This window comes from Carassius carassius, chromosome 21 (assembly GCF_963082965.1).
Source record: "Carassius carassius chromosome 21, fCarCar2.1, whole genome shotgun sequence".
NCBI classification, from domain to species: Eukaryota; Metazoa; Chordata; class Actinopteri; order Cypriniformes; family Cyprinidae; genus Carassius; species Carassius carassius.
The window spans coordinates 28934847-29006935 of record NC_081775.1 but is presented as its reverse complement, the minus strand read 5'-3'; the positions used below and the strand labels follow the sequence as shown (position 1 = coordinate 29006935).

Genomic DNA, 72089 nt, shown 5'->3' with positions numbered 1-72089 from the left:
AAATGTGTCTAAATCTGTGTTAGTGAGCACTTCTCCTTTGCCTGCCATAGGTGTGGCATATCAAGATGCTGATTAGACAGCAGGATTATTGCACAGGTGTGCCTTAGGCTGGCCATAATTCAATTATTAATTCTCTTCTGACCAGTGCAAAGCAAACAGGTCACTTTCCCAGTTACTGTTTGCCAAGATCAACATAAACCTACAGTAATTTAATCTACACATTTCATCTGTGCACAATGGCAGAGATTTACAGCCAGACCTTTCATGAAAGCTGGACTCCACACGATGTGTCCTGTCACAGTGGCCCAAGGTAGGTGGAAAAATAAGACTGACCTTTTCCCAGTTTGCTGCACTGGGATAAGTTAATAGACTTCAGTGTTAGGAGCGGAATGGGTGAGAGAGAGCTGGAGAACTTCAAATTGCACAATCATTTCACAAAAGGAAAAGGAAATCTGGACTTAAAAGACGAGATTGAAAAGGGAATACAGTTGGACGATAGGAAGCTGTTTGGGGTTTTGACCACATGACATTTTATATTATACTGCAGTGCTTTCAGAAACGTTTCAGAAAAAAGCAATTTCAAGAAAACTGGAATAGAACAGTTGGTACTAAGAAAGTTAATGTTTAGATTAACAATGTTTTGATATTTTAATATCAGGCAAAACAAAATAATTAATTCGTTTGAATATGGCACTAATTTAAAAGTGAAATGTTTTTACATAGTTCATTAGATCATACTGTCAAAACGGCATTACTGAATGAGAGCTGAACTTTTTTTCAGTTGACTCAGAGACAAAAGAGAATAAGAAATACAAGGCTGTTCCATCAAATCATGCCAAAACATAGATCAATATGACTCATTTTGAGTAAACAAGACCTCCCCACTCTCTCTGCCATCAAAGCGCTACATGGTGAGAACTGAAATAAAATCTATTGTCTCACCTAATAGAGATGTGAAGGCTTTCCTTGGAGTCAGTGAGAGCTTGTTAAGTCAGACACATTTGTACAAATTTGCTGTGAGAACTGACAGACAGAGAGAGTCTGTTCAAACGCTCTTCATTGGCCTGTCATACAACATCTTGAGCGGCAAAAACTGCTTTTCAGGACTCATGTTTTAGGACTCCTTTCAGGACTCATCATTAACAAACATTTCTGTTGGCTAAAAAAATAAAGCTGAATAAAGCTGAAAAAAAATATTAGTATTATAAATATGAAATAAATAAAAGACAAAAGCGCATAGCAAAAAAAGAAAATGCTACCTGAAATAAATAACGTGTAGAAATATTAGATGAAAATGAAAAATAAAAAAATGAAATGGAAAAAAAAAATTTAAATGTTGCCTTGGCATGTAACTGCAATCAAGTAATAAAACCTAAATAAATAAACCTAATAATAAAAAACAAAAATAAATAAGTAAAAATTACAAAAGCACATAACAAAATACTTGTTTTTGTTAACTGAAAAAAAAACTTAAATAAAATGTAAATATTAGATGAAAATTTAAAATGTACATAACCAAACATTATAAATGTTGCCTTGGAAACTAACTGAAATAAAGTGAAGTACTAAACTACAAAAATTTATTAAAACTAAACAAACAAACAAACAAGAAAATCAAAATAGAAACATTTAAAAACAAATAAAAATAATAAAATCTCTTAACAATATAAATACAATTTAAGCTGTATTGTGCAAAAGTAAACAATATGTCATTAAAAGTCTAAAAAAGAAATGCATTTATATTTTTAAATAATTTCTAAATGAGAAGGCTTTTATTATTTTGAGTGATTTATTTTTAAATATCGTATTAATTTTCATGACGTTGTGGTCAGTACCAACATGTTACTTTCAGGTGGTATTTTCTTGTACCTTGTATAGTTTTTGGCCCACATAAATTATACCCAGAATTCTGCTCACGATATATGCTTGTTTTTTCCTGAAATCTCACCTCAGTGGACCATCTCTCTCCAGGACCTGCTGAGAAAACATCCTGGACATCAACTCTGGCTTACACCGCAGTTAATGGCCCATCAACAGGCCAGCTCCTCTCCAGCTGGACCAGCGAGGCTGGCTGCATTCGGCTGATTCACTCATTTCTAACACCAAGAGAAAATCACTTGTCACTCCAGGTCCAAAAACTTTGCTCTTTTGCACCACAGTGGTAAAATGGCCCTCTAACAGCTGTTAGGACAATCTAACTGTGGACACACTTCAACTCTTGTTAAAATCGGAAGAGCTCTGCTGTCAAACTCGACTGCATTATTTTTTATCATACATTCTGTTATACAAATCTTGTATTTAGATTTGCAAAGTCTACAATTGTGCTTAACAGAGTTTTATCATTATATATATATTTTATATTAAATATATAAATATTATATATTAAATATATATACTAAAATAACATTTAATAAAAACTTAAAAAAACAAAAGCACATAAGAATCGTATTTCAATTTGAAATAAAGCTAAAATAAAATATTAAATTAGAAAATTAGAACTGAAATAAAATGCTTAAATACACAAATTACTAAATTACTAAAACAAAGATCTAATATAAATGAGTGAGTGAGTGAGTGAGTGAAATAAAGCTAAAATAAAATATAAACATTACATGAAAACTTAACCAACATTTGAAATGTTGCATTGAAAACTACTAAAATAAAATACTTAAGTACAAAATCACTAAAACAAACAAATCTTAATATAAACAAAAAATAATTTACAAATGACAAGCACATAACAACATTGTTTTTGTTAACTCAAACAAAGCTGGAATAAAATACAAATATTAGACGAAAATCTAGAAAAGTACACATTGTCTTAGAAATTATCTAAAAGTAATACAATTACTACAATTTTGTAAATTAGATTTTAATATAAAGTTTTAAAAAACAAACTAAATCTAAAATTGTCTAAAAACTTAATAAACTTTAATAAATATTGAAATTTAAGTGATATTTAATGTTTCTAATTCTAAATATTAACAAACTATAAAATGATAGTTATTGAGTGTCATGTTGGATCAAATGTGAATTTATATTATAGAATTAGAGTTTTATTATAGAATTACACTGCATTATAGTACTCATATTATAGAACTATTTCTTAATACTATACAAAAACTTAAGTTTGATCTCATGAAATTAATGTTTTGTGTATTAAAAGCCAATTACACACTGAAAAACACTAAAGGAATGTTTGATGAAAAGAATTGTGTAAAATCAGACCGTAAGAACCCTTTGGTGAACTTCTAGACATCTTTCAAATAGGTTTTCTGAAGAACTTAAGATGGAACTGTCCAGAAACTCTCAAGACTAAAAACGGTCCTATCAGGAACTTATTTACTGCACTAATTAATGTTAGATGTAGAGAAACTTCAGCTAAAACATTAATGTATTTATGTAGTCTCCCCAGATTTGACATGATGATTATTTTCATTTGCTAATTCTTAGAGCAGACAGCACTTTCCTCAGACAATCTGAAAGAATCTTGTGTTAATTAAGAGTGAGAAAACCTTCTTTTTTGTGTGTGTGAATATACTGCAAAACTGTCATATTCTCAAGAGCATGCAAACTATGTACAGCCACATTAATTTAACTAAACAAAAGAAAGATGGCTTTTTAAATATATTTACATAAATGAGCGCATACTATATATAAATACATATGTGTGTGTGTGTGTGTGTGTGTGTGTGTGTGTGTGTGTGTGTGTGTGTGTGTGTGTGTGTGTGTGTGTGTGTGTGTGTGTGTGTGAGTGACCCTGGACCACAAAACTTTTTCCTTTATGCCAAAAATATTTAGGACATTAAGAAAAGATTATGTTCCGAGAAGATATTTCGTACATTTCCTATCATAAATATATAAAAACTTAATTTTTGATTTGTAATATGAATTGCTTTGAACTTGCTTGGCAACTTTAACGGAGATTTTCTCAATATTTATTTATTTAAATTCTTTTTTTTGACCTTAGATTCCAGATTTTCAAATAGTTTTATATCCGCCAAATATTGCCCTATCCTAACAAACTATACATCAATGCAAAGCTTATTTATTATTGACATCTAAATCACAATTTAAAAAATAAAAAAATACTCTTATGACTGGTTTTGTGGTCCAGGGTCTATATATTTATATAATTTATTTTACACTTCACTTTCAAACATTAATCATTAATTAGTATGTGAGCAGAGCAGCATCCAAAATCAAAGTACTTCTGCTGAGATTCTGAAGTATGCTTACAATGGACACTTTACTACTCCATGAGAACACAGGAGAGGATTTATGAATGGCAGTGAAGCAATGCAATGTCTCAGTTCACATTACTTTAATCTCCGATCTCTGTGTGCAAGTGTTTTGTTTGCATGTATGTCATTGCAGCAGCACATTAAACTTTAATTGTAATTAAACTGACTGGAACTACCTGTGAATCAAATTATTTTAATGCACACCTTATAGCCAATCAGAATCAAATATTCAGACAAACCATGGTATAAATAGATTTATTAGAGTAACCATTCAACAAACCAAGCAACTGATGGTTGTGTTAAGGAAAAAAAAAATTTTTTGTGTTTGTGTCAATTTGCTGAAGTAAACAGTAGTGTTCCTGTAGCTCAATTGGTAGAGCATTGCACTATGAAGCCCAAGGTTGGGGGTTTGATTCCCCGGGAACACATGATAGGTAAAAAATGTATAGCCTGAATGCACTGTAAGTTGCTTTGGATATAAGTGTCTGCTAAATGCATACATTTAATTTAATTTAAACTGTTCAGAACTTGAAGAGCAGTCTCTAGATCAGTGGTCTCAAACTTAATTCCTGGAGGGCCACAGCTCTGCAGAGTTTAGACTTCATGCAGCAGCTACCAAAAAAAAAAAAAAGAAAGAAAGAAAAAAGAAAGAAAAATTCATTAAAACAATTTTGACTTTTATTCATACAAAAAAAAATTGAAAATGCAGTGGAAATACTAAACTCAAACGAAACAACACTAAAAACAAATACTCACAAGTTGTGGAACCCGAAGAAATGGGAACATGTCCATGACTTCTCATGTTGATTTTGTCATTAAATCAACTCTCTTAAAAAGAGCGCATCTCATTCGATTTTTGATATGTTGGTGTAGTCAGGTTGTCTTTTACGTAGTTCAGCATTTATCACAGTAATGTGCTCCTGAAAACTTAATTGATCTTCTCCAATATTTTCCAGATTTAATATAATCTGAAAAAGGTAGTAAATAACAAAATTCCTATTGTATATCCACAATCTCCTAGCATTACTGGTCAATAACTAAGCAATTTTAAGACATTTTAGTGAAGAAGGATAAAACAGACAAACCTCCTGGGACTGGGTGGAAACCGGATTATCAGTACACAGGAGTACACAGCTCCTCGGTTCTCGAATCGGACGCGTCCGAAAGAAACGGTTTTCGGTTCAGTGTACTGATGATTTGAAAACTGATGCAACCGGTTCTTGACTCGAGAACGAGAATCGGCACGTGCTGCAGTTCAGTATCGTCAGCTTTAGAGAGTTTTTAGAGTCTTAATTATTGTCCGACTTCACTGAAAACCCCTTTGGCCTATACATTATCTACAATATACAGATTAGAAACATTCATCTTAAAAAACAAAAACAAAAAAAAGTAACATAAAATATCGTTATTTTATCACACTCTCCGATGTTAAACAAAATACTTAAAAAATTACACGCGCAGTATCATCAGTTCATTACTTCTTTTTGTTTTTGGTGTTCAACAGATAAAAAATTTAATCAATGAAGCAAAACTGTTAAGTTGTGGTACATAATTTCACATAAATGACAAAGAATGAAATTATAAACAGATGATCAAACGAATCATTTGAGTCAGTTCGGGAGTTCAAAGCGGGTTCGCGAATCATTTGAGTCATTTTGGGGATCGCGAATCATTTGATTCAGCTCGGGAGTTCGTAGGGGGTTCGCGAATCATTTGAGTCAGTTCGAGAGTTCGGAGCGGGTTCGCGAATCATTTGAGTCAGTTCGGGAGTTCGGAGCGGGATCGCGAATCATTTGAATCACTTCGGCAGTTCGTAGCAGGTTTGCGAATCATTTGAGTCAGTTTGGGAATTCGGAGTATGAATCATTTGAGTCAGTTCGGGAGTTCGGAGCGTGAATCATTTGAGTCAGTTCGAGAGTTAGGAGCTGGTTCGCGAATCATTTGAGTCAGTTCGGGAGTTCGGAGCAGGATCGCGAATCATTTGAATCAGTTCGGGAGTTCGTAGCGGGTTCGCGAATCATTTGTAAAAAAAATATTTGTAATTATATTCGGGTCGCGGTCGGTCGGGTCGTTTGAAATAAAAATACCAATTAAACCTTTGTCATTTATATAGTACTAGACACATTTTTGATAGGCCTACACTTTATTGGCTGAATAACTCGCATGAAGATGACGCAGGAGCTCAGTCTGCATGTAGAGATGTTTTATCAATCAGTTGCCCGTATTTAATAAATAAGAAGCAAATATATAGCCTAGCAGACAATGTATGCTAATAAGGCGCTGGCACGATCACTTGCATTGCATGTGAACTGGAGGGCGCCGAAACTCAGCGTGTGCCTCACAGATTTGAGAAATATAGGCTATATATTACAGAAAGCTTGAAATGTCTTCTTTTAAATGAAAATATTCAAACCAAAATAAATGGGCTACTCTCTGATGATGTAATCCATATGAAATGTGCATTTCTCTCTGGCGTTCATGGCGAGTCCGCATCGTCAACTTCATCACACAGAAAACACCAGTTTATTACTAAACAATTAAATGACTCCTTGCATATTTTCAAACCGGCAGGCCATTCTGGGTTGAGCGAGACCCCACGGAATGAGCGAGCAGATCGGGATATTCAGAAATGCGCTCTCCGCTCACGAGCTCTGATCGGAACAAACCCGAGCCTCAGTGTCTGCAGAAACATACAAATAGACATAGCCAGACTAGACTATTTTAGTGCAAATTATGAGCTTACTGACGATTTTTTATAATTCTTGACAAAATTATAACATATTAAGGTTTGTTGTTGTGGTGGGGGTTTTTTTACATTACATTCCTATGGCCCAATGACGCTACGATGAGCATTTACTGCTTTTTGTTTCGGTCCGAGTTGCGGGCGGGTTAGTTGAAAACGTCGGTCGGGTGCGGGTTATTAATACATTGACCCGTGCATCACTGATACATACATAGAATGTGTATGTATATTAAACGTATTATTAAACGTTCCCTCTGGGCCCCAGAGAAGCATTTACAGTTGCATAATGACACTGTAATGTGACATAAAAGCAAAGCATTACCGTGGGAGAAGATATGCTTTTTATGCCATATTGATTCAATTATCGCACTTTTTTATTTCGAGTCAGCCTTGCGTCGCACCTGTGAGCTCATTTAAACCAAGAAGCTTATCACCAAAGCCATAGTTTGTGTATGCAGCTAGAAAATGGAGAGTGTATATGCACACATTGCTCTATTGTCCATCTGATTGTATTGAAGTAGAGGAGTGTGAAGCCGCAACAACAGTCAATAGCATGAAATTGGAAACTATGAGGCCGCGTTTCAATCAGGGGAGGAGGGAGAGAGGCGCCACTATTGACTTACGGTCCTGTCACAATCCCTTGATTAAAAATATAGCTTGGTTCAATTTCACAGCATTGACTGACTTATTGATTGCTATTTCTGTACTTGAAGTAGCTTTTGCAAGAAATGAATTGTAGTTATTTGGACTAAGGGAGAACATTACTGAAGGCCGGGGGACCATTCACAGTCGGCATATCGCTTTCCTCGCTGCTAAAACCCAGAAAGTATTATACATTTTATGCACTTTACTTTTCAACAGACAACATGCTGGGAGCTCAACAAACTGCTGGGAAATTTCTCCAAGACTCCATGAAATCTAAACTGGAGTTATATGGCTTTTAGCTTTGAACTCATAGTTTACTCCTAAAAAAAAAAAAAAATATATATATATATATATAGTTGTATATATGTGTATATATACATACATACATACATGCGGGCGAGCTATATATATATATATAGATAATATTAATCTTACTATTATACAGATGAGCAAGTAGCTACCTAGCAAGTAGCAAATATTTTTCATGAATATACAATTATCATATTTACTTTACATGTAAAACATTTAAAAGCCTAAAATATATAAATACAATTTACTATATATTTATCTATTATAGTTATACTTTTATATTATAGTAACTAGATATCATATCTTTTATTAATATTTGTTTTCATTGTAATTTTGTTAGTCATTGTAGTTTACATTTTAGTAATTATGTTATGTGTTTTTGTTATTTTTAATAGCAAAAAAAATGCCTTGACAAGTAACCGAAACTATTTAAAAGACAACTTAACAAAAATTATATATACAGTTCTTTTTTTAAGCATTTAAATATATATATTTGCACCACATATATTTAATTCAGAAAATAGATTCACAAAAACTTTATGTTTGTCTGTAACACATATAAATAATAAAATATATTTTACAAATTTTCTTTTATGGTTTTTTTTAATTATTATTTAATTTTATTGGACTATAATAAAATGGTCCATACAGCACCTAACGATCAAGAAAAAAACACTAACTTTTGCAAACCCAGTAACAAGTTCTTCAGAAGTTCTCACCACTGCTAACTGGTCCTGGAAAAGTAGTAAAACCCTATAACTTGACTCTGGCTCCAGGAAAATGAGTAAAAGCCAGTGAATCTGATTGAAGCTGGGAGCTCTTGCCATTTCTGTGTGCAATAAACATCAGATGATCAATGAGTGGCTGCTGCACGGTGGCGTCTGAGGCCAGGACTATCCATTACCCCTAATGTTGAGCTTTGAGGAACATCAGTCTTTCCAGAAGGCAGAACAGAACCATAATCTGACTTGGATGTCTTACATGTGACCCGGTGATGTGAGAGGTCAAGTTCTTTGTAGTTTTCTTGGAGAAACGTCTTGGTTACGTCAGTAACCCTCATTCCCTGATGGAGGAAACGGAGACGTTGTGTCTTGTGTATGACACTAGGGGTTGCTCTTGGGAGCCCAAACACATTTGACATACAGTATTTGAGAAAGGGCCAATGAAATTGGGTGTGCAGAATTTGCATAGCTGGCTATGCCCCAAACATCCATGTAAAAAATAGGCATGCGTGGCATCAACTCGCTCGTTCTGTTCTAATTGGATTGAGTCGAGAAGCGCCTCAATCCACTCAGAGAACCATGCCACAACTCTTCTAACCGTACCATAGATCCAACGACGAGGAATCGAGAGGTGAATGATCTCAACTCCATGAAAAAATGCTGCATTCAGCTCCGAAAAACAGAACGAGTGAGCAGATGCCACGCTGGCCTATTTATACCCGGATGTCCGAGGCATGGCCATCTATGCAAATTCTGCACACCCAATTTCATTGGCCCTATCTAAAAGGTGTTTGGGCTCCGAAGAGCAACCCCTAGTGTCGTGCACATGACACAGCCTCAGAGTGAATGACAAAGTGAACTCGGCTCTCACTTTTCACTTCCATCTCTTCCGCTGTCTGTATCACGCATTGACACAAGGGTGCAGGTGTTTGATGGGCTGGAAATGGATGTTAGTCCATAAACCGTCCCTACACTGCATCGCCAACTCTGTCACAGCTGCTGGAGGTATGATGCTCTTCCTCACCCTCAGCCATTATTTCTGCTCAGATTTCATTTGCCTTCAACCCTGCATTAAGCTGCATTTCTTAATTTTACAAGCACATGGTGAAGATCAAATAAGCAATTATAAAACAAAGAAAAGGGCAATGAATAATAGTGCTATACCATTTTTTTAGAACTATCTGTCCTCAGATATTTGTTTTTTCACTGTTTCAAAAAATGTAATTCAGTGAATATGGACGCAATGAAGTTTTTTTTTTTTTTTTTTTTAATAGCTACATGTTGCGTCATTCATTATTAAAAATCCCTTTCAGTATAAACATTCAAGTCAAAAAATCAATCATCAAAAAGAGACAATTTTAGAAGATTGTACCATGTAGCAGTTAGTATTCTGACATCAGAATATATAAAGTATTAATTTTCAAAAAGCCTTCATAATGCATCCCATTATTGTGTTAAATAAGTAGGAACAAACAAACAAATGAGATGCTTTCTGTCTTGTAGAGAGTAATGAAGGATAAGGAAATGTGAATTGCAGATTTGCCCTTGCTGTTTGCTCTTATTCAAGTATCAAGGGTCGTATCAAACCAGCACGGTGGCCACTTCTCTGTCTTGTCTTTTAAAAACAAATCTGCCACATGTGGAGCATCAGATGTTTGAAAGATTTAGCAAAACACTATTTTCTCTACCATTAATGCAAATAAGCCCATTGTCTCCAGCAATCAGTAAATCCACACATTAAAACCCAGTCTAATTTGTGCTGTAAGAATTGTAAATGTGTAAAAAGCCTTTAATAATTACCAGGTGAAATGGCAGTGTTTGATTTCTAACACTGAATGTGTCTGTACACTTTCAAACTTAAGACACCTAGAGAGGCAATCTTGTCTGGTCTCCATAGCAACAAATACATTTTAGCTCTTGACCTTTATTGAATAACAGAATTAAACACAGCAGTTATGCTCCAATTAATAAATGCCCGGAGACTGTTTACCACCCAAAAACTTCTAAAATCAGTGAATTTCCTATCAATTTATACGTTGTCTTAATGTTTGTGTTTGCCAGACTCCAGCCTTAGCTCCAATCAAAGAAAGTTCAGTCTAATCAAATCTGGTGTTACACTGGAAGCAATAACGCACAGCCAAAATAAGTATGCAAAATTGATGGAGGCTGTTATTATGTTGTCTCGTCTCAAACAAAAGCAGCAGACAACTGAGAACATGCATGGAAATAATCCAGATCATGAGTTCACTAGTTTACCGAGTGCATTAACATTTTTAAATCAGCATATTGTCAGTTACAAACTAAGTGCAGATTAAGTCATCATCATCATCATCTCACGAGACAATTTTGTTTGTATTCACTAATGATATACAGTAGTATGAGCTGAAATAATCATTAGGTAAAGGATGGTCAGGCAAGCCGACCTCAACTACTCTGTTTATGTAGGTTTCTTTACTTAAGCATTTACTGACACAGTTTTCATTATCATAATTACTATTAACATACAAGATGTACACTTGCAAAAATGTGTAAAATGTTGTATTCCACAATGATAATGCCCTCAACTTGACTTTACATTTTCAGTGTGACAAATATACAGGAAGAGTCCATTTCTTGACTTGTAACTGAATGCCCATATTTTATTTTATTTTATTTTATTTTATTTTATTTTATTTTATTTTATTTTATTTTATTTTATTTTATTTTATTTTATTTTATTTTATTTTATTTTATTTTATTTTATTTTATTTTATTTTATTTTATTTTATTTTATTTTATTTTATTTTATTTTATTTTATTTTATTTTATGCTGGTCAACTTTAGTTGGCTCTACTAATCCTAAAGTTAAATATTGTTGCTATAAGAGAACTTCAGTGATAACTGCTTTAAAGTGCTCTGTTGTGCTTTAATGTGGCCAAGCGTATCAAAGTTATGTCTTGTGTAGCTGGCTGTGTGAGAATCAGAGCTCATGGAGACAAACAGCCAATAAACAGCTGCTTTATGCTGATAAGAAACCACATAACCAGCAGAGAAACCATATCATTAGTGACCATAAACAAACATTACGGTCTGGTCACCTTTGAATCATGGTGTTCTACAATTCAACCGCTGCTTTCCACGCTTATTTACTGTAATAATATGCACACTGCTGATGCTCCAAAAATACCTGGCGTTTCCTATTGCAATTTGAATTTGCCTGCAATAAAAATGCTGTGAAAAAGTGAAAGCACAAATTCGAAAAAAGCAGAAATAAGCAAGGATTATAGACTTATTCCTTGAAATATGAAATATGAAAGGTATCTCTCATTTGCACTTTATGTGAGAATTCAATTGAATCACTTACTTAGTAAAATCACCATTCACTCTCAGTGCTGCCAGGGTCATGTTTACTGCAAAACTAGATTATTTTATAATGTACCATGGCTGCAAAAATGTTTTTGCAGACAAAGAGAATACAGTCTTTTAATATAGTCTATTTGGAGACAACGTATAGTTAAACCTAACCATCTCGCAACCTAAGGACAGCAGTAGATGCAATCGAATGAGAAACACATTCGATGTCAGGTAACAAACTAGACGTCATGTTAGATTGGCACATTTTTTTTAGGTGAGTGTTGAGTCGAGTTGGAGCTTGAAATTTCTCCGGGACCTGGCAACCCTGTAAACCCTTAAATAGAGACCAACTGGATTCTTCACAGAGAGTTTTTCAAATCTCAAATCTCCTCCAACATTTCAAACTGTGCTCAAATTTACCAATATAACAATGTCTGCCAACAAAAGTCACAATATGAAATCTCAAACAATTCTCAAACTCTTCTAATCCCAAATGATCTGAGCTGCTATTCATATTCCTTTCTAGCTGTAAAATGATTGATTCATTGGTGCCCATTTATATTCCTCCTATGAAACACGTGAATCTCCTGAGCTATGAACGGACATCCTCTGAGGAACACAATACTCCTCTGGGACTAAAGAAAAGGTTTTTGTGTTATATTATAGAATATATACAACAATAAATAACATGGTCATTGGCATAAAACTCTTAGTTCATACCTGCAAATTTAACAATCTCACTCATTCTTAGTTCATCATGCAGAAAGGCCATAAATCTTGTGGTACAGAAGACCAACTGGGATTTCTCATTATTTAATTGGCTAATGGTGAGCTTTAAAAGCTCTGCATTTTATGAAAATGCAAAAATGGAAAGAAACTCATTATTACTTGAACCATTTCTTTCACATTTCACCTTGTTAATCTTTTTCCAGCAGAACCGCCTGACCGGGCCTCTTAGATCATTACTGCATGTATCATTACCATCCCTCGCAGTTCCCTGAGGTTGTCCTTAAGCGGCTACGCAACTCACTGCATTTTAAACACAGAGCTCCTTTGCATATGTCCTGAAAAACCTTTCTACAAGCAAACACATTTTCATTATGCATCTTCACAGCAGTCTATAAAAACTGCTGTGCCAGCTGGACTGTAGAGCTAACCTCTGAAAACACTCTTCCTAACCCCTTCACACAGCGAGCACACCACAGTAAACCATACTTTTACCCTGATTTACACCGTGCTGCAACAAAGACAGATCTGTCCCAGGTGATCACTTAATTCAAATTCAAAATCACAGATGCCCAAAGGAATGCAAAATTTACAGCGGTGCAAAAACAGAATCAACAGCTGCAGAGTTCATAAATAATGCCGCTATTAACTCAAAACACCACTCGCTTTCTGTTGTCCTGTGCGATAGACTCATGTTTTAAGTGTAGCGTCTGATTGTCCTGTAGGCAGATGACTGAAAAATTTGAGTTCATCGATTCATGAATCTTGAAGGTTTAAAACCGAACAATGTTAGTTGAGTGGACAAAATATAGCTTCACAAGAACATTGTTGGAACTAAACTCAGAGAGAAATTCTCATCATGTTCTGTATAGCAACAGATGAAGTGCCGCTCTTCCACAGTCAATCAACCCTAGAGTTATAGAGCGCAGAGATCATTCAGAGCACAGAATCCTGAAACACATCAGCCTCCATCAGGCTGGATTGCAGAGCTGTCAGCCACAGGGATTGATGCTAGCTGGCAAATTTGATGCCCTGTTGACTTCTCTTATGCTTTCTTTCTTCTCCACTGATCTGAGACAAAGTTCTCAGTCCACATTTCACACAACAGACAACTAAACTGCTTTACTAACAAGAAAATATGTTTCTCTTCTTTTTTTTTCTTTTTTTTTGTAAGCTGTCTAAAGCTTTTGGGGTGTACTTTTGAATATAAATTCACATTTATGTGAAGGATTGTTAGATTGAATTGGTTCTGATAAGGGCTTTCATATGAGATTTGACTCTTGGTTTTATAGTTCTCAACTGGTTTTTATTTCAGGCGACCCAGATTTTAACAGCCCAGGCTCAACAATAAGCAAAACGAGTATAATGGCATGGGATGAGCAAATGCATGTGTAAATGCATAAATAGCAGCTGTTTATTTATGATTTACCAATCTAACATATATAATAACGACATATATAATACTACTTCTATTAATAGTAATAATAGTTTAGTTTAGTTGTCCATTCTGCTTGTCTCAGAAAGAAAAATTAGTCTTTTGACACAATAATAATTCCGATAATAATGATAAATGCTATTTATACAGTAATGATTTAGTTCTTATTTTAGGTTTAAAATTTTATTTTATGAATTAAAGTATTTAGTAATTATGGTATTATTTACCATAAATACCAATGTGATATTTATGATATTACAAAATATATAGTTTGTTATATATATATATATATATATATATATATATATATATATATATATATATATATATATATATATATATATAATTTATGCATATACATGCATCCAATAATGCTTTAATTATTTTATATCTAAAAATATAAAATACTAGTTTATATTTTAATTGACTTTTGATATACATTTAATCTATATGTATATACTAGCATTAAATATACACATATTTTATATAAGTATAAATGGGAAAAAAATCTGATCATTTATTTTTAGTTATTGCATTTATATGCATTTTATTATTTGCATGTGACAGTTTTCCTATCAAACCAACCTGTGACTCATTTTTGCAGTGCAGCCCACCAGCTGTGAACCACTGCAAAACTTGTCAGCTCTCACTTACTTTCAAGTCCCCTAACAAGTCTGCATACCCCACCAGTGTGATTCACCATTCCTTCCCAACAATGGCGAACACTTTTACAGACTTCCACAAAGAGCAAGCAGTCTTAATTACTCCAGCAATTGACAGCCACCTGTCAGGCAAGAAAATTGACATGAACTTTGAGTCAAAGACTATTATTACATATCTTTCATCCCAACCGCGCTAGAGATGTTTAATCGTCTTCTTTTTAGCAGCTAGAGGCAAGCCGTCTGAGCGACCGTAGGAATGTTTTAATGAGCTTATCTGAGTCAGGAGGCAGATGGCGTTAAGATGCTTTATGGGAAAAGGCCTCGCTAAAGGATGGAAGCGAGGTGTCTTGCAGGAGATGAGGCAAAAAGGTGAGTCATTAGTCGGGTCGCAGCCAGTCAGTCTCCCTGGAGTTTAGAATTACAGATGACGGGGCGAGATGTAAACAGGTTCTCTGGCCTACCGCGGGTTCAGAGGGCTAAAAGTAGTGAGGATTCACATCTGCTGCGTGAACAAGCTATGAGCCCATTAGCTCAGCCATGCTGGATAGAGGTGATGCATCTCGTAGGCGGTGAGGTGTACATTAAATATCGCTGAGGTCACAGCTCATTCAACCTCTGAAAACCGCCATATCTGTTTTTGGGATGAATAGAGTTCAGATCTGAGGACTGGTGCAGGTTGTTTAGTACACTGAAAAGAAAGACTTCAGGTCGTGATGACATATGATAGGAGATGATTAATGACTTGATGCTATATAAAACTGAACGTTATAAACAAGCTAATGATCTAGTGCATTTGAGTTGTGCTGTTCATACAGACAATGTCAGTTTGAATTGATTCCCCATCATTCCCGTACTCTGTTCCTACTGCATCCATCACACAATGGCAAATAGTCTAAGAAAAGGTACTTTAATGACCATGAACACGATATGACGCATGTGCACTACAAATGCTTTGTGATCCTGCACCTGATCTGCAGAGGACAGCTGCTCAGAAGGACAGAGACGAAAGACCAAGGTGGTGAAGGACATGCTGTCTTGGCTACTGTTCATGTACATGTTTGTCTGTGTGTATGTGTGTATGTGTGTGTGTGCTCTTGTTTTTGTGACATATCAGGACACAACTTTGTATAATGACATGGGTATGACTCAGGTATTACAAGGAGAGGGTGACTTATGAGGACATAACCTATGTCCCCATTTTCCCAGTTTTTTTTTTTTTTTTTTAAGTAAGTAAAAATGCACAAAGTTTCCTGTGAGGGTTAGGGTTAGGTGTAGGGCCATAGAATATACAGTTTTTACAGTATAAAAACCATTAAGCCTATGGGATGTCCCCACTTTCCACCAAAACAAACGTGTGTGTGTGTGTGTGTGTGTGTGTGTGTGTGTGTGTGTGATAGCGAGAGAGAGAGTTTTGCCAGCTAGTGAACAAACCAATAACTGCAGCTTACTTTTGCATGGCAGAAGAACAAAATGTGTGAAAAATAACTTACTGACTTACATTAACTTTTTTGACCACCCAGAGCACCTTAGCAGCCAAGGAAATAAATAAATACAATACAATATTGTCAGAACACCTTAGCCACTGCCCAAAACACCCTAGTAAAGCGCACACACAAACACACACACACACACACACACTCTTTCAGCTCATATAATATACAGTCATGCCCAAAAATACACCTTGATAAATATGATCAATGAAGGCTGTGAAAATTAATCTGCATTGTTAATGCTTTTGATCTTTTATTTAAAATATACACAAAAATCTAAACTTTCATTGGATAATAAAAATTTAAAATGGGGGGAAATATCATTATGAAATAAATGTTTTTCTCTAATACACATTTTATATATATATATATATATATATATATATATATATATATATATATATATATATATATATATATATTACATACAAACACAACAACTACACACACTAAAACCAAAAATTTTAAATAAAATCTAAAATAAACATAGAAGCTATAGAAAAATAAAAGCTAATTAATACAGTACACACATACACACACACACACACACACACACACTTACACTGCCCAGTGAGCTGCATCACAAAAAGTGTCAACAATAGCACTGTGCATAAAACACCATTGATATTTTTCACTCCCATGCTTATGAATACCTACAAAACATCAAATGCATTAAAGAAAACTGCCATTCCCTGAATTCCAGAGGTTTCCCGCAGTCAGAGTTGCTTTTACTGAGTCATCTCTGAATTGGTGAGACTGTTATTTCTTACTGTTCTGAATGTGCTGAAAAAATATGAAATCATGATCAATTATGCACAACATACATACAGTCCCTTCAGTGCGTGATTTGAATTCCAGAGTTCCTCAGCTCTTCGCCTGTGGATCGGAATGCTAACATGTTTGCAGAAGGGTTTAGCCATCTGGGTCTGCAGCATTTTCCATTCATTTAAAAGTGCTTTCAATCACATAAACAAAAGGAGGATGTGTGCATGTTCCTGTCTGTGTGTGTGTGTGTATGTGTGTGTTGTGCATCAACACTCCCACCAACTGGAGAACAGCTAAAAATAATTTGCTTGTCTTTCACCCAGATACCCTTTATATGTAAGAGTAGTTATTCTAAAGTATCTTATTATTTTACTAGTTGTTATAAAGTAAAATGATGTTGTTGTTTCTCCAGTACAAAATTACAATCTACCTGATGCAACTTCGTGATGCAGGTGTTCCCAGCATGTAACAAGATATGAATAATTAATAAGGCTATGTGGTTTCACAGTTTGACAGTTTTCATTTCACTGTTGTTGATTTTGTCATATTTAGTAGCCTGTTGTTTTGAAAAGTCTGGAGTTCATTTTCTATGTAAATTTATCAGCTTCTTTAAAAAAAAAAAGAAGGTTTTCTGGGGTTCAGTCTTGTTTCTCAAATAATTTTTTATGTTGCATCACAGATTAGACTGCAGGCATTCAGTCCTTCAACACTGGGGTGGTGTTGGTGCAGTTGATAAGATGCATGCCTTTGGTGTGAGAGACCCGGGTTCAAATCCACTGTGAGACACCAATTTGTCCCTGAGGAAGACACTTAACCTCTAGTTGCTCCAGAGGTGTGCGACCTCTGACATATATAGCAATTGTAAGTCACTTTGGATAAAAGCGTCAGCTAAATGCAAATGCAATGCAACTCATATGACTGAGCTGTTTGTACATAATTTGTCATAAGGAAATTCTACCATAACTATAACAATATTGTTTAATTCAATGCTAACAACTTAAGTGCCATGGCATCAGATTGAGGAGTAAAAGTTAATGTATACTTTAATTATATACTTGTACTCTTCTGAAAATACTTTAGCCAGCTTGGTGTTCCCACTCAAAAATAACTGGCCTTTTAACAAATATTTGGAAATGTCTCATTGTCTAATATTATCACCAAATAATGGATTCAGTCTTTTTGACAGTGCGGCCTTGCTCAAGGGCACCCCAGTCATGGTATTGAAGGTATTGAGCGCTGTACATTCACTCTCCCCACCTACAGTCCCTGCCGGCCCGACACACAACCTTTGGATAACAAGTCTCTCCGAATCTCTAACCTAGGCCAGGACTTCCCCTCAATGAATAATTATTGTCAACTTGTTTACTTTTAATTAGCATGGGTTTTGTATTTATTTTTAAAACTGGTTGATCATAGGTCTTTATTGATCTGAGTGTATGCACTTTTCCAATGTTCTTTAAAACAGATAAGTGCTTGAACCGATCAATGAGGTCTATGATCAATCAGTTCCAAAAAGAAAGATTTTTTTTTTATTATTATTTTTTATTTATTTGTTATTATTATTATTATTAGTATATATACATATATAGCTTATATACATATACATATATACATACATATAGCTATGGCTGCCAAACAAACACTGTAAAATTAAAGTAAATTATCATAGTTTTGTTTGCCAGCTGTAACTGCCAGTAATTTACCATTTTTTATGATTTTTTTTTTGACAGTGAATATTAAAGAAATTCTAAAAAGGTAAGTTGTTATGCTCTGTATAAGCAAAGTCAGTAAGTTAATTAGATACATGTGATAACATTAAAAAGCATTTTGGAGAAAAAGAAAATCCTTTCCACACACACCAAGAGGGGTAAAAAAAATGCAGACAGATTGATTTACAAAAAAAAAAAAAAAAAAAAAAAGTAATGATGTTTATTTCCAGGAGCAGGCAAACATAATTATTTAACTAAGAATGCATTTGAAATACAATAAACAGCTGCACAATCCACAAATAAAGTTGGCAAAAAGCCTGCAACTCCGCCCATCCGTGTTTGGGGCCTGACTCGTGGCATTCTACTAAAGGCCGCTGCATTATCTATTAGATTTTCTACTGCTTTTTCTGGTTTTGTAGATATGCTTTGTTGCATTCTGTCCTTGGAGAAAAGGACAACAGACACTAGAAGCTGGCAGATTTGTAACGTGTTGTAACAGTAATCGTGTTTTTAGCAGAGATTGTTGTTTTCAGTCCTTGGGGATGCGAGCATATTCCACTGCTGGCTGCATGAGAGGGCTCCATTTCAAAGTCCTCTGCTTCGCCTTAACCACTTTTGTATGGAAATTGAACAGCATTTTCCTTTCGAAAACCACGGGTCACTGCCTGCCTCCTCACTTACTTGGAGACGTGTCCATGTGAGTTTTTAAAGTATTTCAAAAACCTAACTAGTGCACTATCAAATGGAAATCTGAGTCATTTGAAAGACAAAATGAGATCGACTGATGTGGTTCGATCATATTTTATTAATATCTCAGATCTATAATGTAACATGGTCTTTGCGTTTGTTGTCAAAACTAAATGCTAGTCATGTTATACGGCTTTAAACGCTTCTAAAAGCTTCCAGAGTTCTGGTTTCAAGAAAGTGAAGCCTTTTTTATTAGTTTCAGTACAAACGCTGACATCTTGGAACATCTGCTTTGAAAATGAAGCCGTACTCTAAATAATAAGCCAGTGGATGAATGTGTAACTGAGCACAGTCTTCAGTCGGAGAGCTGTGAGTCAGACACCGAGCAAGTGGGAGCCATCTTCTATATTACTAATACAAATCACATCGAGAAGACTTTGACACTGTCTTTATTGCCAATATGAGCTTTGGAACAATCCTGAAGTTGGAGACAACGTGTCTTGATTGAAAAAGTCTTCTCAGTGTCATAAATCAAAGACTGCATAATACTTTTGTATACTTTTTCTTTGTCTCAGTCACAGACAGAAAGCACACAGATCGCCCACGGTCTGTTTGCTGACCGTTTGATGCATATTGCAAACAATAGCAGTCAGCAATTTTTCAGTCAGGAAAGCTAGGATCTTATTATGATTTTATGCCACTACCATTTTCCCTTAGTCTGCATTGACTCTAAAGTCTGACTAGAGGTAAAGCTTACATTTGTAGGACTGCCATTTTGAACTGATGTAATGTGTAGAGGAAATAAAAATGGGAATGACTGCTAATAACTGCTAATCTGCTAAGGTTTTGCCAAATATTGAAAATTGGAAATGTTCCAAAATAAAGAATCCCAAGTTTGCCATTACTGCTGTATATTTGCTGTTGGGTTATTGGCTTACATCAGCAAGCAATAAATGCAATCTTATTTCAAGTCACTTCAACACAATGCAATATGATGCATTTTATACAGGTGCTGGTAATATAATTAGAATATCATCAAAAAGTTGATTTCACGAATTCCATTCAAAAAGTGAAACTTGTATATTATATCAGTACGTTTTTATATGAGACTGGGTTGATTATATTCATTCATTACACACAGACTGATATATTTCAAATTTTTATTTCTTTTAATTTTGATGATTATAATTGAAAACTAAGGAAAATCCCAAATTCAGTATCTCAGAAAATTAGAATATTCTGAAAAGGTTCAATATTGAAGACACCTGGTGCCACACTCTAATCAGCTAATTAACTCAAAACACCTGTAAAGGCCTTTAAATCATCTCTCAGTCTCGTTCTGTAGGCTTCACAATCATGGGGAAGACAACCACTGACACCTTGCACAAGGAGGGCAAGACACAAAACGTCATTGCAAAAGAGGCTGGCTGTCACAGAGCTCTGTGTCCAAGCACATTAATAGAGAAGCGAAGGGAAGGAAAAGATGTGGTAGAAAAAAATTGTACAAGCAATACGGATAACCACACCCTGGAGAGGATTGTGAAACAAAACCTATTTAAAAATGTGGGGGAGATTCACAAAGAGTGGACTGCAGCTGGAGTCAGTGCTTCAAGAACCACTACGCACAGACGTATGCAAGACATGGGTTTCAGCTGTCGCATTCCTTGTGTCAAGCCACTCTTGAACAACAGACAGCGTCAGAAGCATCTGGTTTCAAAAAGTACTGGATTGCTGCTGAGTGGTCCAAAGTTATGTTCTCTGATGAAAGTAAATTTTGCATTTCCTTTAGAAATCAGGGTCCCAGAGTCTGGAGGAAGAGAGGAGAGGCACACAATCCACGTTGCTTGAGGTCCAGTGTAAAGTTTCCACAGTCAGTGATGGTTTGGGGTGCCATGTCATTTGCTGGTGTTGGTCCACTGTGTTTTCATAGGTCCAAGGTCAACGCAGCCATATACCAGGAAGTTTTAGAGCACTTCATGCTTCCTGCTGCTGACCAACTTGATGGAGATGCAGATTTCATTTTCCAACAGGACTTGGCACCTGCACACAGTGCCAAAGCTACCAGTACCTGGTTTAAGAACCCTGGTATCCCTGTCCTTAATTGGCCAGCAAACTCACCTGACCTTAACCCCATAGAAAATCTATGGGGTATTGTGAAGAGGAAGATGCGATATGCCAGACCCAAGAATGCAGAAGAGCTGAAAGCCACTATCAGAGTAACCTGGGCTCTCATAATACCTGAGCAATGCTACAGACTGATCGACTCCATGTGTTACCCATATCAGGGCTGGGAAGCCTGAATGGGTGAGGTTTTCACATGTTTTCACATCCTCATGAACACTAATTCCATTTTCACACTGTCACATAAATGAATCTTGCATTTAGCTTCACAGTAACCTCATGTTTTACATGCAAGACGCCATTTTGCCTCTAGTTCACAAATAGACGGTTTCATCGGGCGGACCTAAGTGGACCTAAGTTAACTTCCGGTCTGTGTTGTGTATATCGGTCTGGCTGCAGTGCCTTCTACAAACGCAGTTAAAGTTAAGGTGATGAGTAGACTGAAGTTGGGCTCAGGTGGTTGTGCTGTGGGATTCGTTTCCCATACATTTATTTATTTTTGGAGACTCGCCACAATTTTAAAACGGATCGATTTTCAAAAAGGCTTCGTTGAATAAACATGAGTAACGTTAAGTACTGCACGTTGAATAATAATAATTCCTTACATTTATATGTTTAAATATCAAAACAAGGCACGGGTGTTTTTATATTGCTGTATTTCTGAAGGAAGACTTGCATGTTATATGCCTGATAACGCAGCGTTTGTGAGCGTAGCTCTGCTTTGTTTACAGCTGCTACTGGGGAAACATCTATTTCTCGCGCTTTATGTCTATGCTTTAAAACATCTCCTGCTGGAAAAGAATGAATTTGCATTTTCATTAAGTCTGCCTGATCCACGCAGCAAACATATTGTGTTTGTTATCAACCGGAAGTTAAGTTAGGTCCACAAAAGCGTGCATGCGCAGTAACGTTTGTTTATGATGTTGCTGTTGAAACCGTCTATACATGCACTGCCATTTTGGCTCGAGATAACTCCAGTAGCAAATGTGCATTTAACTTGCTTAAACTTTATAATCCAATTACAATCAACATATAAAAAACTTTAGGGACATTCCTAAACTCTTCCCAAATTAGTATTTTCTCTCATTTCGCTTTAAATTCACATATTTGTCACTTGTGTGTGATCTGATATTTGACTCATTACTACTGTTTGAAACACAGTGTTTAACACCAGTTTCGACCAGTTTTAGAATCGTTTTTGCTCACCTGTAGAATGATAAATGAAACGCTGTGAGACAGGAGTACTGGCTGTAAGCTCCGGCAAAGTTTAATTAACTCTGAAGCACCCGGTGCAGTACCTTAGTTACACAGCGCTAAACGCCCTATACAGGAAACAATAATAACAGCAACATTTTCTTTACCCACAACAAAGAATGTAACGATGAATTTACCCATCAATAAACAAATGTTGAAGTCATCATTTATGAACAATACAAAATTTTAAAGGGGGTGTCCATTTTTCCTCTTTAATTTTAACATATATATTTTTTTTTTTCAACCTACTACACATGTCATTGCTGCAGTAATTCAGGCAAAAGGATCCCCAACTAAGTATTGAGTGCTGTAAATGCTCATACTTTTCATGTTCATACTTTTCAGTTGGCCAAGATTTCTAAAAATCCTTTCTTTGTATTGGTCTGAAGTAATATTAAAAATTTTAGAGATATTGAATTTGGGATTTTCTTTCGTTGTCATTTATAATCATCAAAATTAAAAGAAATAAACATTTGAAATATATCAGTCTGTGTGTAATGAATGAATATAATATACAAGTTTCACTTTTTGAATGGAATTAGTAAAATAAATAAAATTTTTGATGATATTCTAATTATATGACCAGCACCTATATATATACACTCACTGGCCACTTTATTAGATACACCTGTTTAATTGCTTGGTAACACAAATCACTAATTAGCCAATGACATGGCAGTAACTCAATGCATTTAGGCATCTAGATCTGGTGAAGAAGATTTGCTTAAGCTCAAACTGAGCATCAGAATGAGGAAGAAAGGGGATTTAAGTGACTTTGAATGTGAAATGGTTGTTGGTGCCAGATGAGCTGGTCCAAGTATTTCAAAAACTGCTGATCTACTGGAATTTTCATGCACAACCATTTCTAGGGTTTACAGAGAATTGTCTGAAAAAGAGAAAATATCCAGTGAGCAGCAGTTGTGTGTACGAAAATGTCTTGTTGATGTCAGAGGTCAGAAGAGAATGGGCAGACAGGTTAGTGATGATAGAAAGACAACAGTAACTCAAATAACCACTCGTTACAACCAAGGTATGCAGAATACCATCTCTGAACTCACAACACGTTGAACCCTGAAGAAGATGGGCTACAGCAGCAGAAGACTACTCCAGGTGCCACTCCTGTCAGCTAAGAACAGGAAACGGAGGCTACAAAAATTGGACAATAGAAGATTGGAAAAACGTTGCCAGGTCTGATGGGTCTCAATTTTTGTTGCAACATTCAGATGGTAGGATCAGAATTTGGCAAAAACAACTTAAAAGCGTGGATCCATCATGTCTTAAAGGTTCTGGCTGGTGGTGGTGGTGTAATGGTGTGGGGGATATTTTCTTGGTACACTTTGGGGCCCTTAGTACCAATTGAGCATCGTTTAGATGCCACAGCCTGCCTGAGTATTGTTGCTGGCCATGTCCATCCCTTTATGACTACAATGTAATCATCTTCTGATGGCTACTTCCAGCAGAAGAATGCACCATGTCACAAAGCTCAAATTATCTCAGACTGGTTTCTTGAACATGACAGTGACTTTTCTCAAATGGCCTCTCAAAAATCCTGTAGAGCAGCTTTGGGATGTGGTGGAACGGAAGATTCGCAGCATGGATGTGCAGCCAACAAATCTGCAGTAAATGTGTCATGTTATCATGTCAACATGGACCAAAATCTCTGAGGAATGTGGCCAACACGTAGCAGCAGTGTTGATGAGAGAACATGCTTGAGAAACAGTTTAGAGAGGAGAAATCATCTACATATAAAATATTGGTCACAAATTGTTGATCACTTTCTAAATGATGAAATTATAGCATATCTACTAATAATACAATCTTTTTTCTTTTTTTTAAGCAAATATGTTAGAAACGATGCATCACAATACAAATGGCAACTTGTATACAATCCACACTTTTTAAAATCAATGCATTGCATCGTTAGCTTTTATGCCGATGCACTGGTGTGAATAGGTGAATCTTACTATCCCTAATACATAGCTACATACATGCACAAACAGAGCGATGGATGAACCATTTTGTGCAGGGATAGGCAACTCCGGTCCTGGAGGGCCACTCTACATCCTGCAGAGTTTAGCTTCAGCCCTCATAAAAACTCACCTGCCTGTATCTATCTAGTAATCCCGAGAAAACACTGATTGCCTTGTTCAGGTGTGTTTAATTAGGGTTGGAGCTAAACTCTGCAGGATAGTGGCCCTCCAGGACCGGAGTTGTCTATCCCTGATTTAGGGGTTTGTATAAGTCTGCAGAGAAACTCTGAGCATGAGAAAATTTTTAAACTATATTTATATTTCTGATAACAAAACCAATCAGGACTGGGTTTCCCAATAACGATTGATCTTAGCGCATCAGAATGTTTTCTACGAGTAATTTTATGATCGTTCATTATTGTTTTAATTCATGTTTAATTCATTTATAAATTAATAAAAAAATAAAATCAAGAAAACGAGTTATAAAGTGTACAATAAAGCACAATCAAATCCTTATATTATAATCACATTGCGCTTGAATCAAGTTAAAGGTGTAATCTGCCGATTGTCCTGCAGGTCACTGTATAAATCTGTCTTGTTACGATGCACTTAGGGTTAAACGATTACTCCAGAGCACCCATAGATCTACGATGATTTTCAAGTGCTACTTAATTTATGATGCTTTTGGGAAACAGACCGTAATATTAAGATCAGTCGTACGATCGTTTTTACGAACTTCTTATGCTTATGAAGCTTTTGTGAAACTCAGCCCAGATCTGTACTGACTAAAGAGTGCAACAGTGGACTTCCAGAAACAAAAATCTCATCTATTTTCTCTGTTAAGAAGCTGGTTTTACCAGTTATTTATGAAATCATAAACCCATTTATCCCATTTATTTTCTCTTTGGAGAAGATAACAGTAGGTATCAATAGGTGACATAATTTCCTATACAGCTCAAAATGGGCTTTGCAGTTCATTTCTTCATTTATTTTCCCCGTAGAGAAGTTGATTCTAACAGTAGGTGACAGTAAGTGACATAATTTGCAGTACTTCAAGGGCTCTGTAGTATTTACTAAACACATTTTCTGGCAAGTTAGGATCTGGTTTTCTGACATTATATAACGTCCAAGAGTATTGTGCAGGGGTATTTATTTTCCTCAGTCTGCATTTAGTCAAAGGTCTGACAAGATACGAAGCTGACTTTTCTGGGACTGCCAAATTCGACTGATGTAATATGCAGAGGAAATTAAAACAGGAATAATTCAACAAAAGTATTTTGTGAAATATTTTAATATTTCTCTATACTTGGAACTTTTCTTGGAACTTTTTATCTCCCTCTACAGAGCAGCTAATCTTTTAAGATTATGCCAAACATTTTGACTAGGAAATGATCCAAAATAAAGCATATCAGGTTTACTGTGTTTGCAGTATATTTGCTGTTGTGTTGTCAGCTTACATTCATTTGCTGTAACACAAATAAATAAGCCTGCAAGCAAGTAAATAAATAAAAAAATATGCTAAATAAATAATAGAATACTGCTTTAAAAAAATAAAAAATAAAACAATAAAATAAAATAATAAAAAATGGATTAGTGATTTATTGGGAACATTTTAAAGATGTTTGCAAAGCCCTTTTAGGGATATGGACATCAACGCTTATTTAGGAAGTCATAAACCCCTTAAACTTTCCAAAGAAACACTGAGAATGATTAAACTTATATTTTATTTATCTTTCTAATTACAAAGCCAGATTTGTCTAAAAAGCACTACAAAATAAAAGTCCCATTTATTCTCTCCAAAAAGAAGCTGATTTTTAACAGTAGGTATGTAATTTCCAACATTGCCCAAAATGTGTTGTGTAGTTCATTTTTTCATGAAAAACATTAAGGACATTTACCCATATCCCACCACAATACCAGCAAAAGTGTTTTGCAATAAAATATGACCACAATAAGTAAATTGCACTTATTTTTGGATGTAAGTATATAGTAGTTAAGGCCACCTAATATAATGTGTGACCAACTGTTCTATAATAAAGAGTTAAAAATGAATGAGAAAACACTGTCCATGTCTGAGTACTACGGAGTCAGACTTTCCAACTTGTCTTGATACATTTAAGTGACAAAAAAAACAAAAAACTTGGACTTCCAATTTGTAAATGTTCACGCCACAGGTGTATGATGTCATGCCAGAAATTCACTTTTTAGCACATAAAAAGCACCAGTGAGTCATTGAAACACAATAAAACCTGTTCTGCAAATGTTTATAACCACACACTTGCAGAACACATCAGCATTGCCATTTTATTTCTTAATACGCGATGTTCCAATCATCAGACAACAAAATGCTACAGTATATGGTCGAATGTCTGAGATATCAAGAAAGTAGCACATTCAAATTTGTAATGGAACTCAACATTCAGGCTGACATTAGACTGCCAAGAAACACTCACGGATGAGTTTCGGTATTTCAGGTTGATATCACACCCGTTAATACCAAAGAACTTTTCCAAATCCTTGCAAATGCCTTGGTTATTAACTGACCTGGTAGTAATCAAAGATTTCCACAGAACACCTAATCTAGCACAAGCAGAACATAATTTAGCACAGTGCCTATTTCTAACTCAAATTTCCAATGCATTTGTCCTTTGCACATTTCCCAAGAATACCACCAGGAGACTATCCTTTGGAGGTCATTGTGGTGTTTTTGAAGCCCATCGCATGGAGAGCTGATGAGGACAGATCACATGAGAACTCATGGAACAATTTAAGGCCCTGTGCACCAGGTTCACTCCCATTCTGCCCAAAGTTTTATGCCGTCATGCCAGATGTGCTTTCTGTGCCATGCGTGGAAAATTGGCCTTGTAAGTTCTGACTCCATTGTAAATGTCTTTTGAGATTGTCAGTTTTAGAACACAAAGTAGCACAAACTGGCAACACATTTAGAAACCATGCTTTCAAATATAAGTAAAAGCATGAATAAATTACTAGTAGCACCGAACTTGACAATAAGCAACACATTCTGTTCTGACCAGTTTTGACCCAGATTCCAGCTGGCAGTTGTTGGTTGGATGAAAATGACTTATTATTTTAGGAGACACATACAGCTATTCAGACCATACAATGAAATCTCTACTAGTCTTAATTATGTTTACCATCAAATTTCACCCTATTATGGGAAAACGTGAAAAATGCATCCTGGAATCCAGACTGTGCTTAATACCTCTGGCCTGCACATTGTTAGAGAAAACAAATAACGCATTCTTCATTATGATAATGGAACCTCTGGAGAAAGCTGTGTTAATGAGTACAAATTAATTTTTCATTTTAAAGAAGATAAGAAAGTCCAATCCAGTGACCAAAGTTGAAAAAGTAAACAGAACATCTAAATTGAGCATTTATTTTGAATTAAAGTCAACACTAAATTAAATTAAATCTATTTACTCAACATTCCAATTGGAATCCACGAAAGTGAAGATGATGCACAGCTTGCCTTGTCTTTATCCTCCATCTAGCCCCCGTAAAGAATCATCTCAAAAGATAATCTTGGGAAGGACCTCCCTCAGGCCATTTGTTAATTTTTTTGATTGACTTATGCCTTGCATCATGATTAATGTGGAATGAGCTCATTGATTAATAAGTAATACATTACACACATACATTTTCTCTGTTTTATTAGACAAAATGAACATACCTAAAGTTACCTAAAATTTGTGGATTTTGTAAAATTAATTAAAATCAACTGAATTCTAAAAGAAAATCCTTGTTTGTATTTTTTCCTTGTTTGTTGTGCAGCTGTAACTTGAATAATTCAGCAGAGAAATCAGTCAGCTAAGTCTACTAAAAGTTAACTTTGGTGCAATTTAAGTTTTTATCATTAAACTAGCTGATGAAAATCAGCTTTTTTTAGGGCATAATCTTTTCCATAATATTTTAAAGTTCAATCAACATGTACAGACTTACAGTGTACACATTAACTAATATATATTTCACTAGTTCATGCTTTCATATAATTAGCTGAGGTATGGCATGCTTATTTGGCGTGCTGTCCGGGGAAGGGCTCCGAGCTCGGGAATGGCCCGAACCTAGAGTACCCCCCCTTCCCCGTCTATTTATAAAGTGAACTCAAAGTGAGGAGATGGGGTGGAGGAGGGATGCTGATAAACCGTCAATGGATAGAGGTAAGTCAGCGATATTTATACTATGGGATTGATTACTTGATTATGGTCCACCTGTGTCAATTAGGCTAAGTATCTGATGCGCTCCTCCTGAATCTTGTTAATAAAAACATAATTTCACTAGTTCACGCTTACATATAATTAGCTGAGGTATGGTATGCGTATTTGGCGTGCTGTCCGGGGAAGGGCTCAGAGCTCGGGAATGGCCGAACCTAGAGTACCCCCCAAAAAGCAAATGAACAAGAGGACAGCCGCCAGTTTAAAGAACGCCCCCCCCAAAAATAGCATAGAGTACTGGCGGGGGCTGATATTGATTTTCTGAGAAGTTGTCTCGTTGGCAGGCCCGGAAGGGCCTATGTACTCCGGTGGGAGCGACTTAGGCGTTGGAAGAGTAGGCCCTACCGGCTGCAGGTAGTGAACTACGTGGTTGTGGGCGCCCGGTCGGTAGGGCTTGAGCCGATGCTCAACGGGAGCTTGTGGCGTTGGAACGGTGAGACCTACCAGCCAACGAGGAGGAGCAGCGTGGTTGTGGTGCCCGACCGGGCGGACCCAAGTTGCCTCGACCGGAATAGGTCACGGTGTTGGCGTACAGACCCTACTGGCTGATAGCCCCTGCTATTCAGTGGGCGAAGGGCCTAATGCTGACCGAGAGGGCCCATGAAGCCTCCGACAGGAGAATGAGACTCAGGATGATGGACGTCTGGGTCCTCTCGGTTTGGCAGATAAAAAGCTTTGGGCTGGCCGACAAGGAGGACTCTGGCGACATCCGAAGGGAGATCCCGACTCACGGCATCGGATGGATGAGACTCGCTTGCGGCCGGCAAGTATAGACCCGACTGGGAGAACTCTCACCAGACGTCTGAAGGGAGCGCATGCATCAGACGGGTAAGCCTCGCCGGACGGGGAGAATGGAAAGGAAACCCGACTGGGAGGACTCTCGCGGCATCCAATGGGGCATTAAACTCAGAACATCGAATGGGTAAGCCTCGCCAGGCAGGGTTAAAAGATGTGAGGAGCTGAGAGGTTTTTTATTTATTTATTATTTATTTTTATTTATTGTTATTATTTTTTATTTATTTTTTATAAATTTTTTTGCAGGATTTGACAAGAGGTCGAGACTCGTAGCGTCGGACCGTTAAGCCTCGCCTACCGTCAAATGGCATTTAAGTTGCGTGACCCAGAGACTCTTACCGACGTCCGAAGGGAGCACACGCATCAAACTGGTTAAGTCTCGCCGACCGTAGAGGGGAAAGGTAAAGGTTGTCTGTCCAGGAGGCTCTCGCCGGCGTCCGAAGGGAGCACACGCATTGAACGGGTAAGCCTCGCTGACCATAGAAAAGGAAAAGGTAAGGTTGTCTAACCGGGAGGCTCTTGTCGGCGTCCGAAGGGAGCACACGCATCGAACGGGTAAGCCTCTCCGGATGTGAGACAGAAAAGGTAACATTAAGTGGCCAGGAGGCTCTCGCCAGCATCCAACGGGGACTTCCTGTTCCCAGAAACAACTGGGTAAGCCTCGCAGGCCATAGGAGGGAAAAGGTAAGTTTGAAGAGCTCCTCAATGTTTTATGGGAGTTCGCTACTCACGGCATGAGACGGGTAAGCCTCGACGACCATAGGAAGGAAGGAGGGTTTGTTTGTTTGTTTGGTACTTGCGGCATCGGACGGCTTGCTTATTGGGTAGATCGGTTTTGCAACCTAGACCACGTGGAATGGTAGTGGTTGTCTGGCCAGAAGGCTCTCGCCAGCATCCGATGGGAGCACTCGCATCGAACGGGTGAGCCTCGCTGGCCAAAGAATGGAAAAGGTCAGGTTGTCTAGGCGGGAGGCTCTTACCTTCGTCCGACAGGAGCTTAGCTCCCGGCATTGAACGGTTAAGCATCGCTGGCCAAAAGATGGAAAAGGTAAGGTTGTCTAGCCGGGAGGCTCTCACCTACATCCAATGGGAGCCCGACTCCATGCATTGGATGGGTAAACCTCTCCGTACGTAAGACAGAATGGCAAGAAAAATAGCCGGGGGCTTTCACCTACGTCCGAAGGGAGTGAGGGCTCCTGGCAACGAACGGGTAAGCCTTGCTGGCCGCAGAATGGAAAAGGTGAGGTTGTCTGGCCGGGAGGCTCTCGTCAGCATCCGATGGGAGCTCGAGCTCCTGGCATCGAAGAGAGAAGCCTCGCCGCCCATAGAATAGAAAAGGTACGGTTATCTGGCCAGGAGGCTATGGCCGGCATCCGGTGTTTTTTTTAAATATATTTATTTATTTATTTTTTTAACTTTTGTGACACCGGATGGGTAGTCTCTACGGCCATCAGAGGTAAAATTGAGATTGTTTTATCTGCGAAGCAATCGTTGGTTTTCGGCAAAAGCTTAATTTGCGGTATTGGATGGGTACGTCTTGCCATCGGAGGGAAAATTTGTTTAGCTGCGATGTACTCGTTGGTGTTCAATAGGTAAGTGTCGCTGACTGAAAGAGTTTTTTTTTTAATTGGGTTAATCGGCCATTAATCAGGTAAGCTTCGCTGGTGGTCGGATGGAAAGTCCAAGATTGCTTAAGCGGGAAAGCTATTGCAGCATCTGACAGGAGTTTAATACTCGCGATGTCATAGGAGTAAGCTTTCCTGATAGTTGAATGGAGAAGGCAAAGGTTGGCTCAACCGGGAGCACTCTTGCAGCGCCTGACGGGGAGTTCAATACTAAGGATGATTTGGTTGTCTACGAGGGTAGACGCTGTGAGGCTTCCTCAAATAATTGTTTAGCTAATCCAATGAGCTGCTTCTGATAACTAGTCAGAAAAAGTCATTGGTGCAGTCATTGTATTCGAAATTAAGCATGCAAAAATAAATTGGATTTCCTGTGCTAGTGTACCCCGAATAGGTGCCATGAATCAGCGATGTGGTCATTGTCAAATCGTCATATTGTCAGCAAGTGAGATGGATGGTACATATTGACAATGTAATCGTCCATGGTTGGAGTAAGAGAAAGATTCTTTATTCTTGTCTGAGCTTACTATTTGCCATTTTAACCATGCAGGTGCATGAAAAAAGAGCCTATGGAATCACCAATAATCGAAAAATATACTTTCAGACGTACTGATAAACTGGCATTAAATATAAAATACTATATTTAAAACAGCTAGTTCATGTAGTCAGCACTACTGTCATCTTGCTTGTCCTGTGACAAATTTGTTGTTATTTTTTTTTGCATCTGCGCATGGAAGTTAGCAGTCTAAATGTTCTGCAAAATCAGTCAATGATGCAAAAACAATAGTAGATTTCATTTAAAGTCCAACGATTTAACCCTAATATGGACGTAAACGAATGCCTTAAATATAAGGTATTCAAAAACAGGTAAGTTCATATATTTGGAGTGAGTTCGGTTGAACTGATGCCTTGGTCATACGTGCTCCGGACCACGTGCCTCATGATGGGACCGACGCGCCGCCCCAGAAACAAGAATGAAATGCGTTCTAATGTAACTGTGGCATTAAACTCCGTTAGTGAGAGCTTGTTTAAAATATGGCACGTATCGGATTACCTGTTAAATAAATCCCCGGTATAGCTCTCTTCGTTGGTAGGAAAATTGGGTCTGTGATAAGGTGACAGACCCAATTTTACTATTTATTACATTTCAGAAAGCATCCATTGCCTTCAGCATTTATACAACCATTCTTTCTGGCTCTCAAATCTGATTGACTGATAAAAGTGTGATAATTAAGTTTGTAATTGGATCACTCCGCTTGCGGGTACTTGTCATGGCGAACACCGAAATCCAGTATCATATATACATATATGGTTAGAGATGTATATTTATTATTATAAATTTATATTAATTAATTAATTTAACTTGTTTTCTTCCAATTATCACAGGATTTGTATTTGTTTTTGAAACTGGTTGATTGTAGGCCTCAATGATTTGAGCTCATGCTGTTCAGTTTTTTTGCGTGAACATTGGCAAAATCCTAATAATGACTCCCCTAATAATATACTCAAAAACTGAAGTGCATAAGCTCAGTTCAGATCGATGAGGCCTACGATCAACCCATTTAAAAAAACAAATACAAATCTTGTGCTTAATTGAAAGCATAAAAAACAGCAAATTCAGGAAAATCAAGTCAATTTTGAGGTCACATTTATTTTTATTTTTTTACCAAATAAAAGTTACTGTTAAACCGATTATCTAATTGATACCTGCTTTCTAATTCCTGACAAATTTCTTCAATATCAAGGACGCTGTTGAGATATATTCATGCTGAAGAGAAGTGCAAAATCTAGAGCGCTTACTGCTCTCATTCGCTTCTCTTATTCATTAGACTGTAATTGTTTTTTCATTCTATATCATGGTTAATGTTAAGATTATGGGCTGCAAAATTCCAAATGGGATTTCCTTGTAGACTACAAAGTACAATTGGTAGATTTATTGGACTATAATATACAGCAATCTCAAGCACACTTGAACAATATGAAATGCGACATCAGCAGTTTTGAAAGCCAGAAGACAAGTGCTTAAATTTTACTTGAGCGAGTCAAAGGAAGTGTTTTCATTGATGGTGTCTTAAATCTTAATTAAGTAATTGTACTCTTTACTTAAGTAAATCAATTTGCTTGAGCCATGCTGTAATTTAGGTTGATCCATAAAACCTGCTTTGCAAAGGCCTTCCTTCAATAAACTTTTATTCATACTGAGGGCATCTTCTAGGCTTAATGAGGGCCAAATCCCCTCTAAACCTTACAAAAAAAAATCAGATGATGCCATTTAGGACTTAGTTTCCAGGGTTTTCACTTAAATCCATTAAGCTCAGGACAAGTTTTATACATCCAATAAAAGAAGTACACCAGCAGATTATATTTTTGGGCCTCTTCAGTTATTGGGGGTAATGCATTACAAGTAACGTGAATAGCCTACATTATTATTATTTTAGGTAACTAGTAAAGTAAAAAAAAAATGTATTACTTTTTCAAATAAGTAATGTCAGTTACAGTTTTCCCATTCAATGATTAACAGTTCTCCTGTCCCCATGTTGAGAGAAATTGAGAGTATAAGTTCAGAGGAATTGTGTGCGCAGTGTAAACATGATGCTTAATGTAGATCTAGACTAAATATGAACATCTGTATAATGCATATTATAGTTCATAAGTGCAGTGCTGCTTTGTTTACAGCGGAAACCAAGGAAACACCTTAAGCTCCAGCTGATGGCAGAGAGTAAATATGCGTCTCATTCAGCTCATCTATTTCTGTTTCATGCATTTTTTTTATGTATAGTTTTACAAAACTGGAGTCAAACCATACCATTTTTGCTTCAAATTTTGAAATTGTACAATCTAATTTAAGTTAAAAAACTGCTCATGTTGCATGTATTGAGCATCTTTGTTTGGATCATGATTAAAATGCAGTGGTTACCTCTCATTTTAAACAGAAAGAGCACAGACAAAGAAATGAAGAGATTTATTTTATTTGTATTATTTATTTGATTTGGGGCTTGTTTTAAAATTTAAATTTCAAGTTTTAATTTCATTTACATTTACGTCAATTTTGTCATTTAGCAGAAACTTTTACCAGTAGAAGCAATCAAAACCAACAAAAGAGCAATAATATGCAAGTGCTATATTAGTATATTATTATAGTGTTATATTTAGTGATTAGTGACTAACATTCAGCCAAGTATGGTGACCCATACTCAGAATTCGTGCTCTGCATTTAACCCATCCAAAATGCACACACAAAGAGCAGTGAACACACACACACACACAAACCGTAAACACACACTCGGAGCAGTGGGGAGCCATTTATGTTGTGGTGCCCGCAGGGAGTAGTTGGGGGTTCGATGCCTTGCTCAAGGGCACCTAAGTCATGGTATTGCTGGCCCGAGATTCGAACCCACAACCCTAGGGTTAGGAGTCAAACTCTCTAACTACTAGGCCACGACTTCAATTTCACAAAGAAATGTGCAGCATTTTGTCCAAGCAATAATAAAAGACAGATTTAAATTATAATTGGTCTTAAATCTCATTTTGTAAAAAAAAAAGGTTTTTCTTTGTTGTGTGTTTTGTTTTGGTTGTTTTTTTTTGTTTGTTTGTTTTTTGTGATTGTTGTATTTTCTTCTCTAGCATCATGCAATCCAGAATGACAGCAGCTGAAAGATTTGTTTGAATTGAAGTGTGAAAGAACATTTTCTTCAGCCTGAGGCTTATTCATTTCAGTTTGGTGTGGAAGTGCTTTTGCCAAAAATTTAACTTTTTTACATAAAAACAAACAAGTAAGCCCAGGCCAGATAAGAAAGAGTAATGCAGAAGTAATATAATGCATTACTTTCCATTAAAAAGTGACCAGGGTATAAAATTAGTTACTTTTTGAGGGGAGTAATACAATGTTTTTGTGCATTAACACTAGGCCTCTTCATTTACATTCACATACATTAATTTTCAATCAAATGTTAATTGATATTTCAAAGTCTGTCAGATATAGAAACTAACCAAACAGTGGTTCTTTCTTAATTCTTATAGGTTTCTCTTTACAAACCATTAAAATAATTGCATTCCCAAAAGAAAGCATGGTGACTTTCAGAATGAGGCAGCATTGGAAATATTATACTTTATTCAGAAAAGGTGATTCATTTGGAAGCTTCTTAAAAGAATAGCTTTCAGCAGTCATGCATTATCCACTGACGGCTTCATGAAACTGGATGCAGACATCACAAATTAATCTCATTTGCACTTTGGCACAGACTGAATGATGTATATGTTGTGCATCTTCACTCTGATGCTTCTTAACTACAACCCGAATTCCGGAAAAGTTGGGACGTTTTTTAAATTTTAATAAAATGAAAACTAAAGGAATTTCAAATCACATGAGCCAATATTTTATTCACAATAGAACATAGATAACGTAGCAAATGTTTAAACTGAGAAATTTTACACTTTTATCCACTTAATTAGCTCATTTAAAATTTAATGCCTGCTACAGGTCTCAAAAAAGTTGGCACGGGGGCAACAAATGGCTAAAAAAGCAAGCAGTTTTGAAAAGATTCAGCTGGGAGAACATCTAGTGATTAATTAAGTTAATTGATATCAGGTCTGTAACATGATTAGCTATAAAAGCTTTGTCTTAGAGAAGCAGAGTCTCTCAGAAGTAAAGATGGGCAGAGGCTCTCCAATCTGTGAAAGACTGAGCAAAAAAATTGTGGAAAACTTTAAAAACAATGTTCCTCAACGTCAAATTGCAAAGGCTTTGCAAATCTCATCATCTACAGTGCATAACATCATCAAAAGATTCAGAGAAACTGGAGAAATCTCTGTGCGTAAGGGACAAGGCCGGAGACCTTTATTGGATGCCCGTGGTCTTCGGGCTCTCAGACGACACTGCATCACTCATCGGCATGATTGTGTCAATGACATTATTAAATGGGCCCAGGAATACTTTCAGAAACCACTGTCGGTAAAAACAATCCGCCGTGCCATCAGCAGATGCCAACTAAAGCTCTATCATGCAAAAAGGAAGCCATATGTGAACATGGTCCAGAAGCGCCGTCGTGTCCTGTGGGCCAAGGCTCATTTAAAATGGACTATTTCAAAGTGGAATAGTGTTTTATGGTCAGATGAGTCCAAATTTGACATTCTTGTTGGAAATCACGGACGCCGTGTCCTCCGGGCTAAAGAGGAGGGAGACCTTCCAGCATGTTATCAGCGTTCAGTTCAAAAGCCAGCATCTCTGATGGTATGGGGGTGCATAAGTGCATACGGTATGGGCAGCTTGCATGTTTTGGAAGGCTCTGTGAATGCTGAAAGGTATATAAAGGTTTTAGAGCAACATATGCTTCCCTCCAAACAACGTCTATTTCAGGGAAGGCCTTGTTTATTTCAGCAGGACAATGCAAAACCACATACTGCAGCTATAACAACAGCATGGCTTCATCGTAGAAGAGTCCGGGTGCTAACCTGGCCTGCCTGCAGTCCAGATCTTTCACCTATAGAGAACATTTGGCGCATCATTAAACGAAAAATACGTCAAAGACGACCACGAACTCTTCAGCAGCTGGAAATCTATATAAGGCAAGAATGGGACCAAATTCCAACAGCAAAACTCCAGCAACTCATAGCCTCAATGCCCAGACGTCTTCAAACTGTTTTGAAAAGAAAAGGAGATGCTACACCATGGTAAACATGCCCCGTCCCAACTATTTTGAGACCTGTAGCAGAAATCAAAATTGAAATGAGCTCATTTTGTGCATAAAATTGTAAACTTTGTCAGTTTAAACATTTGCTACGTTATCTATGTTCTATTGTGAATAAAATATTGGCTCATGTGATTTGAAATTCCTTTAGTTTTCATTTTATTAAAATTTAAAAAACGTCCCAACTTTTCCGGAATTCGGGTTGTATATATATATATATATATATATATATATATATATATATACATATATATATATATATATATATATATATATATATATATATATATATATATGTGTGTGTGTGTGTGTGTGTGTGTGTGTGTGTGTGTGTGTGCTCTTGTTTTTGTGACATATCAGGACACAACTCTGTATAATGACATGGGTATGACACAGGAATTACAAGGAGAGGGTGACTTATGAGGACATAACCCATGTCCCCATTTTTCAAAACGCTTATAAATCATACAGAATGAGTTTTTTTTTAAGGTAAGTAAAAATGCACAAAGTTTCCTGTGAGGGTTAGGTGTAGGGCCATAGACAATATTCAGTTTGTACAGTATAAAAACTTTTATACCTATGAGATGTCCCCACTTTTCACAAAAACAAACGTGTGTGTGTGTGTGTGTGCGCGTGTGTGTGCGTGTGTGTGAGTGTGTGTGTGTGTGTGTGTGTGTATAAAACCAATAACAAAAACAGCAAGAAGAACCTTTTTAGGGGAACAGACCAGTGCACAATTATGTAATGTAGAAACCATTTTCAGCCCAGGATATTTCTCTGGTCCTGGTCTGTATGGCAGGACAAAGGAATTAAATTTGCATTTAAATAACCTCTTTCATCCTCGTAAGGAGCCAAAAATGACTGAGGTAAACTCAAATCTCTTTCTCAGCTGCTCCCCGAAATGATACGGTTCACAGCGACACCAAATTTAAAGCCCTTCCCAAATCTAACTTTACAAGACTTGTTCTGTATCAATGCACGTGGATCACTAAATTGCCACCTGATGCCTGTAATCTGCTTTTTCAGGTTACAGAAGCTCTTCAGAAGTCTGTGTTTAGAGTATGATTGGCTTATTCATGGCTAAATCCCTGCTCGCTGCTAATCTCAACTTGTGAAACTAGAAAAAGCTTAATCACCTTATGTCACTAACCAGATCACACTCAGAACGCTTATGATAATGACAGGACTGAACTGCTGTGACACAAAGATTTATGTTTTTTTTTTTTTTTTTTAGGATCACAATATTATCATTATAAAGGAAACATCATTATATTCTTCAAAGCCTAGCACTAATGGCCTCAGATAACTCAGGAGGGAGAGATTCACTAACAAGCCCATAGAATTCACCAGAGACCTCATTGAGGAACTCAACGGTCAGCTAATTTATGTTTGGAGCAGCATACTGCTAATAGAGTATTTCTGCAAAATGCAGCATGTATACAGTATAAGGTATATGTGAAGTCCATGTATGCATAAAATGAAACAGAGTGACATTTTACTTGAAAGAAAAGAAAATAATGATTAATAATAATAATAATAATAATAATAATGAAAATATATTCTCATGTCTCTTCATCTGAAAAAAATAATAATAATACTAAATTGGAGAAATTTAACATTACATCATCACTTGTTCGCAAAATAAAATAAAATACTGGGCTTTAAAGGAATAGTTCACCTAAATATGAAAATTTGCTAAAACATTTCTGCAAATGTTTCTTCATTGGAACAATTTTGGAGCAATGTACAATTACATTACCAATTATTGCTCACCAATGAAAACAAAATAAAGTTTTTAAAAAAGGTTTTTAGTTTTTGTGTTTTACATTTTTTTTTTTTTTTTTTTTACTTTTTACTTTTGGTAGCATTTTAGTTCGACAGATGTTTTGAAAATGTGACAGCAACTTTCATGTGACAATGTATTTATTGTAGAGAATGTATAATTATTATTTTTACAATGTATTGAATTTCCTTCTGAATTTAAGAACTCCCAATGAAAAAGAAACCACCAAATGATTTATTTACAACAGATGTTTACCTTTTTTATTTTTAATGAAATGATGTGCTTTACATTTTCAAGCCTGTAGCCTAGCCTGAACCCTTCTGTACCAGTTAGTAAAGGTGCTTTAGATGTTCAGAGCTATTTAGTCTAACATTAATACCACCTTTTTCATAAGAATGTTTTTACCAACTCCATTAGGACTGGATCCCTCTCTACCTCTCTGTTGTAGCATAATAACGTTCACTTGTGCGACGTCTCGTGTCCCTGTATCTGGATGCCAATCGAATACCACCGGGTGCTGTGAGGGAAGTGAAACTTTCTGTGGATTATTTTTAACTGCTGCTTCTGCATGTAATCGATAGTAATATCTGCCATGACTAGTTGCTGAGCCAATGTGAGCTGATCTCCAGATGTGCGTTTTTTGTTTTTGCTTTTGTTTTTTATAGGAGAGTGCATCTGGTCATGGCCTCCTGTTGCTTTCACGCATGAGCAGCAGATGAATGCTGATCTGACGATGGCTACTCTTTGCCATAATGAGACATTGATTTTGTGCTGTCCAGAGAAAAATCCATCCCAGACTGCTAATCAGACCTCGGCTCTGAGGATTTGGGACAAAAACAGATGCAGTGGATGACATCTTCATAAAGAAATCAATTAACATGCTTGCCTGTACTAAGCATTTATCAATAAGACATATAGGACTAGATTTTTTGCCTTACAATATAATAATTATAAGAATATGCACTGTGAAATATTACCGGATTACACCTATAGAACTTACAAACAAACAATATATATTTAATAATTATTAAACGGACAGACGGACAGACAGACAGACAGATAGTCAGACAGATAGACATAGGTTTAGAATTTTATTTAATTAATACTATTAAAATTAATATTTTTAAAGAATCACACAATGAATCTCATATTTACTGCATGTCTGAAATGTTATTCAGTGAAGAGAAGCAGTAAGATATTGATACTACAAAAGAAACATCTTGGGTTACGCACAGCATGGTTCCCGAGAGGGAACAAACGCTGCACCCCCTGCGGGGTACACTGGGCAATGCCACCAGCATTACCAGTGTCTGAAGCACGTTTGAAACAACACCAATCCTATTGGTTCACATGGTCCATGACATCATAGGCGGGGTGCCTGGAAGTATAAAAGGGAACCTGGTGAATATGTCACCAACTTAGTTGTCTGATGGAGACAGGAACAGGCAGGCTGAAGGCATGGGGAGGGGGTGCAGCGTCTCTTTCCTTCTCAGGGAACCATGGATCTTCGGCAGCGTGTCCCTCCTTCTTCCTGGGTTTCGGCACCAATGTAACAAAGTTTGTAAGTCGGGAAGAAGGAGGCGGGAACCGGTGAACATTTAAATAAAACTTTAATAATAAAATAAACACAAAAAAGTCGGGAAGTCGTGGCCTAATGGTTAGAGAGTCGGACTCCCAATCAAAAGGTTGTGAGTTCGAGTCCCGGGCCGGCAGGAATTGTGGGTGGGGGGAGTGCATGTACAGTTCTCTCTCCACCCTCAATACCACGACTTAGGTGCCCTTGAGCAAGGCATCGAACCCCCAACTGCTCCCCGGGCGCTGCAGCATAAATGGCTGCCCACTGCTCCGGGTGTGTGCTCACAGTGTGTGTGTGTGTTCACTGCTCTGTGTGTGTGTGCATTTCGGATGGGTTAAATGCAGAGCACAAATTCTGAGTATGGGTCACCGTACTTGGCTGAATGTCACTTCACTTTTTCACTTTTCACTTTAAACAGCGTGACAGTCCCTCCTCGTCGACAACTGTCACACACAAACAAAAGCAAAAACATAATAAAACCCAGGCCTGGTCCTCTCTCGTCCTTCATTGTCCTTACTCGTCCCTTTATCATTCTGGAGCTCCTCTGTGGGACCGGTGAGTACAGGACAGGTGTCGCTCATCTCCAATTACTCCACCGGCCTCGCTCTGTTCCCACGGCCCTCAGCCCCAACCCACTCATCACAGTTGCATCATACAGGGCAGAATTTACAAAATGAAACCAGAAATAATCCATTGTTAAAAACAACCGCAATTATAATTATAGAAATATGGCTGCAGAAGTGTAGTGAAAAACGTTGTTATTAACATGCTAATTTTACTAAATTGTATGCTTATAAAAGTAAATTAACGTCCAGCCTCAATTATGATTTCATTGGATACCACATATCAATATTATTCTTTCATCACATTAATAATACATGCATTTGGAGCAATGTCAACATTCATGAATAACGCATGTTGCCATTGTCATTCTCCATTATTTCTTTGTAGGTTCAATTATTTATAAATTTTTGAAACAAGGTAATCAGCTCACAATTACAGTTCCTCATTTTGCATTTCATTTCCTATCCAAATACGTTTTTGGAGGTCAAATTTACAAAACCAGATTGGACTCCACAGGTTTCAACAGAATGCTGTGCCTTTAACAAAAGGTCCCTGAAACAAGTTTGTTTTTTAACAGTTAGCCTGGAAATTGAACTTGACCTATAATTATTGCGGTGCCCACTTGATAGATTCAGTCAGTGCATTTTTATTAAACCGTATTGGAAGAGAACAAAACATTTGGGAAATAAACTTGGGCATGCAACGAATCTTAAATGTGCTCAGGCAACACATTTATTTCCTCTGAGTCTGTCAAACTGAGAACATCTATCTTCTGTAGCGGACGCTCCCAATGCTCTATTTTTGGAGACGGCATCAGTCAGACTCTCTGCACAATGTGGTCATCATCTAAATGTGAAGAAAATCTGTGGCAGAGAATGAAAAAAAAAAAACAATTGCAGAAGAGCAATTAAGATTGAGATATGGGAAATAGTTGTGAAGGCTTGTCGTCACTCCACAGGAAAATGTTCTTTACTGTTCGAAATGACACTCTATATAAAGTAATGAGAACGTACATCATCTTCAAGCTTCAGGTCACTGAGGAACAAGGTCTTCACTAATCAATACACCAATAATGAGAACGCCTTTCCTATCTATCATGCCAGATCACATACATTTAGTTACAACATATTATCTTATGGATACCACTTATAGAACTTAGAAAAAAAGTACCATGTAAGTTCTGTTGTACTTTAAATGTAGACATTGATTAAACTGAAAGCTCAAGTTTCCTTTGACACCCAGACAAAAACAACACTGGGCTTTAAATAGTTTACCCCAAAAGGAAATATTGCTGAAAATACACTTACCCTCAGGCCTTCCAAGATGTAGATGAGTTTGTTTCTTTGTCAGAACAGATTTGTAGAAGTATAACATCACATCACTTGCTCACCAATGAATCCTCTGCAGTGAATGGGTGCTGTCAGAATGAGAGTCCAAACAGCTGATAAAAATATCACAATAATCCACAAATAATCCAAACCACTCTACCAATTAACTTCTTGTGAAGCAAAATGTAGTGTGTTTATAAGAAACAAATGCATCTTTAATCATTGCATTATGTTTTGGGTCAATTTGACCCTTTTGATTTTCAAGCTGTTGGAAATACCAGTCATTCTGGTATTTAATTTTTTATATTTTGTGACTTTTTCATATTTATGGCCATGAACATGCATGCAAAGTAAGGAAACACTGATGTGTTTTGAAGTGCACACAAATAATTTTCTAACCATTTTGTTGTTCGTGGGTCAATTGACCCACTTTTTTCCTTTTTTCCCCCCAAGGCAAAAGTACAGACCCAAATTAAATATATTTCTTGGTTAAATGTTGTTTAAGAAATTAGCTTTTTTTTCATTATTTCCAGTGCTGAAAAATTCTTAGACTCAAGCGGTAAAATTAAGCTATCATTTCTATTTTCATCGTATATGAAATACTATTTAACTTATCTTTTCTTCCAAATATTTTGTGCATTTTTCTCATTTAGAAATGAACATGAATTTTTTTTTTCACCTAGGATGTCTGTGAAAAAAAAAAGAATTTGCATGTTTATATTTGATCTGTGTATTAAGTGACAGCAGCATAATATACAGTCAAGTCACCTTTATTTATATAGCGCTTTAAACAAAATACATTGCGTCAAAGCAACTGAACAACATTCATTAGGAAAACAGTGTGTAAATAATGCAAAATGATCTCATCTCTGTTCAGTTAATCTCTGTTCAGTTAAATAGTGTCTGTGCATTTATTTGCAATCAAGTCAACGATATCGCTGTAGATGAAGTGACCCCAACTAAGCAAGCCAGAGGCGACAGCGGCAAGGAACCGAAACTCCATCGGTGACAGAATGGAGAAAAAAACCCTGGGAGAAACCAGGCTCAGTTGGGGGGCCAGTTCTCCTCTGACCAGACGAAACCAGTAGTTCAATTCCAGGCTGCAGCAAAGTCAGATTGTGCAGAAGAATCATCTGTTTCCTGTGGTCTTGTCCTGGTGTTCCTCTGAGACAAGGTCTTTACAGGGGATCTGTATCTGGGGCTCTAGTTGTCCTGGTCTCGGCTGCCTTTCAGGGCAGTAGAGGTCCTTTCTAGGTGCTGATCCACCATCTGGTCTGGATACGTACTGGATCCGGGTGACTGCAGTGACCCTCTGATCTGGATACAGACTGGATCTGGTGGCTACGGTGACCTCGGAATAAGAGAGAAACAGACAAATATTAGCGTAGATGCCATTTTTCTAATGATGTAGCAAGTACATAGGGTGTTATGGGAAGTGTTTCCAGTTCCGGTTTACCTAATTAATGCAGCCTAAAAATCCTTTAACGGATTTGGATATTAAAAGCATATTAGTATGTTATGTGTAAGCCAGGTTAAAGAGATGGGTCTTTAATCTAGATTTAAACTGCAAGAGTGTGTCTGCCTCCCGAACAATGTTAGGTAGGTTATTCCAGAGTTTGGGCGCCAAATAGGAAAAGGATCTGCCGCCCGCAGTTGATTTTGATGTTCTAGGTATTATCAAATTGCCTGAGTTTTGAGAACGTAGTGGACGTAGAGGATTATAATGTAAAAGGAGCTCATTTAAATACTGAGGTGCAAAACCATTCAGGGCTTTATAAGTAATAAGCAATATTTAAAATCTATACGATGTTTGATAGGGAGCCAGTGCAGTGTTGACAGGACCGGGCTAATATGGTCATACTTCCTGGTTCTAGTAAGAACTCTTGCTGCTGCATTTTGGACTAGCTGTAGTTTGTTTACTAAGCGTGCAGAACAACCACCCAATAAAGCATTACAATAATCTAACCTTGAGGTCATAAATGCATGGATTAACATTTCTGCATTTGACATTGAGAGCACAGGCCGTAATTTAGATATATTTTTGAGATGGAAAAATGCAGTTTTACAAATGCTAGAAATGTGGCTTTCTAAGGAAAGATTGCGATCAAATAGCACACCTAGGTTCCTAACTGATGACGAAGAACTGACAGAGCAACCATCAAGTCTTAGACAGTGTTCTAGGTTATTACAAGCAAGAGTTTTTAGGTCATATAATTAACACCTCTGTTTTTTTTCAGAATTTAGCAGTAAGAAATTACTCGTCATCCAGTTTTTTATATCGACTATGCATTCCATTAGTTTTTCAAACTGGTGTGTTTCACCGGGCCGCGAAGAAATATAGAGCTGAGTATCATCAGCATAACAGTGAAAGCTAACACCATGTCCCCTGTTGAGATCTCCCAAGGGTAACATATAAAGCGTGAAGAGTAGCGGCCCTAGTACTGAGCCTTGAGGTACTCCATACTGCACTTGTGATCGATATGATACATCTTCATTCACTGCTACGAACTGATGGCGGTCATATAAGTACGATTTAAACCATGCTAATGCACTTCCATTAATGCCAACAAAGTGTTCAAGTCTATGCAAAAGAATGTTGTGGTCAATTGTGTCAAACGCAGCACTAAGATCAAATAAAACTAATAGAGAGATACACCCACGATCAGATGATAAGAGCAGATCATTTGTAACTCTAAGGAGAGCAGTCTCAGAACTATGATACGGTCTAAATCCTGACTGGAAATCCTTACATATACCATTTTTCTCTAAGAAGGAATATAATTGTGAGGATACCACCTTTTCTAGTATCTTGGACAGAAAAGGGAGATTCGAGATTGGTCTATAAGTAACTAGTTCTTTGGGGTCAAGCTGTGGTTTTTTGATGAGAGGCTTAATAACAGCCAGTTTGAAGGTTTTGGGGACATATCCTAATGACAATGAGCAATTAATAATAGTCAGAAGAGGATCTATGACTTCTGGAAGCACCTCTTTTAGGAGCTTAGATGGTATAGGGTCTAACATACATGTTGTTGGTTTAGATGATTTAACAAGTTTATACAATTCTTCCTCGCCTATAGTAGAGAATGAGTGGAACTGTTCCTCAGGGGGTCTGTAGTGCACTGTCTGATGTGATACTGTAGCTGACGGCTGAATGGTTGCAATTTTATCTCTAATAGTATCGATTTTAGAAGTAAAGTAGTTCATAAAGTCATTACTGCTGTGATGTTGGCAAATGTCAACACTTGTTGAGGATTTTTTTTTGTTAATTTAGCCACTGTATTGAATAAATACCTGGGGTTATGTTTGTTTTCTTCTAAAAGAGAAGAAAAGTAATCGGATCTAGCAGTTTTTAATGCTTTTCTGTAGGATATGTTACTTTCCCGCAAAGCAATACGAAATACCTCTAGTTTTGTTTTCCTCCAGCTGCGCTCCATTTTTCGGGCTGCTCTCTTTAGGGTGCGAGTATGCTCATTATACCATGGTGTCAAACTGTTTTCCTTAACCTTCCTTAAGCGTAAAGGAGGAACTGTATTTAAAGTGCTAGAAAAGAGAGAGTCCATAGTTTCTGTTACATCATCAAGTTCTGAAGTTTTGGATATGCTAAGGAACTTGGATACATCAGGAAGATAACTTAAAAAGCAGTCTTTTGTGTTAGAAGTGATGGTTCTTCCATACTTGTAACAAGAAGTAGGATTTACAATTTTGGCTATATGAAGTTTGCACAAAACTAAATAATGATCTGAGATATCATCACTTGGCTGAATAATTTCAACACCATCAACATCAATTCCATGTGACAGTATTAAATCTAGAGTATGATTTCGACAATGAGTAGGTCCTGAAACGTGTTGTCTAACACCAATAGAGTTCAGAATGTCTATAAATGCTGATCCCAATGCATCTTTTTCATTATCAACATGGATATTAAAATCACCAACTATTAAGACTTTATCTGCAGCCAGAACTAACTCGGATGTAAAATCACCAAACTCTTTAATAAAGTCTGTATGGTGCCCTGGTGGCCTGTATACAGTAGCCAGTACAAACATAACAGAGGATTTATCATTAACATTTGTTTCTCTGGATAATTTTATATGAAGTACCATTACTTCAAACGAGTTATACTTGAAGCCTGCTCTCTGAGAGATCCTGAAAACGTTGTTATAAATTGAAGCAACACCTCCACCTTTGCCTTTTAGACGTGGCTCATGTTTATAACAGTAATCTTGGGGGGTGGACTCATTTAAAATAATGTAATCATCAGGTTTTAGCCAGGTTTCTGTAAAACAGAGTACATCTATACATCTAAGATGTATACAGAGTACAGAGTACATCTAAGATCCAATAAAACTAATAGAGAGATACACCCATGATCAGATGATAAGAGCAGATCATTTGTAACTCTAAGGAGAGCAGTCTCAGTACTATGATACGGTCTAAATCCTGACTGGAAATCCTCACATATACCATTTTTCTCTAAGAAGGAATATAATTGTGTGGATACCACCTTTTCTAGTATCTTGGACAGAAAAGGGAGATTCGAGATTGGTCTATAATTAACTAGTTCTTTGGGGTCAAGTTGTGGTTTTTTGATGAGAGGCTTAATAACAGCCAGTTTGAAGGTTTTGGGGACATATCCTAATGACAATGAGGAATTTATAATAGTCAGAAGAAGATCTATGACTTCTGGAAGCACCTCTTTTAGGAGCTTAGATGGTATAGGGTCTAACATACATGTTGTTGGTTTAGATGATTTAACAAGTTTATACAATTTTTCCTCTCCTATAGACGGTTTCATCGGGCGCACGCGCCTGGACCTAAGTTAACTTCCGGTCTGTGTTGTGTATATCAGTCTGGCTGCGGTGCCTTCTACAAACGCAGTTAAAGGTGATGAGTTGACTGAAGTTGGGCTCAGGTGGTTGTGCTGCGGGATGTGTTTCCCATACATTTATTTATTTTTGGAGACTCACCACAATTTTAAAACTGATCGATTTTCAAAAAGGCTTCGTTGAATGAGTAACGTTATGTACTGCAGGTTTAATAATAATAATTCCTTACATTTATATGTTTAAATATCAAAACGAGGCACAGGTGTTTTTTATATCGCTGTATTTCTGAAGGAAGACTTGCATGTTATATGCCTGATAAAGCAGCGTGTGAGCGTACCAGCTCTGCTTTGTTTACAACTGTTACTGGGGAAACCTCTATTTCTCGCGCTTTACGTCTATGCTTTAAAACATCTCCTGCTGGCAAAGAATGAATTTGCATTTTCATTAAGTCCGCCTGATCCACGCAGCAAACATATTTTGTTTGTTATCAAAAAATATCTACTCTAGAGGGACTTGGCTGTTGTTATTGATTCTATTTGGAAGTCTACCGGAAGTTAAGTTAGGTCCACAAAAGCGCGCATGCGCAGTAACGTTTGTTTATATTGTTGCCGTTGAAACCGTCTATAGTAGAGAATGAGTGGAACTGTTCCTCAGGGGGTCTATAGTGCACTGTCTGATGTGATACTGTAGCTGACGGCTGAATGGTTGCAATTTTATATCTAATAGTATCGATTTTAGAAGTAAAGTAGTTCATTAAGTCATTACTGCTGTGGTGTTGGGAAATGTCAACACTTGTTGAGGCTTTATTTTTCATTAACTTAGCCACTGTATTGAATAAATACCTGGGGTTATGTTTGTTTTCTTCTAAAAGAGAAGAAAAGTATTCGGATTTCTTTTCAACAGGTCAGGTCTGCCCCAAAAGCTCGTCCAATTGTCTATGAAACCTATGTTATTCTGTGGGCACCACTTAGACATCCAGCCATTGAGTGATGACAATCTGCTATGCATCTCATCACCACGGTAAGCAGGGAGGGGACCAGAGCATATTACAGTGTCTGACATCGTGCTTGCAAGTTCACACACCTCTTTAATGTTATTTTTAGTGATCTCCGACTGGTGAAGTCGAACATCATTAGCGCCGGCATGAATAACAATCTTACTGTATTTACGTTTAGCATTAGCCAGCACTTTTACATTTTCCAAGATGTCAGGCACTCTAGCTCCCGGTACACATTTGATTATGGTGGCTGGTGTCTCTATACAGTACCTATACTTCAGTCTACGCTGTTAATATGAGCCAAACATTAAATTAAAAGCAGAAAAAAACTACTTCTATTGCTTTAATGAGAAGACATTCCTTACATGAATGCTGGTTTTAAATGCTCTAGAATGAAGATAAACATGGCAGATTATGTGCAGAGAGAAACAGTCGTTGGCGGAGCCTGTAAAATGTGACATAAAATTTTACAGATTCTGCAAAAGGCTTGTTCTGAGACACTGCTTATGTTTTATGGGGATTGAAAAAGGAGTGTGTGGATTTTTGTCATTATAGGGTGTTTGTGTACACACACTGCCAAAACACATTTATGTTCAAGCAACATGTAAAAGTGAATTTTGCATATGATAGGTGCCCTTTAATGCATTTTTAACTTCAAACCATTGATTCTGGATACAGTCTGAGTCCTCTATTCATTATATTACTTTCTTCAGTGAATAAATAGTCTCAGCTGAGAGATAAATGCACAGATGTTTCAATCAAAACACTCTAAGACTCTTCTATACAAAGGACTCTTGGACTCTCATTCTCATGCCACACATTCACTGCAGAGGATCCATTGTTGAGCAAGTGATGTAATATTACATTTCTCCACATCTTTTTTTCATAAAGTAACAAACTCATCTACATCTCGGATGGCCTGAGTGTGAGTACATTTTCAGTACAATTTCCATTTCTATTCCTTTAATGTTTCCTTTAATGTCCTTTAGTAGAAAGAGACCATCTGCATGGTTCAAAACGATCTTACAGTGACAAAAGCAGAAATCAATGCTGTATTCAGGGAAAAAATAATTAACAAACAATGGAGAGAATCACCCATTTAACATCGATGGAGGCTTAAAGGTCAAACATACATCAGCTTGCATCGAAGACAAATAATTATTAGTGCTTCCATATAGACTCAGGCTCAATAATTCAACTATTATCCACCTTAAAACATCAAAGTGACAAGGCATTCACAATATCTTGCTACACAGCAAGATAAGTGCTAGGACTGCATGTCCGTGAGCTTTTAAGACATGAAATGTGAAAGTGGTGATGACCTGTCAAATCAAATAACCAGTCCTATTTCAGGGGATTCACTGTGATTGTTTCACCATTATTGAGATGCTAATTAACCCTCTCAGACAGGCTGTCAGATGAAAAACTAGAGAGCTCTTCAAAACACTTCACTGTCAGAGCCGGTAAATCCACAGCCCTGTAAAGTAAAGAAAAATGCTCTCCCAGCACAAAGCTTGTGAATGCAAAGTTCACAGAACAGCTCCTCTTAAAAGACGCTGTCCTTTTCTAATGCTGAAATATTCCTGAAGAGTCTAAACACTGAGGATTTGTGACTTTTTAAAAAACTCTGCTGAGCACTGAGCACTGTGACTCAACCAATGGTGTGATTGTGAGGAAGAGCCTGTTTTTGTGAACAAAGCACAATAACATTCAAACGTTTGGGTGTCAGAAAGGTTTTTTTAATGTTAACGTTTTTTCTGTTCACCAAGGCTGCATTTATTTGATCAAAAATATATTGAAAACAATATTATGAAATATTATTATAATTTAAAATAAATGCTTTCTATTTACATATATATTAATTATTACATAGATATTAATTATTGGACCAAAAAACACTACTCAGAATCTTGTAGATTACAATCTGCAACTAGACGGATGTACTGTTACTTCCTCTACAGTCAGAAATCTGGGTGTTATATGAGACAGCAATTTGTCTTTTGAAAATCATATTTCCCATGTTACAAAAACTGCATTCTTCCATCTTAGAAACATTGCCAAGCTACGAAACATGTTATCTGTTTCTGTTGCAGAAAAGCTAGTTCATGCATTCATGACCTCTAGACTGGACTATTGTAATGCACTTCTAGGTGGTTGTCCTGCTTCATCAATAAACAAGCTACAGGTAGTCCAAAATGCAGCAGCTAGAGTCCTTAAGAGGTCAAGAAAATTTGATCATATTACCCCAATTTTACAGTCTCTGCACTGGCTACCTATTAAGTTCCGTATCAGTTACAAATTATCATTACTTACCTATAAGGCCCTAAATGGTCTAGCTCCTGCGTACCTAACTAGCCTTCTACCACACTACAATCCATCCCTAAGGTCACAAAACGCTGGACTTTGGGTAGTTCCTAGGATAGCAAAGTCCACTAAAGGAGGTAGAGCTTTCTCACATTTGGCTCCCAAACTCTGGAATAGCCTTCCTGATAATGTTCGTGGTTCAGACACACTCTCTCTGTTTAAATCTAGATTAAAGATTTAAGATTTAAGATTTCTTTCGCCAAGCAATCGAATAATGTATCTCTTAAATTGTGAGTATAGTTGCATCTGATCAAATGTGCATTCTTATTCATTATCTTGGGTTAAACTAATTTTACTTTGTTGGATCAGCAGCTATGCTAATGATGTCTCTATTTGTTTCTATGTTTTGCCACGGGATGTAACTAGGATTTACACAAGCTCCAGTCTGGATCCAGAACACCTGAGAAGAGATGATGCTGACCCTCAGAGGACCCCAGATGATGCTAACCCTGAATCAACAACAGAACTAACAAATATTGCTACAAGTGTGACTGCATCATATAATAATTATTAATTAATAATATTAATAATGTTCATCGTCTGGCTGACTACGTCTTGTATTATTTTTCTAAAAATCCTGTCATACGTGCACAAACTGACACTCACCACTTATAAGCTATTACTAAATATTGTAGAAACATAATTTTCTGTAAAGTTGCTTTGTAACGATTTGTATTGTAAAAAGCGCTATACAAATAAACTTGAATTGAATTGAATTAAATGTATATAAAAATGTCATCTATTCTAAGCTGAATTTTCAGCATCATTACTCCAGTCTTCAGCATCACATGATCCTTCAGAAATCATTCTAATATGCTGATTTGCTGCTAATTTCAAAGGTTTCATTCCATAAGGTAAAGAGTTCATAAAGTTAAGATTTCTTAATCATTCCTTTGAGCATAAATGCATTAAATTCTTTCAAAAAAATAAAATAAAAATAATTGAGAATGAATGAATGAACCCAAACTTGAATCCAAAAAATGTATCTGCATAAAAGGAAATATGCAAATGCGTTTTACTTCCATAATGTGACATACAGCAAATGTTAATGGAGCCAGACAAACAGTGATGAGTTTTGTGAATATGACTGATACTATAACATGGCTGACTTGCATTTTGTGAAAAGAACAACAATGACCAAATTTAGTTGCAGATTTCAGCACATTCAGCAACTGCTTAAACTGGATTGTGGGTGTTTAATGAATATGACACTGTTTTGGTTCTGAACTACCATGAGCAGTTTACCCAGCTGACTTCAGTATTGGCACAACATCCTTTCATAAAATGGAAATATAATTCCACCTCAGCTTGCCATGTTATATTCGCTCAGTCACACAGAACCGCCACACTTAGTAAATGTGCTTACCTGAAACAATTAGTCATCTTCAAAGAGAGCCTGTTTCACTTTTCTCGGTCACCGTCTGATAGCTTAAACTAAAAAAAAAAAAAAATGTAGTGGGAAGATGAAAGCACACTCTATGCTTTATTCAGTGACTTATTTTAAGAGAAGTTTTGATTATCTACACTTTCTGTCATGAGCAGGATGTCAGCAGGACAGAAAACAAGTTCATTAAGAGAGCGTGAACATCCAGGTGGAATTATGCATCTTCAGAATGAGAACTGGAAAGAACAGACAGTATGACAAGGAGAAAATGAGGAGAGGGGATTCTGGCGCCTACAGGGGATGAATTGCAACCTATTAACTTTAGGTAGATAGGACTGCCACTGTATGCTGTGTTTACCAGTTATCCTCATCTCGCTGTCTAAAGCCATGGTGGAATATGCTGCAAGAAATGAATTTCTTAAAAATAAATGTACTCAAAATACAGCGAAGCCAACAACTTTCAACTGTCCTCAAATAAAAAAAGCTAATCATTTCATTAGTGTAATCAATTCATTATTTAACCAGACAAAAAAGAACAGCCTTTGTCCATATCATGACTTGTGAAATAGAGAATAAATGACTAATGTGGACAGAAATGCAATTTAAATATATATTCATTATCTAAATAAAAGTCTATTTTCAAAATCACTAAGCACTGACATTTAACAATGTTTAAAAGTAGAACTTTCCCTTTTTATATCTTTTGAACTGGCAAAACTCTTTTCAAAATGGGCAATCTGTCAAGATTCCTTGAAAATATTGCTAATCAGGACACATACTGAAGTAGTTCAGACATTTTTCAGCTTTTAATTTTAAATTAAAGCTGTAGTCCGTACATTTCTTTGATTAAAAATTATCCAAAATCAATATCTGAGCAAGTACAAAACCAGCCAGTGTTCAAAACTATCACCTTACTTTAATCTGGATAAAAATGTAATTAAATTAAAAAGTTTATTTATTTGTTTGTTTATTTATATTTTATTTTATTTATTTGTTTGTACATATACAGAAAGTCCACATTCATGTGTCTGTTCTTACTGTGTGTGGCCTCCACATAGTAGAGAGATAAAAATAAAAATACAAAATATCTAATAAATATACTTAATTATAATTAAAAAATGATTTAAAGTGATTTTTTTTTTTGTATTTTTATTTATTAATTTGCATTTGTATGGATGAAGAATATGGGAGTCTAAATGTATTAAATAATAATTAATTTCTTAGTTAACTACATTTGTCAATGTGAAATAATAATTAAAATGATAGTTAATTCATTATATTATATAATTATGTAATTAATATACCTAACTGTAGTTAATTTCAACATTAAGCGAGAGAAAAAAATTATTAACCTACATTAACAAAAGTTTATTAATGCTGCTGCTTTAATTGTTGTTAAATGCATTAACTAATGATAACAAATTAGACCTTTTTGTAGCATTACCAAAATATTGTGTAAAAATAGCTGAAAACGTTGGTTTTCTACAATCTACAGCAACATTTATTCCAATTGCTCCATAAAGTTCATAAAGATAATACAGAAAATATTTGTAATTTTAAAAATGCATTTGACACCACAAGACCATTAGAATGAACTAAACCAGTAAAAAAGGTTTAAAATGTTCAAATAAACTCTCTTATATATAATCTCTCTATCTCTATCTATAAACTATATATATAAAAAATATATATTGCTTATAACAACCTAAAATCTTGATATTAAAAATGCACATTATGTTCATGTCTATTTGCCAATTTCCCATTTATATCAGAATGAAAATGTATGAATCGCTGTCGCAATAATGGTGTTTCCAGTGGGACAAGATTTCAAGCAATGTCAACATGTGGGTGTATCAATTTGCCCTCAATTTGGGCCGCTCTCACTCACTGTAATGATCTGACAAAAGTCACAGTGAACCCAAACTGAGACGGATTATACCTCGCTCATGCCAGACAACAAAGATTGTAAAAGCACAAGAGGGTCTTTTCAATCCAGTTATGACACTGAATCTGCCAAGTCGTTATGTGACATACGCCCAGAAATGCCTTTGTGCTAGCGTTCATCTACTGACCAGAAGAAAAAAAAAGAAAAAAGAAATGTCCTTTGGAATATTGGAATCATGGCTTAGGCTACAAGAAGACAACATGTTTGTTATGAATTCCCACCTTAAGGGATATAAATTGCAAGATGAGTCCAATTTATTCTGCATCAAGGCAATACCAGAGGCTCTGGCATTCAGCGAAGTCATCGGGTAAATCAGATAATGCCAATTTCCCCTGCAGTAATAACAGTTTTAGTTTAATGGAGTACTAGAATGAACCAACTTTGCAATAAATGCAACAAAATAACACTTTATTGGGACTGTTACTTTGGTGGTATACAGAACAAATCCGCTCTTAGATTTAAAACACACGACCACAAAAACACATGGTATATTAGTATTGTAGAATAATATCACAGGTGAAATCTGCTGAAAATGTACACACCTTCAGACCATCCAAGATGTGGATTAGTTTGTTTCTTCATCAGAATAGCATTGCATCACTTGCTCGCCAATGGATGCTCTGCAGTGAATGGGTGCCGTCAGAATGAGAGTCCAAACAGCTGATAAAAACATCACAATAATCCACAAGCAGTGCATTAATTAACGGCATGTTAAGGGAAACATGTTAAGTGTTTTTATCTTCACATCATTCCTTCAAAACTAAAATGTAATCCATAAATAATTAACTTAATCCATAATATAGATGTTTTTTTTTCTCTCTCTCTCTCTGTGAAAAAGTCTGATCTTGATCAGGGGCTTTAGTTTTTTTTTTTTAAAGATGCTAAGAAAAGCCAAAGTCCAAAACCTGACTTGAAATAAAGTTAGAAAGCAATCGGGGTTAAAGCGGTTCCATAAACCACAATTTAAGTTCCTGCAATCTCACTAATTCGATCCAGGTTCAGTGAGTCAAGATACTCTGATGTGTGCGCTTAGTCTAAAGCAGCCCTTAATTGCGATCATGGATCAAATCAATCCACCATGGCAAACAGCAAATATATTTGTGCTATTTAATAAAGTAATAAAGTTAAAAAGTAAAGTGAAATGTGATAATAAAGTCAAATAATTGTATGTGGGAGAGTCAGTGGTAATATCATTGCATTCCTATTGGTCAGTGATAGATAAGTTCAGCTTAGGCTGACAGTTAGCCTGCCCTGGGCCAGGTTAGTTTCCACAGTGACTGAGCTTGAGCTACAGGATGGTAAATGTGCTATACAGAACTAAACAAAGTCACAATAAGTCAGACTAACTGAAATCAGACTAACTGAAAAGTCTGTCTTATTTTATTTTTGACCCTGGAGCACAAAACCAGTATAAAGTCGCTGGGTTATATTCGTAGCAATAGACAAAAATACATTTACATCAAAAAAGTATTGTATGGGTCAAAATTATATGGACATTAAGTAAAGATCATATTCCGTGAAGATATTTTGTAAATTTCCTACTGTGAATATATCAAAACCTAATTTTTGAAAACTTTTGGGATTTGAAGATCAAGGTAAATTGTACTTAATTTGTGTTCTGGGAAACATGCAAGTATCTTCTATTGCTTCTTCTGAAGGATGGTACTTAAAAAAAATTTCAGCACTTTTTTGGCTTGTGGTCTAAATGTAAACATTTTATGTAAAATATCTTACTCAAGATAGTACTAAATAATAAACAATATGCATTTAGTATGTCTCTCTTATTTTGTTAAAATTATTCACATTTTTACAGATTCTACAAGGGGCTCCCAAACTTTTGCATGTCACTGTAGCTCTATACTCCTTCTGTATGTCATTATGTTGTCTGTTATTATGTCTTTAAGGGGAATGTAGGAGAAACATCTGAGACTGAGTTGATGAAATCATCAAACAATGATTGTATTGCTCCCCCTTCAAAGGTTTTATTCAGCACAAGATGTCGTCTTGTTTTTTGGTTTTGTTTTTTGATGTCTTAAAAGCTGAATGTTAATTCAGTCACACATGCTGTGTCCTCCATCTGACAAAACAGTTTGCTAAATGAATTATTTCACTCTGATGAGATAAAACATGATGTATGGAGGTTTAACTCCTTTTTCTCTTGATTTTTCAGCACAGAGAAAAAACATACTATTTCTGATTGAGACTCAAGATTTGTTCAGATGTTAATACCTCTGATAAATCAACATGTTATCTTCTTTCATTTTGATCCCTACAGCTGATGAATTCGTTTTCAGGTCTGTTCCATTTATGGCACATAAAACGTACAGTAATATCTGTGAAAGTTTCATTTGCTTGTGTTATTGTAAGTGAAATGTCTTAATTAACTTGATTAGGAAGGAAGGAAGGAAGGACGGCGTGGCCCAAGCCAGTCTTTTGACTTGAGCTAGTAATTTCAAGCTACCAAAAGACTATCAGATCATCTTAGCAATTGTTTTCTCATTTCCTACACTAACAAGCATCCACAACAACCTAGCAACCATCCTAGCGACACCCTAGCAACCACATGAACAACCTGGTAAACAAACAACAATGTGATAAAAACAGTCAGATCAACTTGGGAACTGCTTGCTCATTTCCTGCACATCATAGTCCAGGTTCATTCATTTATAGACGGTTTCTCAAACTGTCAATACAACTTCCTGCATTTGCTTTCTGAAAAGACATCTCGTCACAGCAGTTAGAGCAGCATTCTGTTCTGCTGCGAGTTTGATCTGAATTTTATCTTGTGTATTTTCTCCTCTGGCCAACATTTTCATCAGTTCCAGTTAATGCCTTCAATATACTTGTGGAGCCGGATCAATTTGACCTCCATAAGCCAGCTGGATATGATTCCATTGACCCTGTCTCTCTGAAAAATTGTGTCTAATATGGTTTTTGTGGCACTATCTCATTGCTTAAATCTCTTTTGACAGGACTGAAGGTCCCGGGGCCCTTAAAGTTGTCTGTCATTTTACTCCTAATTCCAGTTATGAATTTCTACAATGATATTTGGGTAAAAGAACCCAATCAAAACTCTGAATGATGCATCAATGATGGCATTGTGCTACTATATGACCGGATGACCCCTGACCCAGGTTTGGAATTTCCATACTCCATCATAAATGTATTTTCATGCAGTCCTCTTCTTGCCAAAAAAAGCCTTTGTAATAATCAAGTGAAGTTTTATGCTGTGATATGACATAATTGAAAAAAATGACTAATTGACCCACTCTTCAGCTTATTAAAAAAGGGTGGAGGGGTGGCAGACAAAACATAAAATAATATCAATTAAACTATAGCCACAGAGGTCAGAGCTCTCATCCCAGTCTCCACAGTAAACAGAGGTGATTTTCAAAAACAGAGAAAGTCTGTCATCTGCTGTTTTAAATGAGGAACTGAAGTGACTGAAGTGGAGCAATTTGTTGGAGAAAATGTATACCAAGGAATGGTTATTAGTTAATAGTTAAAGAACACTTAAACAAAAACATAAATAAATAAATGTTTACAAAATATGTACACAATATATATATATATATATATATATATATATATATATATATATATATATATATATATATATATATATATATAGTGGTATTATAAGTATTTATACAGAGATAACAAAAAAATAAACTAAACTAAAAATAAAATGAAATAAAAACATGTTTATTTCAACTAGTTTTAATTTAGTTTAACTTCTTAATATCTTAACATAATCTAATTTCAATAAACATTAAGAAATCTATAAGACATTTTAAAAAAATAACAAATCAATCAATCAGTCAATCAAAAAATAATTAAAACTTTACCCCCCCCCCCCCCATAATATACAAGGTAAATTATTAAATTATTAAAATATTTAAATTACAATGATTAAAGGTAAATAAACTAAATTATTTAGTTAATTATCTAAGCTTATATAATAAACTGGGAATAAACTGGAAAGGACTGTTATGTTGTACTTCTGATAATTAAGTAAGTAAAACACCCATAAAAGACAAAAGTAGCCTGTATTTAGTCCATGTGACTTATGGCTTGTGCTCACTTGTCACTGTCCAGAAACCTATTGGTATTGATCTGAGATTAAGCAAATTCTCACATACATTTCGTTTAATACCGAGAGAATACTTTGATTTTAAACAGATTATCTGATTTAAACACTACTGCCTCTACAGTCCACCAGAGTGCACTAAACACCACACTTTAGAAACATCCCACTCAAACATCAACTGCAACAGCGCTCAACATTTCAGATGCAATCACACATTATTGAGTTTATTTAATGAATAAATGTGTTAAATATATAATCAAGCTGCTTAATTCCGAGAGAACATCAGTCCAGAGTCATAAGCATATTAATCATGCGCGTGTTGATTTTCCCAGCGCACAGAAAACCTAAGCAAACTCAATAAGGACTGCAGAAACTAGTGCTGCAATCACGATTCTTTTATTATTTCCACATTCAACTCTATATTTAAAGCCTACATAATAAGAGGCATTGCTTTCACAATTACACGACCTATATAAACTCCAAAGTCTCTCGCAACAATTACGCACACAATCCCTCTGAAAGTACCTCAAATTCAGATCTCCTTCAAGTGCACAAAGGTTCACAGATGTTTCCTTCCACTCATCGAACCTGCAACACCACCCGGGTTGACCCTTGTCATTTTGATTATGGGTAATTTAGTTATTAATTTACAATTTCAACCAGGCTTAGATTATATATAATCCTTTATTAGCTGTCCTATTATTTATTATGCAGAAGATTTTATCCACGGTGGCGTGTGATCCCGCCGAGCCACTGACACGCACAAAAGCACAGTGGGGTTAAAGAAGAGGCTGGAACCTGAAACATCCTTTGAGGATGAAAAACTGATTTCTTTCTTTCTAGAGTGGTAGAGTCATTTCAGCCGTGACACATCTTGACCTTTAACCCTTTCTTTTCACATGCTTGGAAGACGCCAAATTGAATTTTCGGCACCGTCAATGACAAAGCTTCTCATTTCTTGCCATCTAATTTTTCCTCAAGCTTTGATCAATTCTTATCACTCTTCTCGTGGTTGAAATAGACAGGGATGTGGAGTTCACGCCGACCGTGCTGCTCAGAACACAATCTCTTTGTAGTGCATCACTCTGAAGTAACAACAGTTTCTACCAACACCTAACCTCACAATCAGCTGCCAGCTGAAACTAGCCTCAAAGCCATGTAATGACAGATGACTGCTATACAAACATCCAACCATACGTGTCCTGCAAAAACACAGGCCAAAAACAAATGCATCTAACCTCATCGAATGGAATCGCAAAAACCTGCCTCAACTTCATACTCACTGATAAACTGAGAAATGTAAATGAATAGATAAACAAATGTATAAATAGCAACATACAATACTGGTCAATGGAATGTTTTAATGTTTTTTGAAAGAAGTCTCTTCTGCTCACCAAGGCTGCATTTATATGATCAAAAATACAGTAAAAATCTGAAATATTATTACAATTTGAATAAACTCTTCTCTATTGTAATATTTTTTTAATATGTAATTTATTCCTGAGATGCGAAGCTAAATTTTCGCCATCATTCAGGATCTTGTCTTCACTGTCACATGATCCTTCAGATTTCATTATATTTATATGTCGATTTGCTGCTCAAGGACAAAAAGGACAGCATTTATTTGAAATAGAAATCTTTTGTCACAGTGTGAAAGGCTTTAATGCCACTTGCCACATGCATCCTTGCTGATTCAAAGTATTCATACTTTTAAAAAATCTAACTGAAACTATTGAACGGTAGTGCAGAATGGATAAATGTTCATTATATTTTGTAGTAAATGTGTGTGTTATGGAGATCAGGTTTTAGTGGAGACTTTGAAATGGATTAACATTTGAAATAAACACACGTTTACGTAAATACTTTCAAATGGCACAAAAGTCCTCCGATATACTTAAAAGGACTATATCATTTGCATTAAAACAGTGATTCCCTCAAGGATAGCGGCCTGTTGGTTGAAAGCAGTGATTAATAATTAAGAGACTTCAGTTCAGATCCAGGATCCATCTGAACCTCGTAAATATATATATATAATCAGAAACACAGGAACCAGAAACAATACCAAAAATCTAACCTGAACACCATCTGTTTTAATAATAATAATTACCATCATCTCTAGAAAAACACCTGACAGTCAAGTCTTTCAGATTCATGAAGTAAACAGTCTGGATAATGAAGGAGGGGTACATGGGAAAACGGGTCAATCTGAGAATGTCTAAAAGTGGAGGCTTGTTAGGTTTGTTAGGGATTGGGATAAGGATGGAAGGAGATGAAAGCGTGGGAGCAAGCCGAGGGAATAACATTGGGAAACAAACTCAACACGACACAACATCACAGAGCTTTGTCAGGATACTTTCTACACTTTCACCTACATATTGATTCACTCTGTTAGCAAGTTGTTGTTGGTGGGTTTTTTCCCACTCACTTCTAGAAATGGCAGACACTTGAGGTTTAATCAAGGGTTTTCTTTTTTTTCCTCCCGGGGCTGGATGATTGCAGAAAACTCTGATCATAGCCGTCTAATGTATGGGCAAATGTGTCTAGCAGAGGTTTCCCTTCATGTTTTCTCCTACCAATATGATTTAAAGACACAAGGTTCAACCATTTAATCAGCATTATCAACAATAATTCAATAATAATAAAGTAAATTTAAAAAAAGCTATATATTACATTACATTACATTACATTACATTATATTATATTATATTATATTATATTATATTATATTATATTATATTATATTATATTATATTATATTATATTATATTATATTATATTATATTATATTATATTATATTATATTATATTATATTATATTATATTATATTATATTATACAAATAGTCCCAGTCCTTGGTTCGGATTGGTTGAGCCACATTCAAATCCATATTATTATATTATATTATATTATATTATATTATATTATATTATATTATATTATATTATATTATATTATATTATATTATATTATATTATATTATATTATATTATATTATATTATATTATATTATATTATATTTAACACAAACTTATTCAGTTCATGTTCAGCAACATTATTTCAGTAGCATTTCTAAGTTTCATTTCATTTAAGTTGAAGAACTGAAATTATTGACTGGAAATGTAACAAATAAAAACTAGAACTGAAATTAAATAAGTAAAATGCTCAAAATGATATTAGAACAACACAATTACTAAAAATGTAACCTAAAGTGAAAACTAGGATCAAATAAAAACCCATTCAAAATATAAATAAAAATGTGCACATAAAAATCCTAAACTATACATAAATTGTGTTTAGAATAATAAATTTAAGATTATTTGTAGTCTATGTGGAGGCAAGACATTGCAAAAGTTTAAACACACACCGTACAGCCACAAGCCACATCCTTAAATAAGAGTGATAAAATCACTAACCTTTTCTGGACAAATGTATATCATCCTGTCATGACCTTGTAAAGCCTTGTCACAGCTGAACTGTCACGCACAGGAATGACTTAAATGATAGTTTATCCAGCTAAAACACTAGTCTAACCACTAAAAGGATCACTTAGACACTTTACAGTACAACTCAAATAACACATTTTTGTTTTGGAAGGAATTAGCAAGTGCTTTAAACAAAGTGCAGTTACAAAGTAATTATCTGGAATGTTGCCCTTAGACTTCCATTACAAGTGCATTACCGAGAACATGATTTTTGTTTGTGTTTACAAAGTGAGAGATGCTTCAAAATATTTTCTGTGGTACACGGCAGCCATTCGTTCAAAATACCTTAGCATTTATGAATCCTGCACATTGCTTCTTATCTTAATGTTTTGAATAAACAAATCTACGAGCAATTATGAGGCAGAGACTTTTTTTTCAAGACTTCAGCGATATTTAAATGTCATTAAATGTCACAGACTACACTAAAATGAAGTAAATAACTAAAAGTTTCCTCTCAGGTGCCTGCAGAGAACACCTAAACCCTATAGATAATGCATGTGCTGCTGTTCAGCGGAGGCGTCTTGTGGGCCGTCTTCAGACAGATGAGGTTGTGAAAATTTCATCAGCTATTAGAAAAGACAATGTGGCGTGCTTCTACATTCATGCAATATGCACGCAAATATTTTTTCTGAATAAACTATGTGATGATGAGGAGTGAGCAACTAAAATAAGTTTAAAACAAGTGAAGATGAATTCACAATTCAATACTAACAAAGGAAATATTTTCTTCAGTGAATTGTTTACCCATAAATTAAAATTAGGTGAAACTCAGCCTCATGCCATGTAAGATGTAGATTTGTTTCTTATGAACATGCAGCTTTTCTCTTCACAAGATGTTACCTGATGGACTGGAGAGGTGTGCATTATTTGTGGATTATTGTAAACACCTGTTTGGACTCTCATTCTGACGGCACCCATTCACTGCAGAGGATCTATTGGTGAGCAAGTGATGCTCTAAATCTGCTCCCATGGAGAAAAATTTTTGGATGGCTTGATGGTGAGTAAATATATAGCAAGTTTTTTTTTATTTTTGGGTGAACTATTTCTTTAAGTTTCTTTGCTGAAAACTTTTAACTACACAGCAACTCAGAAAGTTAAATATACACTTCAGCTCATGGGTACCTGGTATACTTGCAACTTTGAACAAAACTCTGGGCGTACGTCAAAGACTAGATGCCACTAACCTTGCAAACGTTGCCAAATCCAACAACTAGTTCCTACTAATGCACTCATTTTATGAGCCCACAAGCTTGTAAACATGATTGTGTTTGCAGGCACACTGATGCACGCAAACTCCGAAAACCTGCATAAAGTCAGCAAACTGCAAATTTTTAGCTAGTTCTTGTCAGTTTTTTGTGTGCAGTACACCAGCTGTGGAAGTAGAGATGAGAAATATTCAGTCAGAAATATTCAATCCACCAGCAGCACCACCACATGATTTCTTTGGGCATGATTATAATGACAGTTAGGTTACTGAGTCCACCAACACTGCAGTGACGTTTGCATTATTTTCCTCTCTTTTGTCACACAGAATCAAATGGATGGTAAGGCAATCAATTGCATCAGTATTGAGCTCAATGTATATACGTTTTCTATGTCTGTCCTTGGATTATATACAGGAGCAAATTTGATATAATAATCCAGTTTTGCTGCACGCTTTCTCTTCAGTTTGAATACAGGACTTACCTCTAAATTCCCTTCCAAACACAAAATTGCATTGCACCATTATTTCCGGCAAAAGCAGAGAGACCTCAAAAAGAAAGTAAAAGAGTTTTTTCCTCACAGAAATTCAAGCACAAAACAAAACCTATTGACAAACAAACAAAGTGTATGGGTTATTTAGAAAAGAAAGCAATATCTCTCCTATTCTCCAAAATATTAAAACAAACATCTAATGCTGAAGAAGGAGGGAGAGTGTGTAAATATCATAAACACTAGGGTAAAGCAAAATCTCAGCTGACAGAATTCAAGACAGAGATTGCCAACAATCCCCAACATAATCAAAGCACCACTATATTTGGTCTCCAGCAATAAAAGAGGAAGAAAAAGGAGAAAAATAGGATCAGCCTTCATTTAGAAAAAGAAAGAAAGAAAAAAGAACTGACACTGCACTCAGAGACGGTGCTTTCTTTTTTTTCAAAATGAGTTTCTAATAAAATATAATAATATAAATAATAATTTAGCAATTTATATATTTAATTTAGTAGTAATTAAATATATAGTGTTTCCTATAAAACTTGATGCGCTGAAGATTGAGCGGTTCTTAATTGCGAGGGAAAAAGAGAAGTCATTTCTGTGAGACTCTGTATGGTGCGCTCAAACTCTGACTGTGCGATTTATCAGGGTGAGAAATAATTTCAAAGGTAACAAAAAGGTAAGGGATAAAATTAGTTCACCTTTGACGCTTTAAGATCTCATTTACTCTTGGATTTTAAAGTTCAAATGTGCCATTTTAAGGTTTGCAGACCAACCAATGACATCAGTGACATCAATCATTGTGTGATGCATCTTGATGATCGATATCTGAATGAGATTTGAGGAGAATATTAACAAAAATGACTCTAGAAAATTGAAAATAGCCATATACTCCTTTCATGGTGCCTTTTTTCTTCTCCTCAGTGTACTGTGTGTAATGGAAGTCTGGACATCTCATTTTGTGTTCTACGACTACGACAGTAACAAAATTGGGTTTGAATTGATATGAGGATGAGCAAAAGATGACAGAATCCTCAACTCTTTAAAATAAACCAATACCTACAGTATCGTTTCATATATGAACCTCTCTCTCATGTACAGTAGCGCGTGAAACAGCGGAGAGCCACTCCAAGTCCTGCGCCTCTGATTGTGATGCTAAGATTTCGTGGGTTCTTAATTATGTTCCAGCACATGGATTGCATTAATTCACATCACTGTGCTTGAATCGGCAACTGACTGCGATCATTTAGGCCTCTCAAACTCCATTTGCAGCTCCTCTCCTGTAGGCTGTTGCTCTAATGGAACTAATGCAGTCTCCTAATACAAAAATCACACTGCACCGAATACCAGATTTTCATTATGGCTAAACTGCCTGAAATGTGAATACTTTTTGATTGCAAGACAAAGCTCTGTTCAGCTGGACAGGTTCTGTATGTAAAAGAACAGATATGGTAGACAGTAAGCAGCGTGTTTTATTCTTTAAAAAAAAACAATAATCGAAATCTAATCAACTGCTCGTTTATAGTTGACAAGGTGAGTATAAGTTCCATAATGTTTAAATTTTAACTACTGGTTGAGTACAGGTGTAATACGATGCTTAGCAATACAATATATACTAATACATAACTGCCTAAGTCAATTCAGTGGCCATCTGATGCATAATGCACACAAGAATAGTAAAATCTCTTGGCTGGTCAGGCTTTATACAGTTCTGTAAGAAAAGTCATTTTGAAAACAAAAGACATTTCAGAAGTCAAGCATTCAGCTCCTAAAGTTTATGAGATTAGTGGCAGAAATTCGTTGTTAGACGCTAAAAGATGAGTTTTGTTTTACACACTTATTTTAATCATACATATATTTAAGTGCCATCTGAAATTTTCATCTAAAATTAGGATTTTTATCAGGCTCCTATATTTTTGTTCAGTTATTTCACTTTAATAGCCTGGAAAAGGACCTGCACATTGCCATTTAAGTAAAATGACTCAACCTAAGCATAGGAGCTTGATAAAAATCCTAATTTTAGATGAAAATTTCAGATGGCAAAAAAATTGAAAAAAATTCAATAGGTTCACTCCGAGCAGAATCGATATTTTAACGTTTCTGTTCTGCGTTCCTCTGATTTTATTACCGTTCCGAAACCGGTTCGGGTGGAAGAAAAACCAGTTAATAACGTTATTTAAAAAAAATAAATAATTATTTGCCTATAATTTGCCTAATAATAATAATAACACAATAATAATAAAGTGATTTCTTTATTCAAAAAGAAAAAAATATAGATCTAACGCTTAGTCACAGCCAATACAGCATCATCTTCTCTAGATTTTGGCCAAATGTAAGATACTTAAAAAATAAATAAAAATCTATCAACACTTTAAAGACATCAAACTATTTTTAAGATATTTACAAATGTTTGCTGCATTGTAAAAAAAAAAAAAAAAAAAGACACTTGCATAAGATTGCGTTTTGAGAGTGAAAAAAAAAAAAAAAAAAACTTAAGTCACGGCTCACATCGCATTTTATTAGCCCTATTACTTCCGAAATAATGAAGGCTAAAATGCCTGTAACTAGTCTAAACTAAACTGTTTAAAACATTATAAAAACAGTTATTAGTTTATCTCCAAAGCAAATCCTCTAAAGTTATAGGCTATAAAAACGTCAATCCAAAAACAAATTAAAGGTGAAGCTGATGCCTACCTCTCTCATTCGGCAGGAATCCAAATGTTTCCATGTTCTCGACATATCTGGATGCTAAAATGTTATTTATTATATAGCGTTTGTACTTTCAGTTATTATTATTTAAAATAATCTTGTCGGTTAACGGTTGTTGGTTAGAAAAAATAACGAAATTAAAATCCCTAGTCAGTAATGTCACAGTGCAAAGAATATAGAATAATAGTTACTGTACAATAAGTAACGCTGTATTTGCGTCTGAAAGTCGGACTCCAAATTTCATTCTAAGAATTACTTTGAGGTTAATACATCAAATGAAAATTGTTCAGCTTACGGTAAATTTGAGAAGCTCCGCTAGGCTATTTTCCCCTCACTCCACAACAAATCATTTCAATTGACAGTATTTAGAAAAGAACAGGAATTAAAAATATAAGAAGCTATAGCATATTAACGACAAACCAAAACTAATTAATTTATGCCAAAACGAAACTCAAACCAACGTTGTGTCTCATTCAACACAAAATCAAATGTTTCAGTATTCGCAATGTATTTGAATGCCAGATGATTATAAAAAATAGCCTATAACAGTGTTTATTTTAGTTTGTTAATTTTAATTTAATAGTTTGTAATGTTTGTAAACATTTTGTGTCTGCATTATGTCTATTTCTGAATAATCTTTTTTTTTTCTCTAAAAAAGTATAAGTATATATATATATATATATATATATATATAAATATATATATATATATATATATATATATATATATATATATATATATATTTAAAAAAATTATACTTTTCTATTAAACTTACACTTTACTTTTCTATTAAACTTACACTTTTAAAGTATGTTTATATATATAGATAAAAACTTATAATTTTTTTAGAGAGAAAAAAAGATTATTTCATTCAGATTATTTCATTCGTTAAATCTTTCTCGGACGTTTCGAAATGTCGAAATTGGGTTGCGCATCTATCTGTGCATGATGATGTCCAATGCAATCGCCAAGCAGAGCTTCTCAGAGTTGGGAATAATCAGAAGAGAGCCGCGGTCCTCAGTTGGGCAGGAAAGGTTAAACATGCTGGCGCTTGAGTGTTGAATGCACATGCACCAACGCCGAGAAAAAATAGGCCGTTTTGCACAGCGTCATCAGGCCTAATTTGTTCTTAATCCGGCCCTGAAGGCGGTGCATTGCCATTGTGATTTACCTATGATGAGTTCACAGCTGAGCGGACATTTCACTCGTTGGCTTCAGCACATTTGTGTATGCCGTACTGCTGGAATTGGTGAATTGGTTAACAGCAAATTTTAAATATTAAATGGAACGATAAAATAACGTTATTAACTGGTTAATGGCCATTTCAATTTTTCGATTCTGTTCGGAACTATAAAATTTGATTTCGTTTCTGTTTCTGTTCCTGTCAAAATTTTGTTTGTTTCCGTTTTCGTTCCTTGAACCGGTTCAGAGCCCTGCTGCCACCTATCTCTCAAGTAGATTGCTGACACTCCTAATTGAGATTGTCAATGGTCCATTTGAGAGATAGGTGGCGGTAATGCACTTATAAGTCTGTGATCCGCCGTAAAGCAAGATGAAGACTTGTCAGGCTTAAAAAAAAATACTTAATTGCATACTGACCCCTAAATGTACTGAATGGTATACTGTATACTCCAGACTTGCTCCCTTCCTAAAAATGTACATTTCTACAAAAAAAATCAGGTTCTGAGGTTCAGATGCATTAGAAGTATGTAGTGTAATGCAAATACTGGTCAATGTAGTGTGTTACCAGTGAATCAAAGGCATGGATAATATGTACCATGACCACTGTACACTGAATTCCTTTTGAACATTGTAGACTCGATCTCTATTCAGAGTTTCCTGCTGGAAGAATGAAACGACCACAGCTTTGATGGTGCCATGAAAGCAGGTGCAGTTTTCAGATACAGACCGGCTGAGACGGAGAAGACCAGCTGGACGGCATGAGTTGGAAGCACACCAGAGCTGCTCGCTAGCTTGCTAGTATGACGATGCCATCTTCAGATCTTTGATCATTTACTGATCATACATGGCCTGTCCGTTGCTCTCCCAGCAAACATTTGGACGTCTTTTGACAATTGAAAAGATGTCCGTCCGAGACGTCCCGTCATGGTTGAAAAATAGTTCCAAAATGAAAGTTGAACCGATGTCTTTGACGTCTTCTGGACGTGAACTGCACGTCTTTTCTGCACGTCCCTGGACGTCTAAATGTGTCGTCTTCTGGATGTCGTTGTCTTCTGGATTGTTAAATGCGTTGCTGCATAGTTTAAGTGTATGTACATATAAGCCTGCATATAAAATAATCACACACCCACGGTGTAACATCGTGAAAGGCAATCAATTATGTTTAACACATCTTGACAAAAGTTCAAGATCGGTCCAGTCAGACCTGAACGTCCATAAAACATCTTAATCAAGTGTACATTACAAACAATAACACATTATTTGTGGACATATGCAAAAAAAGAAGCGTGTTCTGATTTAGCACATTTTATTGTTTTTGAACAGTTTAGCATCTGTTAACCAAACTAAAATACCAATTACAAAATACAGAATTATTATATAAAGGGGAAATTCTGTCATTTACTCACCCTCATGTTTCAAACCTGTATACCTTTCTGTGTTCTGACAATATTGTTTTCATGTTTGCTTTACTGGGACAATGACAAATAAGTATCTTCAAGATGATAATCTATTTAAAAAATTTGTTTTTAATGTAATCATTGTATCCATTTTGGATTTCTGAAATAAGTTTACAGGCCTACCATTTTCATCAGAAATATGATTTAATGAGGGGCATCACTGAATAAAAAGTGCTGAAATACTCAATCTTAAAGTCCATTATTATTGTCAAAAATTTCTATTTGCACAGTGTTTTTTATTAATGTTTTTAATATATAATAATATAAATCAATATTAATTGCATTTATTTTTAAATACTTTAATCATATAATATTAAGAATATTATTAATATTTGAACATGTGGCATAAACACCTTGCAGGAGCCATTGTTGTCATGTGACAAGAAAATCATAAAACATAAGACCTTCATCATAAAATATGTTTGAAATCATTGTTATTTATAAAATCAAAGTGGTGTAAATGATTTAAACTGTATAGAACCGACATGAATTCAAATATTACATTTCTGAGAATGCGTTCATGTGTTTTCTACTAGAATGTTAAAAGATGGTTTCTTTTTATCAATTCTTTATTAATCTTGTCATTGACTTACACAGTTGTCTTATAAACACAAAGTTATTTGGAAGAATGTTTGTAACCAAGCAGATCTCACAATCCATTAACTGCCACTGTAGGAAAAATTATTATGATCATAACATGAGGGTGAGAAAATTATGACTATTTTCATTTTTGGGTGAACTATCCCTTAAACATACTACAGTTGTTTGGCTCATTTCTTGTAACCTCCACCCACATCTCTTCCTGGAGCGAGCTTCAGGTGTTCTGCCATCGCTGCATCAGTCTCAGAGTCTACACCTCTTCACAGCATCTGAGGGAAGAGAATACATGTATTTTTAAAATAAATAAAATAAAAATTTGGAGATATTCAAAATATCTTTATGGTCTACAGCTAAAAAAAAACCTTGGACCAAGATGAATGAATCATGAATGAAACATTAGAAAAAAAGGTAATCAACAAGCATTAGATTTTATTTTTATTGTATAAAAGGTGTTATGCTTTAATGTGATGCCCCTGAGAAACACTCAGTGTAACTGTGAGAAAGTGAACAGGACACTTCTGATAAGACAGGTGGGATGTGATGTCCCCTGAATAATTAATTAAAGCGTACCAATAAAAATTACATCAATATAAGTAACTTTTAGCCTACTAACGTTAGCTAATTTTAGCCATACTTATACATATAGTGAATTTCAGTTGACAATGTGGGCATCATTTTTCTCGGTTCCTTCGTGTCAAACAACTCAAGCACGTTAATCAAATAATACAAAATGTACTTACCCAACAGTAGATTTTATATAATATATATCGATACATCTCCCTCCTCGAGTCCTCTTCGAGTCCTCTCCTCGTGGTTGCCTGCTCCGCAACTTCCGGAAAAAAGCGAGATCTCGCGAGATAATCTATCCAGAGGTGGGTAGAGTACCCAAAAACTGTACTCAAGTAAAAGTAAAAGTACTTCTAGAAATATTTACTCAAGTAAAAGTAAAAGTACTAGTCTTGAATAGTTTCTTGAGTAAGAGTAAAAGAGTATCGGATAAAAAAATCTACTCAAGTAGTTAGTTACTAGTTACTTTGGGTCATATATACTGTACTGAGCCTATTTTTATTTAGATATATAGATAAAATGTATGTAATATATGTGTGCGTGTATAAATGTATATATTTCATCAGCCTTTACTCCAATTTATGTAATTTATTATAAAACCCTGTCTGTTTACTTAAGTAACAGATATAGGTGTCATGCCATAACATATTTTTAATACGACTGACTTTATATTAAATGTGAATTTAACATTGAAAGTTAATGTGATATAAATATTGCTACTAATCTTTCATTGTTCAGAAAGAGAGCAAATAACATTTACATTATTAAAGATCATTTTCACTGACAGTCTACATTTCAATCACTCTCAGAAACTCCCATTAAAATCACTGAAACTGTTAACACTGTGAAATCAATATCTTAATTAAAGATTCGTACACACATCTGCACTTTGTTGTTCCTGCGAGAGAATTTGCCAGAAAGAGGTATTCAGTCAGAGAGCGAGTGAAGGAAGCACCGGCATTTCAGCGATGACTCATCTGAACACATCTGATTGGCCAATGCTTTAATAAGCTCAAAAGAATCATGTGTGATTGGTTATAATGCGCAGCGCTGTATAAACGCATCTATCTCTGGCTAAGCGCCAGCAAACAATCACAGATCTGAATTTAGCAGCTGATAATATGACTCGCAGAACGTACTTGCACCAGTGTGATTGTATTAAAATTAATAAAATCTTAATCGGCTATTTTTTGTCTTTTGGAAGCTGCATTCAACTTGACTCCCCTCTGTTATAAGCCACACACGTACAACAAACTAATGTCACAGTGGTATCGTGTACTGTAATCGAATGTAGCCCAAGTTATTACCTGTTAAACAGTAGACAGCACACGCGGTGTTCATCTAATAAGGATCTCCATCGCTAGCAAATAATAGCCTTTGCAGATTTCAATTCAGTGCAGTTCCAGCCACGTTTTCAACGCTCTTTCTGTTCTTAAACGTTACAACTCCGAGTGAACCACTTCAGATGCTCAGCGCGTGCGGCAGGGAACTGAACGACTCATTCAAACTGATTCATGAACCAATTCACTCGTTTGCCAATTGGTTTGATCAAGCCTTTGAACAGAATTGACTCAAAAGAATGAATCATTCGCGAATGTGCATCGCTCATTGCCTAGAGAAAAGTAGACGGCGCGTTTGGAATAAACTGAAGCATAACATTTATTGCATTAAGATAAAGTAACGACAGGAGCGTCGCCCACAGTAACGAAGTAAAAGTACAGATTTTTCCCCAAAAATTTACTCAAGTAAGAGTATAAAGTACCCATCTTTAAATATACTCCGAAAAGTATTCGTTACCCCAAAAAATTACTCAAGTAAATGTAACGAAGTAAATGTAACTCGTTACTACCCACCTCTGAATCTATCCTATAGCGGGATTTTGTAATATCACGAAATATGTTACTATGTTTTGTGTCTACATCTTGGCAGCACCGTTTTGGCAATTGCATACAACTCAGACCGAAATGGTGACCGGATATATATCTGTTTTACATGTATATGCATAGATTCCATAAAAATAATAACAACGAATACATAAAACAGGTTGAAATAATGACTAAATTGCAGCATGGCTTTGCAATCACTTAACTACACTGGGCAGTTTGTGATTAGAATTTATTTCAACAAGATAAAGTAAATGTATTTACTCTGTATACAAACATTTTTTCCTGCTCGTCTTGCTTGGATGTCTTTTCACAACCATGATGAGACGTGTAAAAGACGTCAGTGGACGTCTATTCACAACCTCTTTAAAACCTCTTAAAAACTACTTGGTGCACTTAAATTAATTGCAGTATTAATCAAGGTGTAAGCACAGCTTTTGCATATTCCACAAGGATTTCACAGAGGGTAACGATGGACGTGTAATGCACGTGTAAAAGAC

The 72089-nt window shown here is 35.9% G+C and overlaps 2 long non-coding RNA genes across 2 annotated transcripts; both read right to left on the bottom strand.

Moving 5' to 3' along the window:
- Window positions 1–41415: 41415 nt before the first annotated feature.
- Window positions 41416–52080, bottom strand: LOC132098088 (uncharacterized). Its single transcript, XR_009422833.1, has 3 exons — window positions 51962–52080; window positions 42385–42518; window positions 41416–41940 (listed from the first exon to the last, which is right to left on the bottom strand). It is a non-coding gene; the product is annotated as an uncharacterized LOC132098088 (long non-coding RNA).
- A 16291-nt stretch (window positions 52081–68371) lies between these two features.
- Window positions 68372–69958, bottom strand: LOC132097252 (uncharacterized). The gene is made up of 2 exons (XR_009422706.1): window positions 69880–69958; window positions 68372–69408 (listed from the first exon to the last, which is right to left on the bottom strand). It is a non-coding gene; the product is annotated as an uncharacterized LOC132097252 (long non-coding RNA).
- Window positions 69959–72089: the final 2131 nt, after the last annotated feature.